This window comes from Phocoena sinus, chromosome 10, assembly GCF_008692025.1.
Source record: "Phocoena sinus isolate mPhoSin1 chromosome 10, mPhoSin1.pri, whole genome shotgun sequence".
In the NCBI taxonomy this organism is placed as follows: domain Eukaryota; kingdom Metazoa; phylum Chordata; class Mammalia; order Artiodactyla; family Phocoenidae; genus Phocoena; species Phocoena sinus.
Genome location: NC_045772.1, coordinates 73,942,742 through 74,013,290, shown reverse-complemented (window position 1 = coordinate 74,013,290; position 70,549 = coordinate 73,942,742). Strand labels below are relative to the sequence as shown.

Below are 70,549 nucleotides of genomic sequence, written 5' to 3'. Positions count from 1 at the left end.
GCTGAAACAACTGGATGTCCATAGTAAAAAAAAAAAAAAAATCGAGACACACACTTTATATCCTTCATAAAAATTAACTCAAATGAACCACAGACCTAAATGTAAAACACAAAACTGTAAAACTCCCAGAAGATAACATAGGAGAAAACCTAGATGACCTTGGGTATGGCAATGACTTTTAAAATATAACACCAAAGGCACACTCCATGAAAGAATTGATAAGCTAGACTTCATTAAAATAGAAAATTTCTGCTCTGTGAAAATCACTATCAAGATAATGAAAAGACAAGCCACAGAGTGGGAGAAAACTATATTTGTAAAAGACGCATCTTGTTAGGGTAAAGTGGCAACTTGCAAGCTTCTTACATGTGCAACTGGTGTAATTTATTTTGGTATATAGTGTGAGGTACAGACTTTAGTTTTAAATGGGTGTGTAGTTTTCTAGACATCAATTTTAAAGATTATAACTTGACTTTATCACAATCAAACTTCCCAGACGTACTAAGAACTATTTGTGGATATTCTTTTGTTTAATTTGTACATGTGTTCATTCATGTAGTAATGCTACACACAATGTTTGAATTGTAGTGGCTTTATAGTTAAGTTATATAGCTGCCTAATTAATAGATACTCAACTTCTAATAAAATTTAGGGCTTGTACCTGAGTGCCCCCAGACTATGTTCTTCATTCAGACTCTTTACTATTCACTCAATATAAATTCAGAGCTGATATACATTAAAACTGAACTAAAGTGGCTACCATTTTTCAGTTTTCATCTATATTCCTAGATTTAAAATATGAGAAAGTAATAGAATGCAACATTTCTTAAAACCTCTAATGACTCACATTTTCTATCTCTAATTAAAACAGAATACCCTGTGGAATATCTTTGCATCATTTACCCGGTTTCATTAATTCTGGCTGCTGAAGTTAATTTAAATTCACTCTGGTAAAATGAGAGCTCAGTATAATGTTTTAGCATACTCAGTGAGACTTACAAATAGTCATCTGCTAGGTGGTAAACAGTAAACAGTCTTGTTTATTGCAAATAATCTTAGCCAATAAATGTTATTTATGCTCCATTTAAGAATAAAGATGTTAATCTGAGATCACAGAAGGATGTTTTTGTTAAAGCTAAAAGCAATTCGCTTTGATTAGTTGCAAATGCAAATATTACCTAACTTCTTTCTCCTTCTTTGATAGTTGTATAGAAATAAAACTAAATATAAGAATGTCAGCCAAACCCACTACAAATAAAACTGCACTACAGACCCACTATCTTCAGTGATTTCTACATGATTTCTATGCTCAAACCTTCATTCTATCCTCTCTTCCTAAACAGAATTTTTTTTTTGGTTTTCAGTAACTTTTATTACACAAGAGATTCATATTTTTTATAGAGAAATCATATAATCAAATAATCCAAAAATAGATTAAAAAGCAGCCATAATTCCACCTCTCAGATATATTATCACTGTATCTATTTTATAGTATAGCTTTCTTATATTTTTAACATCTTTATTGCAGTGTAATTGATTTACAATGTTGTGTTAGTCTCTGCTGTATAACAGTGCATCAGCTATACATATGTATATATCCCCATATCCCCTCCTTTTTGCATCTCCCTCCCACCCTCCCTATCCCACCCCTCTAGGTGGTCACAAAGCCCCGAGCTGATCTCCCTGTGCTATTTGGCTGCTTCCCACTAGCTATCTACTTTACATTTGGTAGTGTCTATATGTCCATGCCACTCTCTCACTTCGTCCCAGTTTACCCTTCCCCCTCCCTATGTCCCTAAACAGAATTTTAAGAAGTTAGCCAAGATAAAATGAGAAACTGATTTAGACTTAGGTCCCAAATTTACAGCTTCAATGATTTAGGAAAATCCCTTGACAGCTATACTGAGCCTCAGTTTTCACATTTGTGAAAGGGTGAGGATTAAAATAACTGATACTTCTGGAAATGCCTGTCATTCTGATTGGATATTTTTAAAATATTAACTGAAGTTTAAATGTATAAATTATAAAAAGAAGATGACAGAAAGGCCTATTATCATTTTATTACCCAGATAAACCCTGGTGGCCCACTGATAGGAGAAGGGGCTTCTCTAAGTAGTTTTCTTCATCCTGATTTCTGGACACTCCCTTCTTTAATCTGCTTTTGGAGGCACCGGGTGACATTTTGGCAAGTTTTATTCAATTTCTTTATGCCTTGATTTTAGGAAAGAAGAATAGTAGCTGTGCTGAGCTCTGCCAGGTCAGATAGAATTTTGGAGTATTCTTTCTCTCTCTTGTAGACAGCCACTGTCATTTGGTAAGCCATAAGCCTTCCTTTGCTTTGACTGTGGTTAGTGTGTTTGCTGGATTTCTAAAATATATTTTTAGTGTTTACTTGTTTAGATTGAAAAGATTGGGCTATATTTTTTAAAAGTTTATCCCTCCATTTTGGAAGGCCTTTTAAGTTGTGATATTACGTGCAAGAGAGCTAACGGAATTCTGGACTCCATATTTTCGTTTTTACCTTTTTTTTTTTTTTCTCTCAGACTTTGAACCAACAATGGCTAAGAATGAGAGGAACTCAGACCCGAATATTTTTTCCCTTGTCAAGCACAGAGAATATAGGAAAAAATGAAATTGGGAAATTGTATTGCTCGTCTTCCTTTCCTCCTTTTTGGTCAGTTACCTTAGTCGTCCACCTCACTTTGTATTTCTAGCCTGGCTTCAGAAAGACCTGAATTTGATGAACTAGACACTGTTGTAGTAGTAGATTGCTAGAAGGAACCAAGATCCAGACGACCTTAAATGGTGGCTTCATGAAATTATATTCAAGGATGGTCCAGCCAATTTCCTCACTTCCATTGTGAAAGTTCCCTATTCCTAAGAAAATGGACCTATGTCCGACTGACACAGAAGAGGGAGATTTATCCCAGTGCATTTATATATGTATATATATTAAAATTATGTATATATATATAAAATGCCTAATGCAAATACCTCAGATGTTCTATTTTGTGTTTTTTCTTTAATTTTACTAATAAAATTGTGACCATTTTTTTACTCAAAAGAGGAGAACCTTAAAAATTAATTAGAAACACATTCTCAGTAGTCTAAGGTTCAGAGTGACTTGGCAGAGAATATTGCTGAATGGTTAGATAACAGTGCTGGTAGGCTTGGCTATTTTAACACTTTACATTTGAGTTTCTCTTCCTTGAAATTACAAGAGCTATATGACTCAAGAGAAAGACTGATAATTAGGAATATTCTGCTTGCTTTTTATATAGCCCATTGAAGAACATTTTGATTAATTATTTGGAGGTCATAGGAAGGTACCTTCATGATCTAACTTTTGAACAAGTAGTGTTGCAACAAAAAGCCATGACTTAAAATTAAAAAGGAAATTTGAAATGACCTATTTCTTTTGGCACCTCAAGCCAGATATCTGTCAGTAAAATGAGTCACTTTTCAGTCAAATGGGTGGTCAGCAATATAAATTGGGAAGCTGAAAGACACCATTGCCAAACAGAGCATCTGCAGTGTTCACATCTATATTTGAGCATCTTTCATTTACCCAAGGAGTGCAGATGAGAAGGAGGAAGGCAGAGAAATGCACTTGCATAAAGCTTTTCAAGATGGATAGAACAGACAGCATTCCCAGAGGCAGGTCAAGTTCAACCCAAGAACAGCTCTCTCAGTGCTTTCACAACTGGTTAAAATACAAGACCAGTAGTAACTCAGCTCTCAAATCAGTGCTGAAATCAAGCAGAAGTTTGTTAATATTCGTACAGTTAACATACATCAAATAGGATTACTGAATTTTCTGAATCTAAAAGTTCTCCACAGTGTTGACATTTCCTTACTGAACTCCCAGGATCGTTTGTTTTCAAAGGCTGTTGGGCTCAAGACGCATTTGGTTTTAAACAATCCTTCACAAAAAGTTCAACTTTCAGTCTAATATGATTGAAACCCAGCTTGAGTGTGTTTTATAATGCACTGAACTGGAAAGGCTATGGGCATTGAATTATTCAAAACATGGTAGGCGAAGGAGTGATATGTGGGGAGGAGTTGATCAAAGAAATCAGTGAGACTTGATATGTCTTGTTATCTCATTTTATTTACCTTTTAGAACTCTTCCAAATACTAGAGGAAAGAAATCAATAGCAATTTTCACCTGTCACGTTCCACACTTCAATTATTAATGAATGTCAAATTTGACCACAGTTTTCTGTACCACCTGCTCTGCAATAATATTTGAGCCTTTATTAAAAATGTAAAATTGGGCTTCCCTGGTGGCGCAGTGGTTGAGAGTCCGCCTGCCGATGCAGGGGACACGGGTTCGTGCCCCGGTGTGGGAGGATCCCACATGCCGCGGAGCGGCTGGGCCCGTGAGCCGTGGCCGCTGAGCCTGCGCGTCCGGAGCCTGTTGCTCCGCAACGGGAGAGGCCACAACAGTGAGAGGCCCGCGTACCGCAAAAAAAAAAAAAAAAAAAATGTAAAATTGTCATTGAATTTCCAAATATGATTTGCCAGTGGCTAATTCAGCTTGTTTTATTAATAAGCAAGTTCTGATGAGTAATACTAATTTAATACACTAGCATGTAAGGTTAAAGTGTGAATTATTCCTGCCGAAGGTGATGAGATATGACTGCGATGTGGTGGTAGGGCACTCACCTTCCTGAACAAACCCTGCGAGCACACAGTTCTTGGGAGAAAGCAGAACTTCATACTGTAGCAAATCTGATATTATTTTGCATGTCTCCTGTAGCAGTGGAATGCACACACACAAACATCATGGGTGAAAAAAACACATGCGCACCTTAGATGCTTAATTTCTGAATATAGTTCTCCAGAAAGAAAAGCTTTAGTGATGATTTGTATTTTTATAGTTTATTATTTTATCCATACTAAAACACTTCATGAAATCACTTCCTATTTTGTTGTCCACGGAATGCTTTCAATTTTGAGATGCTAAATACAAATGGAAATAATGATTATAGTCCTTGGCCATTAAAGACTAAGTTACAGAGAACCCGGTGACTGGAGGTCAGAGCTGCCACGGAATTATTCTCTGCTCCACAGACCATTAGAATATCACTGTGTACCCACTTAAGGATAGAATGCTGCTATTGAGAAACTAGCTCTCTTTTATTTTTACTAAAAGGAGAGAACAGTAGGGGACCTTGGCTGCCTGAGTGTATGAGACTTTCTCTGTTTTGTACAATAAGCCAAAAACAATACATGAAAGAGCCTCGGGTCTTTTGTCTTTTGTACCCAGCTCCTTCCTGTATTGCTCCTGATCAATTACACTTAAATCTACACTTAAATCAACAAGAGTTGCTTGAACATTTTGACAGTTATGCTCCCCATACCCTGAAGCATTTTTAAAGGGTTACTGAGATAAAGCTATTTCAAAAAATACTCCCTCCAAATTTTTTCAGGGTGGCATCAATGAAAGTAACTTAGAGGAAAAATACTCCACCTTGAGTTCGTGGCCTATCACTCTAAGGCCAGGCAAGCATAAACCTTCATAGCAAAACCTAAGTTTGCTCCAAGTTGAGAATTTGGTTTCCATGCTCTTATATAAAATGTATATGGAGAATTTAATTCCCTATAAGCCCTTTCCAAAGAGAGAATACAGTTCATCATTCATAAGAGATGATGAAAATTACAATTTTGTTGAATAGGTGGAATATATATTACATATAATATATATATTTATTTTTAATATATATATATAAAATATATAAAGTTACTATTCAGAGTCCTAAAAAATGGATTTTTCTTACCAAGAATGAACAGTAAGTTGATCTCTAAACAATAAAGCACCTGGTCATAAGAGAATCATAAAAAATATTTGATATCAGAATGAATTCACTGTTCAGGTGTAAAGAGGGAATAGCTTCAGTTTTCCTCCTTTGTGCACCCATTGCATCCTGGACAGAGGGAATTTTCTTGATTTTAATCTAAAGGAGAAATGTTCACTTTTGTTGAGATGGAAATTGACAACCTCAGTAGGCAGAGGCACTGTTTTTATTTGGCTGAATTCATTTCTAGTGATAATTCAAGGTGTAATAGGGTTTTCTATGCCACTCCAAAATCTGAAAATGATAAGCATTTCACCAGAGTTTCAGGATGGCCCATTACCTATTCTGCGGAAAGGAAATTCAAAATACCATGCTTCATCAATGTCTTCTTTGACTTATTAATCAATGGACAACTACTGAGTTAAGACAGTGTCTTATCCTTGCTTCAAAAAAATAAAAACAAAAAAATCCCACAAACACAAAAAAAACTGTTAATGATGAAAACTTATTATGCCAGGCCTTAGTATGGCCTGACTTGGAAATTTAGTTTCAGAGGCTTTTGTGAATATACCAAGGAAAGAGGACCTAGGTGTATCTTATTCCCACAGGCCGCCAAAAAATATTTGCTTAACGGAGAAAAAATTAATATAAGAGAGTATAGGAGAGAACCTGACAGATGCTTAACATTGTTGAGTGATAGCAATGCCCAAACTCATCTGTGATCAAACACTATGAAAGTATCCTCCTAAGGATAAACTTACTACAAATAAGAAGTGAAAATTCAATTATGGAGGTACTTTCCGTTTCAGCTCTGATATGCAAAAAGCTTGGAAGTTGTCACTGTATCTTGTCCTTACAAGATAATGGGGTACAAAAAGAAAATCAATGACTTTTCTCAGACGTGATTAATAAAACATGTAACTATGAAAGAATTTTGAAACTGTAATTATGTATGTGTATATATGTGTCTCTGAAAAATCTGTGTCAAAGAAAACTGAGGGTATCAGTAGAAACTCATTTAACTTCTATCTCTTCTTACCTTTATTTACTCCCAAACTTACCAGTACCCATCCAACTCGAAGGATACAAGTGATTTTTATATACTGTGCAAAGTTTTTTTCTTATTCATATGTCCATGTTTCCCCAATTCTCTAAATTATCTACATCTTCAGGATCTCCTTTATCGGTTCCTTCATTTCAACATATAAAATATAAGTCCTTCTCATTCTAAAAAATTCTTTTTTGCTAATTATTTTCTCTTTTCATCCAAACTCCTTCAGAGTAGCCTATTCCCACTGTCTTCACCCTCAATTTATTGCCATCTGGCTTTTTGTCCACCACTTCACTGAACTGCTCTAAGGTCACTGGGGACCTAACTGCCCAAATCCAATGGACACTCACATTCTCTGAAGGATGACACTGTCATCTACTTCCTCCTTCTTGAAACTTTATCACCTCACTCCTTCCCAGAATTCTTTCTCTGCTTATTACTTAAACGTTGTCAGTACTCACAATTCTCTGAAGTCTCATCCATTTTCATGATTTTAATGACTACTGATATGTGCTGATGACATTCAAATTTTTATCTTTCCATGTCTTCACGTGCATGTCCAGTTATCTACCAGTCTCTCCTGAATTCTACAGGTGCTTTACAATTCAACATGTCCAGAACTAAAGTCTTTTTCCCAATTCAGTTCTTTATCCCCTATTTCCAAACTCAATAATACCACCACCCAACCTTAGTCACACAGATGGGGGTTCAGCCTCCACCTCCTACTTCTTCCTTACTTCCCAAGATCAAGTCTTGCTTGTAATTTCCTAAATAGAATTACAACTTATTTCCTCCCTTCAACTATACCTTATTTCAGACCCCTTTCTTCTTGCTATTACCTGGTCTAGAAGTTACCAAATTGCTGTTTGGTGGAACCAGTTGTTAAGACACTTCTGTTAAAAAAGGACTCTAGAGTCAAATAGCTTTGAGGATGGCTGTGTACCATACACCTGCTGTGACGATCCAGAATGAACACTAGCCTACAGCAGCTCCGAGAAGCTGTAAAGAAACCTGATTAACTTTACTTAAGCCAGGTTCTCCCTTCTGCCGGCCTATAAACCTTTCAGTAGGGACTGGAGAGGAGGTGGCAGCATGAAAGTCCCACTTGAAAATAAAAAAACACTGCTCCTCATAAGATTGGGGCATAAGTGTCTCTGGGCTTCTTCAAATTCCTCAACCATACTGACGTCAGTGGTCTAAAATGCCACCTGAACTTGTCCTTTCCATACTTAGCTGTTTTCTGAGGAAACCAGCTCCACGCACATGGGTGGTTAAGACCCACTCTCCTCGTCCTCACGGCCTCCTTTAGGGGCACTTGCCACTGCCTGGTGACACTGCACTGATCCTCCAGAGCCTGTGCCTGTGGCTCCGTAACACACCCCTCACACACTCACAGCTCTGGACTTCCGCTGTCCTCTCTGCCTTGAGTGTCCTTTCCCTTCACCGGCTGACTCACCAGTTTTTCACGAGTCCTTTAAGACTTAGCTTAGGGACTGCCTCTTTCGATGACTTTTCTTTGCCTCACAGCTCCCCCTCTTCTTCCACAAACACTGACCAAACACCCTGAATATGCCCGTCACAGTATGTCACGTGCAGGATGAGACATCTGCTGTGCCTCTTCCCCTCTCACCCCACTGCTGAAGGGCCTACACTACATCTTGCTCATTGTTTCACTGCTCTAACACCCAATCCATGACTAATGAACTAACTAGTACTGTAGTAGCCTTCTTTGTAACAATCAGGCAGGAACTTCTAGAAGAAATCTGACACTCCAGCTGTTGTCTGCTCTCACCTTTCAGTCTGAATGAACTAAAGACTTATCTGTACATGTTTTACCAGGGAGACGTAATTTAATCCAGAGATGTGTCATCACATACTCTTACATACTCTGCCGTTTAAAAATTCTGCTCACGATGGGGGAAGGAGACAGGTGTGCTTTCTGACAGTCCCACTGTTTTGCAGTTCTAGTGCTCACTGCCTTCTCTCTCAGTGCATTCCTTAAACCCTTCCTCTCTTAACAAGGAAACAGGATAACAAAGTAATTAAGAGCCTGGGTTCTGCCTATCTGTGAAACAGAAACATAACCAAGGACATAGAGAATAGACTGGTGGTTACCAAGGGGGAGGGGGTGGGAGAGGGTTGGATTGGGAGTTTGGGATTAGCAGATGCAAATTGGTGTATATACAGGATGGATAAACAAAAGGTCCTACATGGGACTTCCCTGGTGGTGCAGTGTTTAAGAATACACCTGCCAATGCAGGGGACACGGGTTTGAGCCCTGGTCCGGGAAGATCCCACATGCCAGAGAGCAACTAAGTCCGATGCCACAAGTATTTAAGTCCATAACTCAACTATTTAAGAGCCCATGCTCTGCAACAAGAAAAGCCACCACAATGAGAAGCCTGCGCACCACAACTAGAGAAAGCCTGCGTGCAGCAACGAAGGCCCAACGCAGCCAAAAATTTAAAAATAAATACATTTATTTAAAAAAAAGTGGATGTATTTTAAAAATCCAAAAAGGTCCTACTGTAGAACACAGCGAACTATATATCCTGTGATAAACCGTAACGGAAAAGAATGTATATAAATGTGTAACTGAGTCACTTTCCTGTACAGCAGTAATTAACACAACACTGTAATTCAACTATACGTCAATAAAAAAATAAAATTTAAAAAAATTGCCATAAAAATAGTCACATAAGGGGGACTTCCCTGGTGGTCCAGGGTTAAGACTTCGCCTTCCAATGGAGGGGTTGAGGGTTCGATCCTTGGTGGGGGAGCTAAGATCCCACATGCCTTGCGGCCAAAAAACCAAAATATAAAACAGAAGCAATACTGTAACAAATGCAATAAACACTTAAAAAATGGTCGACATCAGAAAAAATCTTTAAAGAAAATATTCACATAAATCAGAAACAAATGAAACATAATAAAGTCCATACATTAAAAAAAAATAGAGCATGGGTTCGGGTCACATCGCAGCTTCCCACTTCCTTACAGCTGTGTAATTCTGGGCAACTCACAAAATGTCTCCTCAGACTCCTCATCTATAAACGGGGATGGTAACAGTTCCCTACCTCAGAGCGTTGCTGTAGTCCATAAACACAGTAAGTGCCTTGGTAAATGTTTGAGGCTCTCTGGTTATTGTGAATTAAAATACCTCAATGGCTTCTGGCCATATGATTTATAATAGTTTGATGTTTAACCAAATGGTAAAACTATTCCATTTATTATTCCCATATCTTTTTAACCCTTACACCCTGCTTTGTTGCTTATGTTTTTTCCCAACACAGAGTGCTAGTTCCAGGAGAGCAAAGGCTTTATTTTGTTCACTGCTGAAAGCAATAGCACCCAGAAAAGTACTGTACATATGAAGCCCTCAGTAAACACTAGCTGAATGAATGGTGTAAAGTGTCACAAGGAAAAGTACACCAAAACTTTCATTATAATAAAAAAGTATAGGTAAATCTTTCTCTAATGGCTTCCAGTCAAGTAACTGAAACCACCATAAGCTATAATAAAAACATAAGTAATTTATTAAAAATTGAAGGCAAAAACATAATTTTAAATGATTTAGACCTATGTTAGGCGTGATAGAGTATGGATGCTTTCTTGAAATTCACAATCAGATCCAGGAGTATCACTTTCAGAATGTTCTAGCAGATTTTTACTTTTAGTTGTCTTTTTTTTTTTTTTTTTTTTTTTAGCGATACGCGGGCCTCTCACTGTCGTGGCCTCTCCCGTTGCGGAGCACAGGCTCCGGACGCACAGGCTCAGCGGCCATGGCTGACGGGCCCAGCCGCTCCGTGGCATGTGGGATCTTCCCAGACCGGGGCACGAACCCGTGTCCCCTGCATCGGCAGGCGGACTCTCAACCACTGCGCCACCAGGGAAGCCCTACTTTTAGTTGTCTTTGATGAAACAGTCACTATTCTACTCTCTTTAACAGAAATGTGTTTTTTTGAAGACTCACTTTTAATTGGTTTATTAACCAAAGAATTATTTTGCCCAATTCCTTTGCTTTTATGCTTTACAGGTGAGTCAGAGCAGGAATGCAGGTCCTTCCCAGGTTGTTTCCTAGCAGAGAATTTTTTGGTATATTCACCTGCTTTGCTCATTTTCTCTGAAGAAGACCTGCTATTTCTAGATAATTTCTCTTCTTTTCTTTGACTTCCAGTTCCAGAAATGATGTCTGCTGAGGGGAGAACATGTTCTAGCAATGAACTCTTCAAAAGACTCCTGCCGCTGCTCTGTGACTGGGACCCCCAGGTTGTCTTTGGAAGTTTCTAAGGCCTCCTGAGTAGACACTGGGACATGGAAGGAGTCGAGAGGCAAAGGAATCCTAGCATCACCTGTAATTTTTTGAAACTGGACGGAAAAACAAAAGACAAGACAAAAATTCAGTGATGAACAAAGCCAACCATTAAGAAGTAGAGTTCAAAACTTCAGTGTTACTCTGTGACCTTATTATTAACACAGTCAATATTCAGAACATTTCAGAGCCGGTTTTTTTCTAATTGTATCTTGCCAAGTGATTCTCAGCTTAACGTAGCTATATCCAAGGCTATGTCTGCTACATTTTCAGACTTTGGTGACTGGGGTAGTTATTACCCATTTCCTTTCCCTCACTAAAAATAAAACCCTATTCTGTAAGATAATTAATTTCTTTCCTATCCTCCAGGCACATGCAAACAGTATATAGTTTGTGACCAAACCGTGTTCTCAAGCTGTCAGTTCCAAGACCAGTCTGAGATTGGTTGATGGGGGCTCCAAGTAAGGCTAGAGGAAAAGCTGACAGGTTTTCCCCTCCCATTCCCATAACCAGTGATTCACTGTAATATGTTACCTATTAGCTATGTCTGGATTACTTATTTAAAAATTATATCAGTATGTGTACCTTCATTAGTGTTCCTTCATTGTAAGCTGACTGCATACAAATAGAAACCTAGATAAAATATGAATAGAACAGACATTTATACAATTTAAAATCTGGAATATTTTCTCTAATGTTTTCTTTCTTCATTAAGGATAGTTTGCTTTAACTCATAAATTTTCTAAAGAACTTCCAGCCTCCTTATTTACAATAATACAGTATCATGAAATGGGCACACATTTACTAATCTCAGATTTGGAAAGGATTCCAGAATCTTATAGGTTCTGAGCATGTGAACTATTAGAGACTGATCATTATTGTTTTCTCCCTGACTTGGTCATTTCCTTTTTGCTAATCACTCTTAGAATCATTAAGTGCTGTTCTGTCCACTTACTTGGATATTTTTCATTTGTCCTGGGGCACCCTGTTTTGATTCTGACTTTTCTTCTTCAAGTGCCTTCTTTTCTTCTTTACGTGGACTACTAACAGTAGAATTCATCTGGGGAAGACCTAGTAAATGAAAACCTGACTGATCTATACCAGCCATTGTGGCCAGCTGCCCAAGCCTGGACCAGAGGAGGAAAGGAGAAAAGACAAAGGTTATTATAATCACATAAGAGCAGTTTAGATTTCCCCAGACCTACAATCATGAAATACTTCTAAAATCTTAAAAGCCAACATCCTACGCCAGACTACAAGCCTCTCTCTCCCCCAAATTCTCAGCCCTTTCCAGATTCATCCTCTAGGACACATCCCATCTCCTTACCTATTACCGCTCCATTTTAAACACTGTCTGACTAGCAGCTTCAACATCTACCACGCACCTCGTCCACTACCTCTCACACCTCTATTCCCACACTTCTTTACCACATTTCCTCCAGTTTCCAAGAATGTGTTTGTTCCTTCCTTCCCAACACCAACACCAATTCATTCACTGACAAAACACCACTCCATCAACTATCAATCTCCACTTCCCTCTTCCAGCAAAATTGCTCCCAGTTGAGAACCACTGACCTATATCTCCCCTGCAGATTAATAATAATTTTTATGTCTAAGGCAAAAATAACTTTAATTCAGACTTATCAAACAAGCAAAATAAGTGAAAGATAGGAAAATTCTTATGCATTCCCAAATATTTTCAATGAAAACTGCCTTCAATTTAGTCTTTACAAAAAACTACACCTACTAATTACTCTATCTACAGGTTACTCTTTTATAATGAGCTCCCCACTCTACCAAAGCAGGCTTCCCTATTTGCATTTCTTAAAAAATTTAAGTCCTCATTTTAAAAAGTCAACTATATTACCTATAATTACACTAAATATGGCCACGGAGGTGATGAAAATTGCTCCAGTTCCTCAGCAAACTACAATTACAGTCGCAAAGAGAAGAACGCCATGAAGAGAAATGAACTAACCCAGCATCTTTAAGGAGATCCAAGAAAGCATGGAACTTCTGAATAGAATTCTCAATGCTGCCCAAAACACCTGCATCATCCAGGATCATGCTTGTCAATGAGTGGGCATGAAGGGCTTCAGACAAAGAGAAGTTCATATTTCTTAAGTGGGCATTTTCATGTTCCAGCTATAAAAGAAGACTAAAAATGTCTGACATGATTTTTTTCTCATTGTCATCAAAAGTAGTCTTGCCTATTTTCAAGGAACAAAAACTAAAACACTCAAAATGTAATTAATTTGTAATTAACCTAACTCTCCACCAGTAAAGACAGAGACCATATCACATAGTAACCAAAACCCACAGGCACCCAACAAAGTTTCCTATATAACACTTAGGTGGTATATAAATAAACCAAAGTTACCGTTTTATTAATGATCTTTCACAAAAAGATCACATTTCTAACTAGTTCAATTCATAATGGAGCCTTATTCCACATTAGAAAATTACCTGCTTTAAGTTTCTCTTAAATTAGAAAATGAAATATAGAATCTGATTTGAATAAAACATATTACAACTCTGCTGAATGTTAAGAATTAACTTTAGTGAGCAAAATATCTAATGCTTACGTTTAAAAGTCCTAAATCATACCCAACCCAATTTATTAAATGTACAATCACCAATATTTTCTTTGGCTTCTTGAAAATATTCCCCCCATGCACTCTTCCCCTTCTGCTCATCATCTATGCACTTAAAACCCCCTGTAAGCTCAACTCTAGTATTTCTCAGAAAGGCCATTAATGTTCATGATGCCCTTTTTGCCTTACATGAGCAGGTGCTCAACATTTATTGAATGAGTGTCCGCCAATCCAACGGATGCACTTTCAAAAATTCCTCCCTACACTCATCCTGTGATAAATTATATTTAGATAGAACTTTTTAGATTATGCCCTGCTTTCATGCACATTACCTAATGTAATTCTCATAGTATATATTTTTATCTTTCATTGCATTCTTAGAAGTTTTCCAATATCTTAAATTTATTTAAATGATTCACTTTCCTAATTCATTGCCAGGAGAGTCTCATCGTGTCTTTTATGTTACTGTATATACAGTATATGCACAAAAGTGCCTTCTTGAATCAAAGAATCATGAAAAGGAAATAAGCTAATGTCATATAAAAGCGTGCACGCGCAAGCGTGCACACACACACATACACAAAACCAAATTTTCACATTTTTAAAAACATGCTTTCTGGAATATAGATCACATGATCACTAAATACCAGTAAATGCAAAAGTCCACATGACACAACAAATTTGCAACATATTATAGTTTTAAATCTTACAAATTATGTGTATATGGCTTAAAATCAAATCAAAATAAAACCAAAACACTCTCTAAAGCAGAAGAAGAAACTTGTTTACCTCACTGACTCGTTTATCAGCCTTCAGTCTTATTACTCTTTCCTCCTTTAACTGCTTTAGGCACTCCTCCAGGTTTTCCTAAACAGAGTCAATATTATAACTAATTCATAGTATAATATCCCAAAGCCTTTCCAGCTATTGGTCTCATCAGGATTTAGGGGCAGAGCCAGAAGTGAACTCAGATTTTAGTCTGCTACTGGTAATATCATACCATGCTAGTGAAATGAATTATCAAAATCTATCAAGTTAGCATAGGTAAGATTTATTTAAATTCCACTCTTTCCAACATAAATTTGTGGTAGCCCACCATAAAAGGCATATGCATATAAATAACATAGTAAGTCAGAAATAAGAAGTTAAGACCCAGAAAGAAAAATTCTATTTTATTTGTGGGTCTCCTTATAGTAGGAAGTCCTATTAATGAACATGCTTAACATACCTGAATTGCCTAATTGCAGATTCAAAAGCATGTTCTTAAGAAGTACTCACTTCTAAATCAATTCACAGTCAAGCACTGTTCCTGGAGTTCCCTGGGTATGAAATAATCTAATCATCAAAACCCTAAAAGGGGGCTTCCCTGCTGGCACAGTGGTTAAGAATCCGCTGCCAGTGCAGGGGACACGGGTTCGAGCCCTAGTCCAGGAAGAACCTACATGCCGCGGAGCAAATAAGCCCATGCACCATGACTACTGAGCCTACGCTCTAGAACCCACGTGCCACAACTACTGAAGCCTGTGCGCCTAGAGCCTGTGCCCCGCAATAAGAGAAGCCACCGCGCTGCAACGAAGAGTAGCCCCCCGCTCGACGCAACTGGAGAAAGCCCGCGAGCAGCAACGAAGACCCAACACAGCCAAAAATAAATAAATAAATGTATAAAAAAAAAACCCTACGAGGAAAGAACGATCACTAACTCCATGGTTTTTGTTTGTTTTTTTGTGTTACGTAGGCCTCTCACTGTTGCGGCCTCTCCCATTGCGGAGCACAGGCTCCGAACAAGCAGGCTCAGTGGCCATGGCTCTCGGGCCTAGACGCTCTGCGGCATGTGGGATCCTCCTGGACTGGGACACAAACCTGTGTCCCCTGCATTGGCAGGTGGACTCTCAACCACTGCGCCACCAGGGAAGCGCTATTTTACAGATGAGGGAAACAGAGGCAGAGAAGTAGAATAAGTAGAGCAGCACAGCCAAGGTCACACCACTAAGTAGCAGAGCCACACTGTGGACTCAGGAAGCTGGGTGCCATTCCTGTTCACGGAGGTGGTAGTCTTCCCATTCACCAAGGTCACTGAAATAAAATGAACACTGATAAACTCTCTTAGGAGTTTTAGGAACTAAGACACTTCGGTCCTTGAAGTGGGGACACTGCTTGCAATAGGCAGAATTCTAACAGAGGCCCCAAGATTCCTACTTACTGAAGTACACAAACCTTCCACTTATCCAATCAAACTCTAAATCTAGGTGCTGTAGTGAAGGGATTTTGCAGATGGAATTAAGGTTCAAAATCAGTTGATTTTTTAAGATAGGGAGATTATTCTAGGTGGATGTGACCTACTCAGGCACCCCATGAAAAGGACCTGAACTCTTCCTGAATTGAAGTACAAAAGGGACAAGCGGGAGACTCTCCATTGCTGGCTCTGAAGAAGTCCAATGCTGCGGCAGGGAAGGCAAGCGAGAGGCCTCTAGGACCTGAGACTGTCCCCCGACTGACAGCCAGCAAGGAAATGGGGACCTCTGTCCTGCAACTGCAGAATCTGAATTATGCCAACAAGCCGAAGAAGCTTGGAGGCATTCTTTCCCAGAGCCTCGGGATGCTAACACAGCCAGACTGAAATCTTGATTTCAGCTCTGTGACCCACACAAACTATGGTGAACATCCAACGTTTGGGACTCAATGTCTTACACTTAAATTTCACATGCTTTAACACTCTCGGGAGAGAACCCACATGTTCCCGTGTGTATCTGAGCAGGAAACCCAGTCACGCTGTGCCTGGACTTCTGACCTACAGAACTGTGAGGTAATCAAATAGGTACTGTTTTCAGTCAGTAAGAGTGTAGTAAAAGAATTAATATTCTACTCAACCTCCAGGCTCATGAACAAAATGAACGATTTTCATTGTTTTACGCCACTGTTTCAGGGTGGTTTCCTATGCAGCGATAAACAATCAGAATACCTACACTTATGGAAACAGTAAGGTATATTTATACTTTTAGCTGCTTTGAAAAATCACTTAAAGAATGAGGAACTCTATTATATGCCATCATTGGCAGAGGAGCTGGCATCACTTTCTGGAGAGTAGCTCTTGGTACCTAACAACAATCCTACATCAGGGGTTTACCCTAAGGAAATCAAAGATGTGGGCAAAGATTTATCTACCAACGTGATGTCATAAGATTGTTTATAACCAAACCCTAGAAGAAAGCTAAGAGCCTCCAAATTGGGATTGGTTTAAACAAAAACAGATCACCGAATGAAGGAATGTGCTATGAAGCCACTAAGAAAATAATGACAACAGGTCTCAACCAGAGTTAATGAATGGGCTTCAGGAGTTCTACATTCAAAATATATCTGTGCGTTTTTCCTGGGAGATGGTGCATAAGCTTAATCAAATTCTCTGATGTAGAAGAGTATTTAGTGATAAGACAAAATATTTTTCATACTTTTTTCAGACAAAAGAGCAGATCAGGTGTGTGTACATGCAGAGGTGGCTTTTATTTCCTTCAATGAGTTGTTCATTGTTTTAAAAAATTTACTCAATGAACATATATTTTTATATTCAGATCATGTTTAAAAAACTGACAGTCTAAGAACTTCAAATTCTTTAATGTTTCATTACTAAAGCCAGCCAAATTTTCAATGGGGAAAAAGGGGGAAAAATTGCAAACTTCCTCTACTTTCAATATAATGGTTTAATAAATCTTCTAAAACCGATTTCAAAGAATTTCTAAACAAATAAGCAAATAAACAAAAAAACTCTCACCACAGTCAGAGGAAAGTAGAGTAAAACTTCCTGACTGGTTCTAAATAGCACATCAAAGTGCAATTATATGAAATAGTTTCTTCCTCTAGTGGAGGGAATTAGAACACAGTGTTAAATTTTTGTGGAAAAGTGTACCCTCCTCCCACAAAGTATTAATAATTCATGTCCCTTACATGGAAATATGGAACCAAAAAAGTTAGAAAGTAAAATTGCTTGATATTCTATTACTTAAGTAAGACTAATGATAAGGCTTTGGAATAATTTTCCTTCCTGTCATCTGCTCTCCCTTCCTCCCTTCTGTACACTGGCTAGGGTGATTTTTCTAGGACAAAGCTCTCATCATATTGGATATCAAATTTTATGTTCACCCTTTCTCCATTTAACATTGAAATCAATCATTTCTCATATAATCAGGGGATTCATAACCTTGATTTTTTTTGTGTGGGCTACAAAATATTCCACTGACTGGGTTTACTGGTTAACCACTTTACACATTTAAATTCTTTCCAACTTTTCAATATTATAAGACAAAATAACCGTTTTTTATGCATGAAGGCTTTTTTCTATATTGAGAATAACGTTCTTGCAATAAATCCATAAAAATGAGTTTGAGGTCAAAGCAAATGAACATTTTTAAGGCTCTGAGGTACCTATCTCCAAACTTCTTTCCAAAAGATTTCTGAGATTTTATACTGCCATCAGCAATGTATCACTTGGTATATAACCTCTACTACAACTGTTGGCTTATTTTCTCACGTAGAGTGCAAGTTATTTGAAGATAGGGGGTGTATTTTATTAAGTGTTTATCCCCAGCACCTGTGCCTAGCACAACGTGGGCGGTCAATAAATAATTGCTTAATAAGGAAAATCCCTGCCAATACAAGATGTACGTGTGTGAAAGACAGACTGTGTGTTTTTCTCTAACTGGATAGATGAAAACTTGTCATCTTCTTTAATGTGCAATTTTTTTTCTTATAATCAGCAATTTAATTTCCCTTTTAGATTATATTGTAAAAATTCAGATTCTCTGAGGCAAATGGACCTGGCACTACCCATTAGCTATATAACCTTGGACAAGTTCTATAACTCTAGGTCTCAACTTCCTCATCTATAAAATGGAGATAAGCTCCCATATCACAGAGCCCTCGTGAGGATTACATGAGTTAAAACACATATAAAATTAGAAGAGTGCTTGGTACACAGCATATGTTCAATTAATGCTGAATGAATAACATGTGAATGCAAACAGTAGTGAAGGGCTTAAAATGAAATAGTCTCATCCCACTCCCACATTCGGCACTCATGAAGTGACCAATTCTTTACTCAGGTTTTTAATTTTAAAATACGATATGCGTACTGAGAAGTGCACAGAGCAAAACTGTCAATGTGACAAATAAAAAAAGAATACTTACATAACCAGTACTCGAATCTGAAAGTATTGATACTTGTCAGCATCTCAAAAACCCCCCATATCCTTTTCCCATCACAATCTCCTTCCCTCTTCCCAGTTAAACACCACCCTCATTTCTTGACAATCCTTTCCTTTAACCTGCATGCATCCCTAACAAAAGAGTTTAGTTTTGTCAACATCTAACTTTATGTAGAGGATCATAGTATATGAAGTCTTTTCTATATTTCTTTCACTCAACATTGGTTTAAAAAATTCATCCACATTGCAGCCTGTAGCTCTAGTTCGTTCAATTTTATTGCTTGATAGTTTTCCCACTGTACGAATACACATAATTTATTTAATTTTTGACTCTTAATGGACATTTAGTTTGTTTTCAGTTTGTGCTAATGCAAATCATGGACAGGAATCCTGCTGTACCGGTTATTCTGGTGCATTTACACAGGGCAGGGGTGAGGGCTGCTGGCTCACAGGATATTTATATACCTTCAGTTGATGGAGAGTGCTAAATGCTTTCCAAAGTAGTTGTGTTGATTTATACTCCAGTATAAGCAGGGTAGAAGATTCCCATAGTACTCCAGGTCTACAATACCTGATACTACCACACTTTATTTATGTATCTGTCAAACTGATTGGCATGTAGTTTCACTGGTTTTCACTCACTTTTATTACTTAATGAAGTCCTACACTTTTCTGTGTTTACTGGCTGTTTGGATTTCCTTTTTTATGAGGTTTACGTCAACTATTGTCATTTTTTATTATTATTATTTATTTATTTTTGGCTAAGTTGGGTCTTTGTTGCTGCATGCAGGCTTTCTCTAGTTGCAGTGAGCGGGGGCTACTCTTCATTGCAGTGGCTTCTCTTGTCGTGGAGCACAGGATCTAGGCAGGTGGGCTTCAGTAGTTGCGGCACGTGGGCTCAGTAGTTGCAGCTCACAGGATCTAGAGTGCAGGCTCCAGAGCGCAGGCTCCGTAGTTGTGGTGCACAGGCTTCGTTGCTCCGCGGCATGCGGGATCTTCCCGGATCAGGGCTCGAGCACGTGTCCCCTGCCTTAGCAGGCAGATTCCAGGGAGGTCCAACTATTGTTATTTTGAATTCTTCTCCAAGTAATACTCTTACATGACCATTTTCTGACTAAATTGGAGGCATTATCTGTTCATTTTCTATTTTAAGTAAGGGTTTAGTTTTTTAAGTAAGGGTTTAGTTCCTTTACACTCTTCCTATGTCCACACTGCTCAGTAAAGTTATGTCATCATTAGTTCTTCCACTGCTCATGATCTCTTTGACTTGTAGTGATATACTTAAAAACCTACATTGTTGATCAACTATAAACTCTCTCAACGTCACGCTATGTAAAATGAGGACATTCATACCATCTTCCCTTTTTTCTACTTCCTGTCTCCCTTCCAGACCTAGCTTTTACATTGTCAAAGTTGAAATTTATATTCTGTTCTATGTGCAGTTAAGTCTTCTGTTATTTGAGAGTCAGTAGGGAGTAAGGTTTAAGACAACAGGCAGAGAGCCTAAACTCAAAGCTTTGATCCAACCCTAAATTAGGTACAGCCTCGGCAAGTTCCTTCCCTGTCTTAGCTTCCTTTTCACAAAAGTTGGAATGATATTAGCACCAACCTCATAAGGCTATTCAGAGGATTAAATGAGTTAATATATGCAAAAACACTTAAAGCCTAATATATACTAAGTACATACTAGTACATTTCAGTACATACCAAGTTAATGCAAATACATACTAAGTATACTTTAGGTTAGTTTTTTGTTATTACATGCAAGTTGACAATAAAAGCTGCAAACCAAGACAGTATTGCCTTTATTACAATGAAATTAATATTGCCCACTGCAGATGTACTGTCTCTGTGTATAGACTACACCTCGTTCCATACTGTGTCAGTGTCACTGCCCTTGTGCAGGCTGACCACACACCCCAAGCCGCCTTGGGATGTTCCAGTTTATACCTGTTGTCCTGATGTTACAGCATTAGAGCGCCTCCTTACACTATTGAAGTGTAAGGAGTTTGGACAAGTTCTGGTTTGGACAACAAATTAGATAGGTGGTCATTACCCCCGTGTGTCGCCAAAAAGGGGGACATCTATAGTGTCAAGTTTAAGTGGATTCTTCTCTTCCTCACCAATAGTAGGTTAAAAATCAACCATAGCTTAGTTTGCTTCAGGTTTATATCAGTATAGTCTTTTTTCCTCTGGAGTTCAAGTTCCTTCTCTTCCTCTCCCTCTTCCCTTCCAACAGTACCTAATACCTAGTAAGTACGATATGCCTCAAGGTGTTTCCAAGCTCTGAATCACACAATCAATAGAAGCCTCTTCAATCTAGACTAGCTGCTCTCTGCACTGAATCCCCTATTACCTTCCTTCTTGGTTTATTGCCTCATTTTGCTGGATTATTTCTATAAAAAGCTTAAGGTGTAGCACAGGAGGTCAATTTTTCAAATTTCTTTCTGTACAAAATATCTTCTTCAGTCTCCACTTATGACTGATAGTTTGGCTGGATACAAACCCCTAGGGTGAAAATTATGTGCCTGAAAAACTTTGGAGGTATCTTTCTAATGCCTTCCAGGATCCATGGTGCTGATGACAAGTATGATAAAGTCAGATTTTAACTTTTTTTTTTTTAGGTGACCAGTATTTTTCTGTCTGGAATGGATGTATCCTGTCAGTATTTTATTCTATGTTAATTTATTTTTTTCAGTATTTTAAAGTTTCATAATGAAGGGTGCCTAGGTATGAGTCTATTCTTGTTCATCTTGCTCAAAACTTGAGTAACTATTTTCAATCAGAGGCCTGATGTCTACTTTCAGCTGTGGGGAATTTTGTTGCCCTTTGACAGCTTCCCTCCATTTTTTTTCTGGGTCTGGAGTTTCTAATAGTTACATGTTGCATCTCCCAGATGCAGCCTCTCTAACATATTGCTATCACATTTTCCATTGTGTCTTTCTTTTTTATATAATGAGAATTTTTTTAAATTCCTACTGAAGTTATTTCAGCAACAATATTTTCATTTCCAAGAGACCTCTCTTGCTTTCTGACCATTCTCTTTTTAATTAACATCCTAGTCTTATTTTATAGTTGCTGGCCCTTTTTAAATCTCCCTCAGAATACTAATTAGGGTTTTTTCTTAAATTATTTTGTTCCCTAAATTGTCCCCGGTCCTACCAGGATATGTTTTCACACTTTGTCCCCCTCTCTCATGTTGTAAGCTTTACTCAACTATCAGGCAAATGACAGTTATTTTCTATTTAAGAATGAGTGCAGAAAGCTCCCTGAAGTCAACGATTGATTGGTTTCTTATGCAGGAAGAAGCCGGGAGTAACTGTAATAGGATCCCCCGCAAACACAATTTTCTAGGGTGTGAAAACTCACACAAGCTGCCCTAGTTCTAGCCAGTTTCACTGTTTTCAAAATGAAAGCATCTCATTTCAGGAATGTGAGGGCGGGGCTGGGAGTCCACTCCTCCAAACACAACCCTTCAATGAGCTCCCCTATTTCAGTCACACTTTTAACTAACTCCACCCTCTCTCCTACATGCGCATCTGAGCATTGGGCTACTTCTGCAGTTGGGGTCAGAATCCTCCTCAGTTGCAGGTGGTCCCTGTGCATATTCTAGTTGATGCTTTTCCTCTGTTCTACTGCCTCAGTTTCACACTCTTCCACTTGTCTTCCGTCTTTCAAAACTGTGTTGAAATCTCTTGATTGTTGTGGGCTTATATACTTAAACACTTTGATACCATCCTTGTAGTGTCTTGTCAAAACGGAGAAGAGCTGAAAGGGTTCTCAGTGCATTTTGAATCTGCTATTCTGTGGTCCCAGTGTGTAAACTTCTTGGTCTTCCCCAGTGTCTATCATTACTATTAAAAATACAATCTCCTGGTCTACTCATGAAGGAAATGAATACAACACACCTAAAATGACAAGGAATGCGGATCAGATGCTCTAGGGTCTTGTCTTACTCTGCCATTTACTAATAAACCACTTACGTGCTACAAATTGTAGGTGCTCATTTATAAAATGAAAGAGGGTAACTCTACATGAACTATAGATTTCTCCTACTCTAACATTTCATAATTTTCTAAGTTTTTTTCTTAAAATTTCTCTATATTATCATTAATTTTAATTAAAAAAATAAAAATCTAACTTTCTCTTTTGAAAATCGAAGAGTTAATTTCCATAGTCCTACAATAATGGGATAATTAGTTCTGAAACCAGTCATGTTTCATATGAAAAGAAAATCATATTAAATGATTTTTAAAAATTAAACATGGACTTTGTAGCACAAAGACAAGGTCCCCCCCAAATGGTGTTCCTATATTTACTAGAAATATTCAGCTCTTCATTAAAGTTGAAATAAAATAAATATATTATTTTTGAGGTGCAAAAATTTCTTACGAAAATCAATTTTTCTTTTCTGTCCATACAAACAGAAGTATGGAATGACATTCGAGGTCAGGTTTATTTGGTAATAGGATGTAGCTTCTTGATATTTTTTATTTTAGGAAAGGAGAATATCAACATGAAAACTTTTTTCAACTTTATTTTTATTTAAAATGAGGCCATATTTTCCTCTTGTAAAAAGAGAGTTCAACTAGAACTGTCAATTTTCTCATCTGTAAAACAAGAGCACTGAATCAGCTGACTACATTCATTCAGAACTCAATTTCTTTATCGTATGATCACTAAGGTTCTCCCTAAATCTAATATACGAAGGTTCTAAGGAAAGGAAAATATATTACTAACGACATGTTTTGATTTTTATTTCTTAGAGTTCAAATGTCCACCATTCACCTTGGTCTAAGCTTAACCAGTCAAGGGGATACAATGCAGATGGGAGGAGAAAACAGAACCCTCACACAAGCTGTGCCATGTTGCAATCAGGCTTCCGTTTGAAAAATAATCTTCTCTATAGCTTTAAAGTGATACCTTTGTCCCAGCAATGCTTCTTGTTTCAAACTGATTTTCTCTGGCTCTTCCTGAACACTTTCTGAGGAATCATTGACCTCTTCGATTTCTGAGGAGGAAGGACTCTCTAATGTCACAGTCACAGGAAATTCTGATGGACCTGAGTGTCCCAAGAAGAAGATAGGAAACCACAGAGTTGTTAAACTACAGTGCAAAGAAAGAAGACAAGATTGTATAAAAGACAACACAAGCCAGATACCAAATATGCAAATATTAGAGGACATTTAACAAAAGTGATCTGAGGTATCATTATTTATAAACGTCTCTCCCTGCTCCTTAGTCTAAAACAGGCAATGACTAATTAAAAGTACAGTAACATATTTTTGCTATGTTACTGTACAGACCTCTGTTGTACATGGTTAGGATTAGTAATGGGAATTGCCCATATTATTTTATTAAGTTTCTTTCACAGAAGCCAAGGGAAGATCCAAGGTAACCATTTTTTCTCAGATCAACTTTAGACTGCAAATGAAAAATTTATTTTTCACTATCAGACAAAAACAGTCTGGAAGAAAATGTAGTTTTTTGGAGGAAAATACATCAGTAAAGGGACTGATAAAGAATCAGAAGAATAATCAGAAAGTCAACATATCTAAGCTGTGTATAACAGATGTTAGAATTTAAAAAAGTAAATCACTTACACATACATAACTAAAACTGACCCATCAAAAATTTCATCTTCTCATCACCCTTAAGCCAAAACTAGGGTAACAGTAATACAATTCTCCTGTCAAGCTTCACTGCCACTGCAATGTTGTTCAATTGGACATTTCCAAACATTTAAAACCTGATCTGGCCACAACCCCATAAAAGTCTACAGATCATAAAGAAGTGTGCTGGGATTATGTAACTACACAGAAGACAAGTAACTAGGACATCATTTCGACAACAAGCTGCAAATCTGCAGCATAGGAAAATCCCAACAGGAGAACGAGGTGCACACCCTTCTCTCTGGGCATGCAAGGGCAGGACTGACACCCAAGATGCTCTTCTCTCAACCTCAGCAGAGGTGCCTCTCACAGAGCAACTATGCAGTCTCCCAGAACCACTGGGAAGGAGAATCTGATACGGACAGTATTAGCTTGCCATGAGGCCAGAAGCGAGGAAATGTGTGTGGCCTTGGTGAGAGAGCAGAGGTTTGGGAGATGTTGCTTTATATTGGCTTTCAGATCAGGAATTTGTACATATAGCCCACAAACAACTTTTCTTGAAAACATATGAACATTCTTGAGTATGACAGCTCCATGTGAGGGGTCAGAAATGGCAGTCAAGTTTGTTTCACTGGCTAACAGCTGATTTGCGGACTGGAGAACAGGCTTCCTTGTTTACAGACAACCACAAGGCTGCCAGTTGTGTGCCAAATCCACACAACTACACAGTTGCATTGGGAAAGCGACCAAACATGTTTTACATGGATTTATTTCAGAGAGGGAAATGCTTCTTGTAAGGCTCTGTCAGTTTAAAAAGCAAGAAGAATGACCATTCACCTTTGCCAATTCAAGCCCTATATATCATAAATATGATAGCTACACACCAGCAACTGATTACATACATCACGAGCTCTGATGAATGGAAAGCCCCTAAAAAGATATCAACAAAACGAAGTTAGATCTTGATGTAAATACATCACCAGTTAAACCCAGTTAATGCACTATTTACTATTGTGTACAATATCCATACAGAATTGTGTATAAAAATAAATAAGCTCAAAAGAAGGACCTGGAAGGCTCTGCTACGGAGAAAACTGAACAGAATTCAGCTAACTAGCTTGGTAATAACTCTCTGAACTGCTGAGAGGCCCCTTCAGTTCCTATGTTCAGGATGGTTGAGATTTCAGTCTCACTTCTGTAAATGGTGATATTAATCGTTCTCTAATTTACCACTCTGTGGAGGATGGACCTGAGATTAACTGTCTCAGGAAGAAGACAGAAAACCACAAAGTTGTTAAACTCAAGTGCAAAGACTGGGGATTCAACACTATTCTTTTATGCAACAGCAATTCACATTACCATTTGGTCAGATTCTTTCAAAACAGAAGCTGCGCTCACATGTATTAAAAGACAAAAATTAACTGCCATCTGTATCAGTATGTTAATGTGCTTCAATCACATGTTTTCATGAAAGTTTAAACATAAAATCACCTTTAAGCTCTAGGCCATGTGATCTGCTCCCTGCCATGTCAGATTATACCCTGTGAAGTTTACTGTTAAGAGTGACAGAGTTCTTTATACCTTGACAAATAACTAAAAGGAAAATAAAAACACACACACACAATAAGATGAAGAGCCTATACATTTGTCAATCTTGATTTATTTGCTTTTCTTCAGTCAATTGGAGGTTTATAGCCACATTCTTAAAATCATTAACTGCAATCTTCCCAAACAGGTAATTGATGAACTGATGCATTCTAAAACTTGTCAGTAACAAAGTGTTATTCCAGTTTACAGCAACAGTTTAATTCTATTTAGGTACTAAAATTGAATACACTGAATACTGCAAACTTTATTCCCAACCACTCAGTAAAGTACTACATACTTTTGAGACAAAGGGAAAAAAAAGAAAAACCTAAAAAGCATAAGACTCTTCCGATTTTCATTTCCAATGATACATGCCAATCTTGATGATCAATCAGCGACTTAAATGTCAACTATAAACCCAGTATTTTATTAGCTGTTATGCAGTATACTAGAGCAATAGAAGAGAGAGGACCTCAAACCCTCTGTTCCCTCAACAGGGGCTTCTTGACCCCTCCAGACCACTACTGGACACAGGGAACACACACTGTTTCAGGACCCCAATCAAGAGTCACCTGCTTTGTGATTACTTCCATGACACACCCTCACCAACACCACTGAATTTGCTGCTCCTACAGGACATTACATATATTTCCTATTTTAACACATACCACAGTGCATTATAATTATGATTGCAGATACATGTTCTAACAATTTAAAGATCATGATGACTTTTTTGCTCTTTACATCTTGCTATTTCCCTTCCCGTAATATTTCTTGAAGAGAAACCATAAAAATATAAACAAACACAAAAAACAGAAAATATACAAAACATGTGGTTTGTGGCTTAACACAAACTTAAGTAATATTAATTCTGACAATACCCAGCATGACATGTATCCATGGTACATGTATCCATACCAATATCCATGGTACAAATGAGAATGGACCAAGGTTTGAGCAGGTACAGGAGACAACCCAGGCATGAACAACACCAAGAAAAGGTAGACAAGAAGTAACATGGTGTGTAGGAAATCACGAGACCAGTCTGATGGGAAGAGACTTAAACAAGACTGAAACTCACTTTCTAAACCTCCATCTCCAATTGGACAATTTGCAAGACACAGGTGCCCCAAAGTGGCCGATTTATTCAATCCCTTTAACGGGGAGGAACAGTCTAAAATTTTACCCCTTTAGTTTGCCCCAAAAGCAACTATCAAATGTTGGCAGGACACAATGAAGGCTTACCTTTGTTAACATAGTTACGTCTCTCTCTCTCACAACTAGCCCACTTAGCTCCAGGTTCCTTAGCGCACCCGACGCACTTACACAGCGTCTAAGAGCTTTACACAACTGGAAGGTCACATCTTTATTTCTTATTGCAGGAACACAACTTCTGGAAACTTTATTTCTGTCAGAACCTACAGAAAAATTATTGTAAAATGAGTGATTTAAACCATACATTTATCACCGTTAAAAAGCATCTAAAAAGAAAAAAAAGCATCTGCTCTGTGCTAAGGATTAGAAACGACTCCTGCCCTTAAAGCCTCATTAAGGAGGGACATGTATAAACTCAAAATTTCAATCACATAAAGAACCATAACCTTTATGCACAGATGTTCCTACGGAGGCAAAAAGTTATGTCTAAGTGACGGCTTCATGATAACCCTGAAGTACAATCGAGAAAAGTACAATCGAGGCTATGCAGAGTTGGAGGAGGAGGTGCATTAACTGCAAAGGGAGCACCTGTGCAAAGACACTCAAGCCTGACTCCTGCTGGGCACTGTAAATACTGCAGGTGGGGATGACTAAAGGCCAGGGGTCCAAGTGTGAGAAGGGACAGAAAATAGAGATGTTGGTCGAATCAAGCCTGGGAGAGAGCATGGCTTGTATCCCACAGGTGATGAGGCCCGGGACTACCACTGGCTGAGTAAGGGTGCCTCCGCTGATTAGCAAAAGGCACCCCGCTGCTGAAGGACCAGTTCGATAAAGGGAGTGATCACAAAAATCTCCCCTTCCTCAGGGCCAAAGAGCCCCAGGAGGCTTGGTAGAGCACAGTTCAGACTACATGCATCTGGGCAGAGTACACGCTGGGCGGCTAGTATGCACTAACTCTGTGTGGGCAAGCCATTAGCAGCATTATTTTAGGCGTATCTTTTCATGTTAGAAGATCACTCAACCACAGTAGGCAGATGAATTTAGAGGAACTGAGTCCAGGGGCTGCGAAACCACCCAGGAGCTTCTGCCATAGTCTGGGCAAAATGCAATGTGGATGGAGAAGCAAATTTAGGAGCAGGCCAAAATCTACAAGCTAGCCCCCCTGGATGCAAGACATGAAGAAAGTTCAGTGAAGGAACTCTGAAGAGAATGGGCTCTGCAATAAATTTTTCTTACAATCAATGTAAAATATTAGGCAAAATTAAGTACAGTGGCCTTTAAGGTCCCTTCCAGCTCTAATTTCTTTTGATTTCTAACTTATTACTCTGGTTAAGTAAAGTCCCTTCAGAGGTACGAAACAGTTCCTACACCTGAATGGGATGCAAAGAAAAATTTGATTTCTCTTCACCAGGGGATGAGTTGAACTGTCCTTGCAGAAGAGATAACACATGGTGTGAACCCCAGATCCTAGAAAAGGGCCAGGCTCACGATAAGTATTCAGCTTTTTGAAAACAATTGAACAATCATTTCCTCTCTTAGATCTTAACACCCTTTCTCTGCTGGCTACTTTCTTTCAGCTTATAAACATCCTCAATATACCCACTTAAAAAGCCCTCAGACCTATGATTCTTTGGCTCTTCTTGTGGGTAACCTAAGTATCTCCAATGCCTGCAAATACCTGTCCTCCCAAAAAGCCCAGATCTGTACCTTGGGCCCAGACCCATCTACCAGGCCCCTCTAAAGCACTGAAGATGAAGTAAGATCCTCTCCCCAACCCCAATCCCTTCCTACTGTGCTCTGTATCTCACAAAAACAGCTGTAAACTGTCACCCACACTTGCTGCCCTTCCTTTTCTAACTGGTCACCAGGCCCCACCCATTCTCTCTCGGATCAGCAAAATCCAGTTCAAGCTTTTATAACTTAAGTGGGACCCTTAGATTACAATTCACCCTGCACCCTATCAAGTGCCTTCCACATGGAGGTCTGAGTGAGTCTCTAAGTCAGAAGTCCATCTCACTGTTCTTTAGGGTTTCCCACAGCCTTCAGGGTAAACATCTAAACTTCTGACAGGACAAACAAGGCCCCTTTCTGTTGGGCCCCACTAGGTTTCCAGTATCAACTCTCATTTCTTTCCCAAACCCTGAGTTCCAGTCCTGTATCTTAGTTTTGCCATATTTTCTTATATTTCTCCAACTCTGACACACACTGCTCCCTCCTGCCACCCCAGGAGCTTCTACATATCCTTAGAAAGGATGGCACCTCCTCCAAGAAGCCTACCCTGAACTTTCCCTTCCAAGATTCTGTGCTCTGCAAAGGGGAAAGGTAGTGGGGAGGGATACATTAGGAGTTTGGGATTAACATATACACACGACTCTATATAAAATAAATAATCAACAAGGACCTACTGCATAGCACAAGGAACTCTACTCCATATCCTGTAACAACCTGTATGGGAAAAGAATCTGAAAAAGAATGGATATATGTATAACGGAATCACTTTGCTGTACACCTGAAACTAACACAATATTGTAAATCAACTATGCTCCAATATAAAATAAAAATTAAATTAAAAAAAAAAAAGATTCTGTGCTCTGTAGCACCAGAACCCACTTCTTCCAGAGCACGGACTACTGTGCTTATGTTTACTTGCCGCCCAGTAGAAGGGGAGATTACCTAGGGCAGAAGCATCCTCTCCAGCAGCCCTTGGTTCTGACCACTCATTCAAGTGCCAGGATACTTTACACACATAACCTGCGTAATTAATTCTAAGAACCCACAGAAAGGGTGGTTTTTAATGTCACTTTGTAAGTGTGGGGATTGTAGTGCAAAAGAAACCTGCCCAGGCCACAGAGAGCATAAACTCTGGAATTCAAACCCTAAGCTGCCTTCACACCAGTGCTCTTTCCACTATATGATAGGACTATTGAAAAAAACTTTTTTTTTTCCTGAGCCCCGTTTTAATGAAAAGGAAATGAAGCTGGTATATATCAATTTCCTAATTGCTTTGGCGTGTACCAGGCAGTCATTCAACAGGCCAGGTAATATCTGTGAACAATGAACGATGCTCCAAAGTGTGCTAAGTGTTCTACATTGTAGAGTCTACAAGCTTTAACAGAGTGTGACCTTGTAACCGCCATAGAGAGTGAGTCCTGTTAAGCCCATGCTACAGATGAGAACACAGAGACCTAGAAGCCTTAAGGCACTCGGCCGGGGTCACCGAGCCAGCAGGAGTCGTAGGCTGCACGCCCCGTCTAGTGCACGCACACCCCGGCACTGGGCACCGGTTCTAGTGCCCACCCTCCACCTTGTACCATCTAAAACTCCGCTTCACAGCGCCGACACGAGAGCCCCTGCAAGCGGAAAGTACAAACCCGTCTCGCCAAGCCATGGCTCGAAGAAGCTCTGGATACAGACTGGGGGCAGAGGGTGCTCAGGGGCGGTGCCCCGTCCACCCCACGCAGGCGGTGGTCGTTGAAGCCCAGCAGGCCCTCCCTTAGGGAGGCGCCCACGGCAGGCAGAGGCACCGAATCCTGCAATGCACACAGGTCCTCACAGTGCCAGAAGAAAGTCAGCCGCACTGTCGCAGTGCACCTTCACTCAGTGATGATGAGCCAAGCGAGGCCTCGGGGATGCTGGCTGCACACATGATGCCCACACACGCCTGGAAGCCCCGGCTGGCCTCCCGGCCCTTTGGGCGGCCATCACAGTCCAGGGAGTGGTAATCAGGGTCAAAGTGGTAAAGGTCCTGCATTCTTCTTCTTGCATTATTTCAAAACCGGCATCGCTGGTGTCAGGCAGTCTGGTAACTGGGTCCCGCGGACCGGTAATTGGGTTCATTTGCCTCTGCCTTATCTGCCTGCCATCTGCTTCCTGAAATGCAAACAGCTACACAGGGTGATTTGCTACAAGACAGTGCAGGGAGCTTAAGCACCAGATGCAGGATGTAATTTACATTGACAGCTAGGGAGTGATAGGAACAGGATGTAATTTAGCTTTGTGAAACATACATCTAGTTACAGACACTGCAGATTAGTAACAGTTTAAATAAAACTAGGATCGATTAACCCTTTCAGGCCAGTTTATGTGTCTTCTCTAGCCTGTTCACTGTGCCCTTTACTTTCCTTATTTTCAGGAGAGGAAAAACTTCATTTCTATTTTTGCTGCAACACTATTATGCTTAGTGAAATAAGTCAAACAGAAAGACAAATACGGCTCGCATGTGGAATCTAAAAAATAAACAATAAATGTAACAGAAAGGAAATGAATGCACAGATGTAGACATCAACGCAGTGGTTACCAGTGGGTAGAGAGAAGGGGGGAGGGACAAGATGGGGGGAGGGGAGGGGATGAAGAGGCACAAACTACTATGCATAAAATAAATAAGCTATAAGGATAGCCAATGTTTTATAATAACTTTAAATGGAGTATAATCTATAAAAATATTGAATCATTGGGTTCTAATATATTGTTATTACAATATAATACTGTAAATCAACTATACTTCAATTAAAAAAATGATCACCACAGTACGTCTAGTTAACATCCAAATTACCATACATGGTAGAAATCTTTTTTTCTTATGATGAGGACTTTTAAGATCTACTCTCTTAGCAAACTTTAAATATGCAATACGGTATTATTAACCATAGTCACATCCCCAAGACTTATTTATCACTGGCAGTTTGTACATATTGACCACCTTTACCCATTTAACCCACCCTCCACGCCCTGCCTCTATGAGCTTTTTAAAAAATTCCATATAAAGTGAGATCATACAGGATTTTTCTTTCTCTTTCCGACATATTTTACCTAGCATAACACCCTGATGGTCCATTCATGTTGTCACAAATGGCAGGATTTGCTTCTTTCTCATGGCTGAATTATATATATATATATATATATATATATATATATATATATATAAATAATTTGGCATATATATATGCCAAATGTCCTTTATCCATTTATCCATCGATGAACACAGGGGTTTCCAAGTGCTGGCTACTGTAAATAATGCTGCAATGAATATGGGGGTACAGATTTCATTTTGAAGTAATAGTTTCTGTTTCCTTCATACAAATACCAACTAGTGGAATTGCTGGATCGTATGATAGTTCTATTTTTAAATTTTTGAGGACCTTCATACTGTTTTCCATACTGGATGCAACAATTTACATTCCTACCAACAGTGTCCAAGGCTTCCCTTTCCTCCACACCCTTGCCAACACTTGTTAGTTCCTGTCTGTTTTTTTTTAACATCTTTATTGGAATATAATTGCTTTACAATGCTGTGTTAGTTTCTGCTTTATAACAAAGTGACTCAGTTATACATATACATATGTTCCCATAGCTCTTCCCTCTTGAGTCTCCCACCCTCCCACCCTCCCTATCCCACCCCTCTAGGTGGTCACAAAGCACCGAGCTGATCTCCCTGTGCTATGCGGCTGCACGAATTTGCGTGTCATCCTTGCGCAGGGGCCATGCTAATCTTCTCTGTATCGTTCCAATTTTAGTATATGTGCTGCTGAAGTGAGCACGTTCCCGTCTTTTTGATATTAGCCATTCCAACGTGAATGAGGTGACATCTATGTGGTTTGATTTCTCTGCTGATTAGTGATTTTAGGTGCCTATTTAACTATCTCTGTATCTTCTTTGTAAAAATGTCTATTCAGATCCTCTGCCCATTTTTTTGTTGGATATTTTTTCTATTTTTTTGTATGAGTTCTTCATATAATTTGAATACTAACCCCTTATAGGATATATGATTGGTAAAAATTTTCTCCCATTTTGTAGGCTGCGTTTTCATTTTGTTGTTGGTTTCCTTTGTTGTGCTTTTTAGTTGGATGTAGCTCCACTTGTTTACTTTTGTTTTTGTTGCCTTTACTTGAATCAACGTCTTTGCATAAGTTCTGGAAACAACTCTTTCATAGTTTCCATGGATCATTTTTAGGGGAGAGGGTGAGCTGAGATGAACTACTAGTGAAAGGAGGGTCAACGGGTCGAACTATAGCCTGTTACTGTAGGTGGCCTCAAGGCCACAACTGATAGCCATTGTCTCCCTCCTGTGCTATCCATTCTCAATTCCCCTCATCCTTGGATAATATCTCTGCTAAAATGGATGGCTTACTTCGTGGGGTGACCCTCACGCTCGTCCCCGAGTGAGTGTTCTGAGCCCTGGTCATCATTTCTTTCTCAAACCATGGCTGCTGTACTTGATCATTTACTGTGTACTTGACCATTTACTGTAAAATTGGGAAAGGCAGTAACAAGAAATGCCCCACAGACTTGTTTTTAATCAATCATTTTCCAATTAAAAAAATTTTTCCCCCAGACATTTTTATCATCCCAAAAGGAAACTATGGACCCACTGAGAAGATACTACTTCGCTCTCTCTACCAGGCCCTGGAGACCACCAATCTGCTTTCTTTCTCTATGGATTTACTTATTCTGGTTATTTCAGATAAATGGAATCATATAGTGTATGATCTTTGTGTCTGGCATCTTCAACTTAGCATGATGTTCGTGAGAGTCATCCACACTGTAATATGTATTAGTATTACATTCCTTAAAAAAATGTTTTTGGCCGTGTAACATATTTAATGGCTCCATTCCTTTTTATGACTGAATTACTATTCCACTGTATGTATATACCACAATTTGTTTATTCATTCATCCAATGATGGACATTTGGGTTATTTCCATGATTTTTCTATTGTGTATAGTGCTGCTATAAACGTGTGTACATAGATTTGAGTGCTTGTTTTCAATAATTTAGGAGTGGAATTGCTGAGTCATATGGTAATTCTATGTTTATCCCCAAAAACACACCCCAAGAAACTTCCTGAAAATCTGTCCTTGTCTCAGAAGCAGCTTTTCAGGAAACATGATGTGCAACACTATGGACAGGGTCCCATGAGAGCTTATTTGTGATGCCTGGGGGTCTGGAGTCGGAAAGGGCTTCCCTTATGAAGTGGCAGCTAAACTGAGGGCAAATTCAATGATTTTTCCTTCTTCCCTTCCTTTCTTCCCTCCTTCTTTCCTTCAGAGGGATGACATAGATGTTTTACACAGTATATCCTTTTAAAACGTTTGCATTTGAACCCTGAACTTATTCATAACACGAATTTTTTTTTTTTTTTTTTTTTTTTTTTTTTTTTCCGGTACGCGGGCCTCTCGCCGCCGTGGCCTCTCCCGCCGCGGAGCACAGGCTCCGGACGCGCAGGCTCAGCGGCCATGGCTCACGGGCCCAGCCGCTCCGCGGCATGTGGGATCTTCCCCGACCAGGGCACGAACCCGTGTCCCCTGCATCAGCAGGCGGACTCTAAACCACTGCGCCACCAGGGAAGCCCCGAATGATTATTTTAAGCAGGGTATTAGGGCTCAAATTATTAATATCATAGAACCATTACAGTGACAACTTGGATTGGAAACAATTTATTAGGAAAAAATATGGAAGCTTTTTAAATAAAAATTTTGATAAATAAAAAAAGCTGACAAATCAGTGTATAGAGAGAACACTGGTTATTTGGGAAACTGTATCATAAAATGGATGGGCTCCACAAATTCTTCGATGTACTTGAAGAAAAGAGTGCTAAGTCAGTTTGGGTTGCTGTCACAAAGTACCATAAACGGGGCGGGGTGGGGGCTTGTAAACAACAGAAATGTATTTCTCAGTCCTGGAGGCTGGAAGTCTGAGATCTAGGTGCCAGGATCATCGCCTTCTGGTGAGGACTCTCTTCCGGGTTGCAGACTGTCCACTTCTCATTGTGTCCTCACAGGGCAGAGAGCAGAGAGAAAAAGCCAGCTCTCTCATGACTCTCACAAGGATAAGAATCTCATCATGAGGGCTCCATCCCGATGAGCTCATCAAATCCCAAAAGACCACCTTCTAATACCATCACATTGGAGGTAGGGTGTCAACATGTGAATGCTGGGGGGACCCAAATATTCAGTCTATAACAAGTACTAATGGGGAAATGAGAGCTTCTCTTGAGGATGTTAAGGGCTGTTACAAAGCTCAACGGTACATGTGTTTCCAGAGAGAACTACAATATAGAATAAGTTCTATAAGGCATTCATAGAATAGATTCATCTTTCTTCCCGAAAACAATCTTTGGTAACCAAGGACCCATTCCTAGAAATTCACTCTTGCTCAAGGAAATCCATCCTCTCATTTAAAAAAAAAAAGCTTATGAAGCTACATGAATGACACAAAGGACTTTTCCCAGCTCTAAGATTCTGTGTGTAAAACCTGTTAGTCTAAATTTATTTCCAAAAGATAGACCCTCCGCAGGGTCTGCTCCTGCAGGGAAGGTGGGACCCCCGCTTGTGTCCCTGCCCCCAGGTGTGGCTTCCTCAACTTTGGGGTGAAGCCCCCAGCCCCCTTGGGCTCTGCAGCGGGGCAGTGGGCTCGGGGGAAGGAGCATGGTCTCCGGAGGTTTCTCAGCAGGAGATGCTGGGAGGGGCTGCCACGCAGGAACCCAGCGGCCCTGGGTGGGGCGCAGACTCCCCAGGCCTGGGTGTCCCTGCTGCGCACGGCTGCTGAGAACAGGGTCCGCGATGAAGCTCTGCCTGGCAAACGGGGACTGTGGGCGGCTCCATCCTCCCCTTCCATCGGCACAGCCCCATCGCAGCCCTCCCTTCCAACAGGCAAAGCCTGTGACCTGCGGCCGGACAGCTCCACACCCTCACGCTCCGGTGCTCGCCCCACGCTGGGAACAGGCACAAGCCCTGGGCCGGCCTCTCCGGATGGCTTCGGCGTGCCCGTCACCCACCCCGAGCCCAGGGGCCGGCAGGGAGGTCTCAAGGCCGCTCGAGCCAGGGCAGGGCGGAGGCACAGGCTTTGCGCCGGCCCTCCTCGCGGCCTCCTGCCTCTGCGCCCCGGCCGGCCTGGGGTGTGCTTCCCGTGGCCCCGTCTCCTTCCCACCCCCGTCGCGTCTCTTGCCCACCCCCACCCCCCCTTCCCCCGGCCGCGGGCTCCACCTGGAGCAGCACCGAGTCGTGAGAGTGCAGGAAGGGGCCCACCTCGGGGCTTCCCCGACACCTACCCCCTGAGGAGGGTCCCACCGGAACCGCGCACGAAGCGGCCCTGGCGGGAGGGAGACCAGCGGGGAGGGGGTCGGTGGGGAGCTTGACTCGCAGTTACTTCCGAGGGGAAGCTGAGCCCCCAGGGCTGGGGGCTGACCAGCCTCAGCACTCCCACGAGGGGGTGGTCAGGAAGGAGGGACCCTGTCCCTGGGGCCCAGGGCGCTCACGGGTCAGGCAGAGTTGCCAAGTGTGTCGGGTGCCCTGGACAGCTGAGGCACATTTTGCCCAAAGGTTAAGTTCCAGCGCATCACAGAGAGCAGACGAAATACACACACGGTGTTCCTAAGTGTTGAAACGAACCAATAATTCCACCCTTTTCTCAGGATGTTCTGTTTGGCTGTTAATGAAATATATTTCCAAGGAATGCGGGCATGTGACTAAAAAGGCCAGCAGTGCCTGGGAGTGTCACAACAAGACCCTTCCATCTCGCCCCCCTGGGCCATCCTGTGCTCTGGGAGTAGAGCTCTCAGCCAGAAGTGAAACACAGTAGTTTCCATATCCGGAATTCTAAGATTTTCTAAAGCCCTTTAAAGGCCCCCTTCTCTGAGTGGTGCTTGACCTGCTGGTGTTTGGGGCGGGAGGGTGAGCTGGGTGGAGGGTCTGGGCGCCATCCCGAGGGAAGGGCTTTGGAGGCCTGTGTGAGCCTGAGACCGGGGGCCCAGTGCCCATGGCTGAGGGGAGGCTAGCGCTGACTCCAGCCATGCCAAGCCAGACGTCGCCCTCCTTCCCGACAACCCAGCAAAGCCTGTTGCTCACATTCCTGGCTGTGCTGCTTACACTTGCCCTCTGAGAAGGCCAGCCTGGCAGAGCTCTGTTCCTGCCCTCTGGGCTGCTGGGAACTGAGTACCTAGCCTCGGTGCTGGAGGGGAGGAGCCATAGATGGTGGAGGCCCAGTCCCCGCCCAGGGTGCTGCCCCTCTGCTGAGCTGAAACTTCTAAGCAACATCTTAATAAAACCAAAAGGGACGTGATATTGTTCTACCACCTGTGCCCGACCAATGTTAGCCCTTTGTCATATGGGGCAGTGCTGTCTAATGGTAAAGCTTCCACTATCAGATCCCCAATCCCTTCTCCTACCCCCTCCCATGGGGGTTCAATGGGTACATCTGTATTTCATAGAACCTGAAACTCTGATTTTACAAAGGAGCTGGAGGTCTGGGGAAAGAACTGGTCTGATCTCAGTTAAGAATGCAACTTTATACCTGGATGATACTAGAGCACTTTAGCACCTACTGTGTTTGAAAATGAGATCTTCACAAAGACCTCATGGGCAGGAGACAGGCAGGAGAGGGGACAGACTGAAGCTCTGTGACTGACTGATCAAGTAGCAGAGGTCCAGATGACTTCCAGGCCTACCACTGATTTACTATCACCAGAGCCACGTAACACACCTTCCACATAGAGAACCAGCAGAAAAATGAGTTTGAAGAGCATTTTAGCTAAATCCAAGGTCATTTTGATCATTAGTGAAAGTCATTCTCTTCCTACACACTGCCCCACACCCTAAGCCCCCTTCCTAGAACCAAATGGGTTCTGAGATTAAAGTGCAAGTGACAAACCTGGGGGTGACCAGACTTTATCATCTCTTTCTTCTTCTTCCATGTGTGTTCCTGATCTTACTCTTCCCGGTTCTTCTGCAGGGAGCGGTCCAGCAACCCTGTCAAGTAAAATCACACACCCTAAGGATGACTTTCACAGACTCCTCCCGTGGAGGCAGTTTTCAAAAGGTCTTCCTTCCTACCTACACCCCCCCCCCCCCCCAAAAATCAATCTTCATCTCAGGAGCCCTAAAAGGCACAGCTTACCTCAAGATTTAATATTTAATACAACCTTTAGATCTAGTTCTGATAACTGCCAGTTGCCCCCAATTCACTCTTTGCAAGAGAATTCTACCTGAATCACAAGGTTAATAACCTGACTGCAAACCCAGCATCCTTAAGCTATCTATGGTCACCCTGGCAACTCACCATAAAGTTCTTCTTTTTAAAAGATTTCAGAAAAGTAATTTCAGTCATCAAGATTACATATTGCACAGAACAAAAAGCTTTATGAATCTTACCCTTCTCTGGATGTAACTCTACGTCTCTTTTCTTCCTATGTGGAGAGAAGGGAAAAAGAGAAAAACAATATTTCAAAAGAAGATCAAAACCAAAAGCAAAGGGCTTCCCTGGTGGCGCAGTGGTTGAGAGTCCACATGCCGATGCAGGGGATGCGGGTTCGTGCCCCGGTCTGGGAAGATCCCACATGCCGCGAAGCGGCTGGGCCCGTGAGCCATGGCTGCTGAGCCTGCGCATCCAGAGCCTGTGCTCCGCAATGGGAGAGGCCACAGCAGAGAGAGGCCCGTGTTCCACAAAAAAAAAAAAAAAAAAAAAAAAAAAAAAAGTGTGAGTCAAAGTATTAAATAAATACATTTGATGTGGTTAAAAACAGGGTTTGGGGGTTAATCTCGGTTTAGGGGAGATCTAGGCAACCTTCAGTCTGGTGTTGATGTCCCACCATGCTCAAAACAAAGAGAGGCCCAGGAGCTGGCCCGGCACATGTCTGCACACTACAGGTCATCTAGTGATGCTACGTAAAGTCAAAGATCCACCTCATGTCAGGGATTTGTTAACACTAGAAAAAAAACCAAAGGAGTAATTTGGGATTCACATCAGGAAGTGATGATGACAACCTAGACTGGACACCAGCTCTTCTCTGATGAATACCTTAGTACACTACTTCCCTAAGTTCACAACACTTGCCATCTCCAGGATATCTGTATTTATGTATTTAAGAGGGATAAAAAATATTGTCATGATGAAACCGATCTATGTCTTGTCTGAGGTGGAGGTTACAAGAATGCATGCGTGCATACGTGTGACCACACATGCACAGTGAATAAAATCTGTAGATTATGCTGATGTCCATTTTCTGGTTTTGCTATTACGGTTATGTGCGACATCACCATTGGAGAAAGTTGGGTAAACTACACAGGACCCCTCTGTACTATATTATATGAAATTAATCTGTATGTGTATATATAAAATTCTGCCTCCAGACTGCCTTTAGACTTGAGCTACATCATCAACCCTTCCCTGGGTCTGCCTCTCTTGGCCTGTCCTGCATATTTCAGTCTGGCCAGCCTGAAGTCGTGTGACTCAGCTGCTTAAATTAATCTCATACACACAGACATCACTGGGTCTGTTTCTCTGGAGAACCCTATGATAGATTTTATACTAATATACTACTGTAATATATACATACATGTAATTTGAAACAATACAGAAGAAACTGATACATGCTCGCCTCTCGCAGGAAGAACAGGACAGAGAGGGGGGAGCACCAACCTTATGTACCAAACAGCCTTTTGTGCTGCTGCCAGCCCGGCCGCCCCAGGTGCAAGCAGATATAATGGTGTGTGGCCCAGGCAGTGGCTACACAGCTAAGGATTTTAAGGCACAATGCAGCGAGATGCCAGGGCTACGGTCACACACGTGGAACATTCTAAAGCCAAGAGCGGTCACAGGATTCTGTGCATGGGCCCCCGAGGGCACTCTGGAGGCTGTCGCGGACCCTCAGGTCCCACATGAGGAGACAGCCCGCTAGAACACAGCAGGCGGCCTGCCTCCCAGATCTCGCCCGGGTCAGCCTCCCGGGCACCCGGCCTCCTCTGCATGGCACAGGGCAGGCTCACAGAGGGAAGAGTGGCCCAAACCCAAAGGTGACACCAAACCCCACGGGAGAAGAGTAAACCAAGGTTATGAGGGGAGAGGGGAGGGGTCCCTTGGGAAGCTGGCCACTCAGGATTTCCAGCCTCTTCCACAGGAAGCCAGCTCACGAAGCACCAAGACCTGTCCTGGGTCACACTCAGAGGACTTGACCCCTGACCCCACAGCCCCGCTTCCCAAGCCTCCTCGATGCTGATGTTGCTGACACAGATCAGCATGGAGGAATGGGGGACTGCATGGCTGGGGGGCTGCTGGGAACTCAGGACTGGCCCACCCTGAGGCCCCGCGCCAGCAGGCGCCACACTCACTGGATGGTCTCAATGATTTCGTGAGCGGCATCGTGGGGTTTAAACGTCCTGAAAGACAACGGGACAGGGTTCAGAGCCATCCCTCCCCGCTCCGGTGATGGGAGCGACCAGGGGAGGTGGGTGCTGCAGTCCTCGGGACTCCCCGACGCACGGGACCTACCAGAGAGCTCCACCTACAGCGCTGGGGCCCTGTCCTGCCACGTGGGACACGCTGGTTCTGGGAGCGCCTGTTCCTGCAGTGCCCTGCCGCCCAGCGGGCTGCGGGGAAGGGACCGGGACGGACTCGAAGCCTCCGACCTTCCTGCCCCAGGACTTCTCCCGGGCGCTCCTGCAGCCTGGAAGCCACAGGTCTGCCTTTGAGTCCCTGAATCGCCGCAGGCCTCGGTCTCCATCTGTAAAATGGGGAAACACCACTCGTGCAACCACCGGGAGCGGGCGAGCAGCATTCCTCCCTCCCGCCCACGGCGGCGCTCTCCGGGCCTCACTGCACCCGTGGGCTGGCCTCGCCACTTTCCCCGAGGAGCACGTCGGGGGTCGCTCTGGCCTTTCGCCGGGGTCTTGGCGGCCAGCTAACCCAAGACCCCGCAGAAACCAAGTGAGGACGACGCATCGTGTGGACGGTCTGTAACTCTAGACTGCACCTCTGCCCCGCCGGTGAAGGTTCCTATCGTGGTGAGGAGGGGCCTCAAAGAGGATGCACAGCGAGAGGAGGGCCCCCGAAGAGCACAGGCTGAAGCTGGATGTGAGATGGTCAGGCCCAGAGCTGCCAGCCCTGCCCCGGGGCAGCGACTGCCCCTCTCAGACCAGGTCGCCATTTCCACGCTTCACAGTGGAGGACGGCAATGCAGGCAGAGCCCCTACGGGCCAGGGCATGGATGCCCGGAAGGTCCCAGGACAGGGGCCCCCACGGCGCAGCGGTCCTAACCTAACACGTCAAACAACTCCAGAAACACCCTTTGTGTCCTAAGCCTCATCTCTGCAACAGCAGCACTACTGAGCTATAATTCACACAGAATGGGCCCCCGCTTCAAGTATATACTTCAGTGGGTTTTAATACATTCAAAGCTGGGCAACCATCCCCTCTATCTAGTTCCAGAACATCCCATCACCCCATTAGCAGATGCGCCCCAATCCCCTCCCCAGCCCCTGACAACACTAATCCACTCTCTGTTTCTGTGGATTTGCCCATTCTGGACGTTTGTAAATAGAATTACGGTATGTGACCTTTTGCCCAGAATCTTATTTTTTAAGGCAAAGGAGAAAAACAATCTTCTATCGTTCTTAATAATATCCTCAGGGGATCGGTTGGAAGACGGCGGAAGAGTAAGACGTGGAGATCGCCTTCCTCCTCACGGATACACCAGAAATACATCTACACGTGGAACAACTCCTACAGAACACCTACTGAAGGCTAGCAGAAGACCTCAGAGCTCCCAAAAGGCAAGAAACTCCCCACGTACCTGGGTACGGCAAAAGAAAAAAAGAAAAAACAGAGACAAAAGAATAAGGACGGCACCTGCACCAGCGGGAGGGAGCTGTGAAGGAGGAAAAGTTTCCACACACTAGGAAGCCCCTCCGCGGGCGGAGACTGCGGGAGGCGGAGGGGGGAGCTTCGGGACCGCGGAGTAGCGCACAGCGACGGGTGCGGAGGGCAAAGCGGGGAGATTCCTGCACAGACGATCGGTGCCGACCGGCACTCACCAACCCGAGAGGCTTGTCTGCTCACCCGCCGGGGCGGGCGGGGCTGCGAGCTGAGGCTCGGTTTCGGTTTTGGACGGAGCGCAGGGAGAGGACTGGGGTTGGCGGCTTGAACAGAGTCTGAAGGGGTTGGTGCGCCACGACTAGCCGGGAGGGAGTTCGGGGAAAAGCCTGCACCTGCCGAAGAGGCAAGAGACTTTTTCTTCCCTCTTTGTTTCCTGGTGCGCGAGGAGAGGGGTTTAAGAGCGCTGCTTAAAAGAACTCCAGAGACGGGCGCGAGCCGCGGCTAAAAGCGCGAACCCCAGAGACGGGAGCGAGCCGCGGCTGAGGGCGCGAGCCCCCGAGACGGGCGCGAGCCCCCGAGACGGGCGCGAGCCGCGGCTGGAAGCGCGAACCCCAGAGACGGGCGCGAGCCGCGGCTAGAACCGCGGACCCCAGAGACGGGCGGGAGACGGTAGGGCTGCTGCTGCCGCCACCAGGGGGGCTGTGTGCGAGCACAGGTCACTCTCCGCGCCCCTCTTCCGCTGAGCTTGTGCAGGCCGCCACTGCCAGGTTCCCGGGATCCAGGGACAACTTCCCCGGGAGTACGAACAGCGGGTCTCAGGCTGGTGCAAACGTCACGCTGCCTCTGCCGCCGCAGGCCCGCCCCGCACGCAGTGCCCTCCTTCCCCCATCCCCCAACCCCCGGCCTGAGTGAGCCGGAGCTCCCGAATCAGCGGCTCCTTTAACCCCGTCCTGTCTGAGCAAAAAACAGACGCCCTCCAGCGACCTGCGCGCAGGGGCAGGGCCGGGTACAAAGCTGAGCTCCTGTGAGCTGTGAGAGCAGGGAGGAGAGGGGGAGGTATCTCCCGGCAGCCGCAGAGGCGGCGGATTGAAGCTCCACAATCAACTTGATGTGCCCTGCATCTGTGGAATACCTGAATAGACAGGGAGTGATCCCAAATTGAAGAGGTGGAATTTAGGAGCGAGATCTGTGATTTTTTTCCCTTTTCCTCTTTTTGTGAACGTGTGCATGTATGCTTCTGTGTGAGACCTTGTCTGTATACTCTTGCTTCCACCATTTGTCCTAGGGCTCTATCCGTCCATGGTTTTTAAAAAAAAAAAAAAAAAAATTTTTTTTCTTCTTAATAATTAATTTTAATTGTAATAACTTTATTGTACTTTACCTTCGTTCTTTCTTTCCTTCCTTCCTTCCCTCCTTTAGACAGCGAATCACCCCAGGTTAGGAGGTGGTCTCTGGGAGCAGGATTTATGATTTTTTTCCCCCTTTGCCTCTTTTTGTGAACGTGTATGTGTATGCTTCTGTGTAAGATTTTCTCTGTATAGCTTTGCTTCCAACATTTGTCCTAGGGTTCTATCCGTCCCTTTTTTTTTTTTTTTCTAAATATTTTTTAGTTCAATAACTATATTATACTTTAATTTATTTTTACTGTATCTTCTTTCTTTCTTTTTTCCTTCTTTCCCTCCTTCCTTCCTTCCTCCCTCCCTTTCTTTCCTTCTTTGCGTCTTTCTTCCTTCCTTTCCTCCTTTCCTTCTTTCTTTCCTCATACTTCTACTAATTCTCTACATTTTCTCCTTCTTTCCCTCCTTACTTCCTTCCTCCCGCCCTCCCTCCCTCCTTTCTTTCCTTCTTTGCTTCTTTCTTCCTTCCTTCCTTTCCTCCTTTCCTTACTTTCCTCATACTTCTACTAATTCTCTCTACATTTTCTCCTTCTTTCCCTCCTTCCTTCCTCCCTCCTTTCTTTCCTTCTTTGCTTCTTTCTTCCTTCCTTCCTTTCCTCCTTTCCTTACTTTCCTCATACTTCTACTAATTCTCTCTACATTTTCTCCTTCTTTCCCTCCTTCCTTCCTCCCTCCCTCCCTCCTTTCTTTCCTTCTTTGCTTCTTTCTTCCTTCCTTCCTTTCCTCCTTTCCTTCTTTCCTTCCTCATACTTCTACTAATTCTCTCTACATTTTCTCCTCCTTTCCCTCCTTCCTTCCTTCCTCCCTCCCTCCCTCCTTTCTTTCCTTCTTTCTTCCTTCCTTCCTTTCCTCCTTTCCTTCTTTCTTTCCTCATACTTCTACTAATTCTCTCTACTTTTTCTCCCTTTTATTCTGAGCCGTGTGGATGAAAGGCTCTTGGTGCTCCAGCCCAGGAGTCAGGGCTCTGCCTCTGAGGTAGGAGAGCCAACTTCAGGACACTGATCAACAAGAGACCTCCCAGCTCCACATAATATTAAACGGTGGAAATCTCCCAGAGACCTACATCTTAACACCAGCACCCAGCTTCACTCAACGACCAGCAAGCCACAGTGCTGGACAACCTATGCCAAGCAACTAGCAAAACAGGAACACAACCCCACCCATTAGCAGAGAGGCTGCCTAAAATCATAATAAGGCCACAGACACCCCAAAACACACCACCAGATGTGAACCTGCCCACTAGAGAGACAAGATCCAGCCTCATCCAGCACAACACAGGCACTAGTCCCCTCCACCAGGAAGCCTACACAACCCACTGAAACAACCTTAGCCACTGGAGACAGACATCAAAAACAACGGGAACTACGAACGTGCAGCCTGCAAAAAGGAGACCCCAAACACAGTAAGATAAGCAAAATGAGAAGACAGAAAAATACATAGCAGATGAAGGAGCAAGATAAAAACCCACCAGACCTAACAAATGAAGAGGAAATAGGCAATCTACCTGAAAAAAATTCAGAATAATGATAGTAAGGATGATCCGAAATCTTGGAAGTAGAATGGACAAAATGCAAGAAACAGTTAACAAGGACCTACAAGAACTAAAGATGAAACAAGCAACGATGAACAACACAATAAATGAAATTAAAAGTACTCTAGATAGGATCAATAGCAGAATAACTGAGGCAGAAGAACGGATAAGTGACCTGGAAGATAAAGTAGTGGAAATAACTACTGCAGAGCAGAATAAAGAAAAAAGAATGAAAAGAACTGAGGACAGTCTCAGAGACCTCTGGGACAACATGAAACGCACCAACATTCGAATTATAGGGGTTCCAGAAGAAGAAGAAAAAAAGAAAGGGACTGAGAAAATATTTGAAGAGATTATAGTTGAAAACTTCCCTAATATGGGAAAGGAAATAGTTAATCAAGTCCAGGAAGCACAGAGAGTCCCATACAGGATAAATACAAGGAGAAATACGCCAAGACACATATTAATCAAACTATCAAAAATTAAATAAATACAAAGAAAGCATATTAAAAGCAGCAAGGGAAAAACAACAAATAACACACAAGGGAATCCCCATAAGGTTAACAGCTGATCTCTCAGCAGAAACCCTACAAGCCAGAAGGGAGTGGCAGGACATACTGAAAGTGATGAAGGAGAAAAACCTGCAACCAACACTACTCTACCCAGAAAGGATCTCATTCAGATTTGATGGAGAAATTAAAACCTTTACAGACAAGCAAAAGCTGAGAGAGTTCAGCACCACCAAACCAGCTTTACAACAAATGCTAAAGGAACTTCTCTAGGCAACAAACACAAGAGAAGGAAAAGACCTACAATAACAAACCCAAAACAATATAGAAAATGGGAATAGGAACATACATATCGATAATTACCTTAAATGTAAATGGACTAAATGCTCCCACCAAAAGACACAGATTGGCTGAATGGATACAAAAACAAGACCCTTATATATGCTGTCTACAAGAGACCCACTTCAGACCTAGAGACACATACAGACTGAAAGTAAGGGGATGGAAAAAGATATTCCATGCAAATGGAAACCAAAAGAAACCTGGAGTAGCAATTCTCATATCAGACAAAATAGACTTTAAAATAAGGACTATCAAAAGGGATAAAGAAGGACACTACATAATGATCAAGGGATCGATCCAAGAAAAAGATATAACAATTGTAAATATTTATGCACCCAACATAGGAGCACCTCAATACATAAGGCAAATACTAACAGCCATAAAAGGGGAGATCGACAGTAACACATTCATAGTAGGGGACTTTAACACCCCACTTTCACCCATGGACAGATCATCCAAAATGAAAATAAATAAGGAAACACAAGCTTTAAATGATACATTAAACAAGATGGACTTAATTGATATTTATAGGACACTCCATCCAGAAACAACAGAATACACATTTTTCTCAAGTGCTCATGGAACATTCTTCAGGATAGATCATATTTGGGTCACAAATCAAGCCTTGGTAAATTTAAGAAAACTGAAATTGTATCAAGTATCTTTTCTGACCACAACGCCATGAGACTAGACATCAATTACAGGAAAAGATCTGTAAAAAATACAAACACATGGAGGCTAAACAATACACTACTTAATAATGAAGTGATCACTGAAGAAATCAAAGAGGAAATAAAAAAATACCTAGAAACAAATGACAATGGAGACACAACGACCCAAAACCTATGGGATGCAGCAAAAGCAGTTCTAAGGGGGAAGTTTATAGCAATACAAGCCCACCTTAAGAAGCAGGAAACATCTCGAATAAACAACCTAACCTTGCACCTCAAGCAATTAGAGAAAGAACAAAAAACCCCAAAGCTAGCAGAAGGAAAGAAATCATAAAAATCAGATCAGAAATAAATGAAAAAGAAATGAAGGAAACAATAGCAAAGATCAATAAAACTAAAAGCTGGTTCTTTGAGAAGATAAACAAAATAGATAAACCACTAGCCAGACTCATCAAGAAAAAAAAGGAGAAGACTTAAATCAATAGAATTAGAAATGAAAAAGAAGTAACAACTGACACTGCAGAAATAAAAAAAATCATGAGAGATTACTACAAGCAACTCTATGCCAATAAAATGGACAATCTGGAAGAAATGGACAAATTCTTAGAAATGCACAACCTGCCAAGACTGAATCAGGAAGAAATAGAAAATATGAACAGACCAATCACAAGCACTGAAATTGAAACGGTGATTAAAAATCTTCCAACAAACAAAAGCCCAGGACCAGATGGCTTCACAGGTGAATTCTATCAAACGTTTAGAGAAGAGCTAACACCTATCCTTCTCGAACTCTTCCAAAATATAGCAGAGGGAGGAACACTCCCAAATTCCTTCTACGAGGCCACCATCACCTTGATACCAAAACCAGACAAGGATGTCACAAAGAAAGAAAACTACAGGCCAATATCACTGATGAACATAGATGCAAAAATCCTCAACAAAATACTAGCAAACAGAATCCAACAGCACATTAAAAGGATCATACACCATGATCAAGTGGGGTTTATCCCAGGAATGCAAGGATTCTTCAATATACGCAAATCTATCAATGTGATAAACCATATTAACAAATTGAAGGAGAAAAACCATATGATCATCTCAATAGATGCAGGGAAAGCTTTCGACAAAATTCAACACCCATTTATGATAAAAACCCTCCAGAAAGTAGGCATAGAGGGAACCTTCCTCAACATAATAAAGGCCATATATGACAAGCCCACAGCAAACATCATCCTCAATGGTGAAAAACTGAAAGCATTTACACTAAGATCAGGAACAAGACAAGGTTGCCCACTCTCACCACTCTTATTCAACATAGTTTTGGAAGTTTTAGCCACAGCAATCAGAGAAGAAAAGGAAATAAAAGGAATCCAAATCGGAAAAGAAGAAGTAAAGCTGTCACTGTTTGCAGATGACATGATACTACACATAGAGAATCCTAAAGATGCTACCAGAAAACTACTAGAGCTAATCAATGAATTTGGTAAAGTAGCAGGATACAAAATTAATGCACAGAAATCTCTGGCATTCCTATATACTAATGATGAAAAATCTGAAAGTGAAATCAAGAAAACACTCCCATTTACCATTGCAACAAAAAGAATAAAATATCTAGGAATAAACCTACCTAAGGAGACAAAAGACCTGTATGCAGAAAATTATAAGACACTGATGAAAGAAATTAAAGATGATACAAATAGATGGAGAGATATACCATGTTCTTGGATGGGAAGGATCAACATTGTGAAAATGACTCTACTACCCAAAGCAATCTACAGATTCAATGCAATCCCTATCAAACTACCACTGGCATTTTTCACAGAACTAGAACAAAAAATTTCGCAATTTGTATGGAAACACAAAAGACCCCGAATAGCCAAAGAAATCTTGAGAACGAAAAAAGCAGCTGGAGGAATCAGGCTCCCTGACTTCAGACTATACTACAAAGCAACAGTAATCAAGACAGTATGGTACTGGCACAAAAACAGAAAGATAGATCAGTGGAACAGGATAGAAAGCCCAGAGATAAACCCACGCACATATGGACACCTTATCTTTGATAAAGGAGGCAGGAATGTACAGTGGAGAAAGGACAGCCTCTTCAATAAATGGTGCTGGGAAAACTGGACAGGTACATGTAAAAGTATGAGATTAGATCACTCCCTAACACCATACACAAAAATAAGCTCAAAATGGATTAAAGACCTAAATGTAAGGCCAGAAACTATCAAACTCTTAGAGGAAAACATAGGAAGAACACTCTATGACATAAATCACAGCAAGATCCTTTCTGACCCACCTCCTAGAGTAATGGAAATAAAAATAAAAATAAACAAATGGGACCTAATGAAACTTCAATGCTTTTGCACAGCAAAAGAAACCATAATCAAGACCAAAAGACAACCCTCAGAATGGGAGAAAACATTTGCAAATGAAGCAACTGACAAAGGATTAATCTCCAAAATTTACAAGCAGCTCATGCAGCTCAATAACAAAAAAACAAACAACCCCATCCAAAAATGGGCAGAAGACCTAAACAGACATTTCTCCAAAGAAGAGATACAGAATGCCAACAAACACATGAAAGAATGCTCAACATCATTAATCATTAGAGAAATGCAAATCAAAACTACAATGAGATATCATCTCACACCAGTCAGAATGGCCATCATCAAAAAATCTAGAAACAATAAATGCTGGAGAGGGTGTGGAGAAAAGGGGACACTCTTGCACTGCTGGTGGGAATGTGAATTGGTACAGTCACTATGGAGAACAGTATGGAGGTTCCTTAAAAAACTACAAATAGAATTACCATATGACCCAGCAATCCCACTACTGGGCATATACCCTGAGAAAACCAAAATTCAAAAAGAGTCATGTACCAAAATGTTCATTGCAGCTCTATTTACAATAGCCCGGAGATGGAAACAACCTAAGCGCCCATCATCGGATGAATGGATAAAGAAGATGTGGCACCTATACACAATGGAATATTACTCAGCCTTAAAAAGAAATGAAATTGAGCTATTTGTAATGAGATGGATAGACCTAGAGTCTGTCATACAGAGTGAAGTAAGTCAGAAAGAAAAAGACAAATACCGTATACTAACACATATATATGGAATTTTAGGAAAAAAATGTCATGAAGAACCTAGGGGTAAGACAGGAATAAAGACGCAGACCTACTGGAGAACGTACTTGAGGATATGGGGAGGGGGAAGGGTGAGTTTTGACAGGGCGAGAGAGTCATGGACATATACACACTAACAAACGTAGTAAGGTAGATAGCTAGGGGGAAGCAGCCGCAAGGCACAGGGATATTAGCTCGGGGCTTTGTGACAGCCTGGAGGGGTGGGATGGGGAGAGTGGGAGGGAGGGAGACGCAAGAGGGAAGACATATGGGAACATAAGTATATGTATAGCTGATTCACTTTGTTATAAAGCAGAAACTAACACACCATTGTAAAGCAATTATACCCCAATAAAGATGTTTAAAAAAAAAAAAAAGTTAGTGCCAATAAATCTAATATATAGAAAAACAAAAACAAAAAAAAAATAATAATATCCTCCAACTTACCAAGGACGGAGCAGTAAATATCCATTGAACTCATATTACTTAGACAAGGCCGGGGGCGGGAGATGGAGCACGTGCCATCTGTTCGGTCCAGCACAGGACAGCCCTGCAGACCAGTGGTTCCCGACACGGGGGAACCGACCCGCAGCTTCAGCGCCACTGCTGACCCAGAAACCCTGGGGAAGAATCACTGATGGGAACAATCGTCCCCAAGGCCTCCTGGCAAACGGCAGAAAACAGTGAGGACAGCTGGGTTTGGAAAACAGTCTGGCAGCTCCTCAAAGGTTAAACAGTTAGCAAATGACCCAGCAATTCCTCTCCTGGGTGTCTGCCCAAGAGAAATGAGAATATTCGTCCACACAAAACCCTGAACATTGGGCTTCCCTGGTGGGGCAGTGGCTATGAATCCGCCTACCAATGCAGGGGACACAGGTTTGAGCCCTGGTCCGGGAAGATCCCACATGCCGCGGAGCAATGAAGCCCGTGCACCACAACTACAGAGCCCGCGTGCTGCAACTACTGAAGCCCACGTGCCTAGAGCCTGTGCTCCGAAACAAGAGAAGCCACTGCAACGAGAAGCCCACACACTGCAACAAAGACTAGAGCCCACTCACCACAACTAGAGAAAGCCCGCGCGTAGCAACGGACACCCAAGGCAGCCAGAAAAAAAAAAAAAACACCCAAAACCCGAACATTAGTGTTCACAGAGGCGTGATTCACAACCACCAAAAGGTGGAAACCACCCAAATGTCCATCAACAGATGAACGGATAAACAAATGTGTCCCTCCACACACTGAAATATTATCCATCCATGAAAAAGAGTGAAGCACTGACACTCGCTACAACGTGGATGGACCCTGAGAACACGATGCTCAGTGAGAGAAGCCAGACGGAGGACACACAGTGTGTGTGATTCCACCGATGGGAAACGTCCAGAACAGGCAAGTGCACAGAGACAGAGAGTGGGTTCCTGGTTGTCAGAGGCTGGGGAGGGGGATGGGAGGGATGCTAATGGGGATGGGGTTTCCTCTTGGGGTGATGGAACATTCTAAAATTGGTAGTAGTGACGACTGCACTCAATGAATACACTACAAAGCAGGGAACGGCACGCTTTAGGCGGATGAGGTGAAGGGTGTGGGAATTACACCTCAAAACAGCTATCAACAACAGCAACAGGGACCTCCCTGGCGGTCCAGTGGTTAGGACTCTGTGCTTTCACTGCCGAGGGTCCAGGTTCAATCCCTGGTTGGGGAACTAAGATCCCACGAGCTGCACGGCATGGCGAGAAACAAACAGAAAACCACAACACAATCTATAGGAGGAAATGTGAGGCAGTGTTAAAAGCACCTCCACCTCAGTAGGAAAATACCGAGCATCTAAGACACTCATGTGGCCGACGGACTCTGTTCCTGGTCCACAACATTCAGTGATTCCAGAGAGACAGCCCTGGCAGCACTGAATTCCCTGGGCTCCTGTACCCACTGAAAGCAGAGAAGACGCCACACTTCCCGCAGGGTCTGCTCAGAGACAAACGCACACAGCACAGTGTACAAGGCACTGAGGTAGCCACAGGATGAGGAGGAGGGTCTAGAACTTTCCACCAACGCTCTCCCGTGTCACACTCCTCCTGAGGGGAGCTGGCCCCCATGCACTGAGGAGCCTCAGCAGCCCTGCGGGGCCCACGTGCAGAGGAGCCACGGGTGGGGCCTCCTGGAAGCCAGGCATCCCGCCTGGTCTGGCCTTCGGATGGGGCAGCCACGGCTGAAGCCCCTACTGCAGCCTCCTGAGGGACCCTCGGCCGGAATCCCCTGGCCCGCCTGCTCTGAATCCCGGCCCTCAGAAACCACGGGAGGTCATCAGTGTGCATCGTCTCAAGCTGCTAAATTCATGTCTGCGTTTAGGCCGATACCTTACACCCTGTGAGCACGGCCCATAAGAACAAGTCTTAGAGCCACGGGAGGACGTGACAGTACCCAGAAGAGTCTCATTCCGGTCACCACTGTGGAATTACAAAACAGCGTGCGCACTCTGAAAGGACCCCGTGAGCATACACGTATGCCTGAGCATGCGCTGCGTGGCAGCCCCGTGCCGGCTTGGACTGCGCTCCCTCCCTCGGCCCCCTCAGGAGGCTGGACGTGCCCCAGAGATGCTCCTCCTGCAGGGGCGGCAAGGACCTTCATGGCACGTGGGCCGCAGCCCTGGCCGAGGCACCACATCTCAGGCCGCATCACACAGACCTGGGAAGACAGGGGCGTGGAATGTGGTCTCATCCGTGATGAGATGAACTCAAGCTTTAAAACCAGAACGAAAGGAAGGAAACAGTTTACGATGTGCCTCCTACAGTCTCAGGATGCTGCTTTAGGAACTGGCCAGCTTCCAGCGACCATCCTGAGTCGTATGATTTAAGATGCCCTGATCACCATCGATGATTCAGAAGCTCTCACAGCTTCTCGGCTGTGGCCTCTTCTTCTGCTTCACAGGTCTTCAGAACAGAGCGATGCCAGAAGCCGACCCAGAAACGTCCTACTGAGAACAGCCCTGAGAAAGCCCGCGCTTAGGAGCACCCACACCTCCTCCCCCGGGGGAGCCTTGGAACTCCGGGGTTTGAGGCCAGCCCTGGTCTTGCTGCACAGGACGCCCGGCCTCCCCGTCCCAGCCACAGACCCGGCCCGCTGCTGGCTGCTTGCTGAGTCACTGACTAACCCAGGCTCTTCTCACTGACAGCCTCAGAGCCTCCGCAGGAAGCCACTAAGCAGAGGCTTAGCGGAATGCTGCTCACCAAAGAGCCGGTGGCCTCACTCTGGGGTCCTGGGAAAACAGCTGCAATAAGCACAACCATTCCCGCCTGAAAAAGCACGCTGTGCACAAGCCGGGGGCTGTCATCAGGCCTGAGCCACCACCAAGCCCGTCCCGTCTGCTCCCCTCCCCTGCCCAGCTCAGGTGAGGGCGGGAGCCGCCCACAGGGCTGGGGAGCCTGGCTGTCTCACTCGGCAGGCCCTTGCCTCTTCCTGGACCGTGAGGACAGGTGTGGGAACAGGAACTCCACCTGGACGCCCGCAGGTCTGGCTCTTCCCCTGCTCATCCCCACAGGCCCTGTGCCCGGCGTGAGGAGCCTGGACAGGAGGCCTCCTGGGTGCTTGCTGCCAGGGCACAGCCCACCCCTGAGCACGCAGGCTGGTTCACGGTGACAGGGGCACGACATCGGGAGACATCGTCCCTGGAGGACCCGGCGAGAGGCAGGGGGCAGAGACTAGGGAGGAGACAAGACGTGGACTCCGTCCTCCTCTTCCCACTTGCAGCAGGAAGACGCCGGGACCCAGGGGGCCTCCGAGGCAGGGGCATCACACCGGGACGAGCATCAGAATCCCTAGTCAGAGTGCAGTTCTGGGGCCCACCCGCAAAGTTTCAGAATCAGCAGGTCTGGACCCCAGGAACCCACATTCCGAACCAGTTCTGGCTGGTGAGGAGGCTGCTGGCCCAGGGCTCCACTCAGAGAACCACCGGCCTGAAGCAAGCAGGGACTCTTGCTCTATCACTGTCTGCTGAGGGCACGAGTGTCCAGCAGGTGCCGAGGGGTAGCACCCTGGGACTCTGCCCGTGGTCCCCACTCCCCAGCAGGCTGCAGGGGACACTGCCTGCGGGCTGGGGGTCGCTGCCTTCTTCCCCGAGGCTCTGCACACCTCCGCAGCCCTGGGGTGGGGGCCAAGGCAAGTGGGACAGAGCGGCCAGGGTGGGATGCATGCACTGCTTCCCAAAGTGGAGAAGCACAGCGGGAGGAGTCAAAGGCAGGGGAGATGGAATATGGTGGGTGGTCCGCTGGCTGTCTCTCTGCCTCTCCCAGTGGCCAGGCTTTGAGAGCAGAGATCTGGCTGGAGGAGTGGAAAATCCACAGAAGTCTCTCCGTCTGGGAGGCAAGCCAAGCGGGTGAGCAGAGGGCCCCGAGGCCCAGCGAAGGCGCTCAGCCTCACCTCTCAGCCTGCAGCCTCACTGGGGAGCATCTCTCAGCCTGCAGCCCCGCTGGGGAGCAGCCACTCGCCAGGGAGAGGGAGCAGGGGGTGAAGGGGCAGGGGGAGGGCCAGCGCCTGCGGTGGGCCTGAGTACTCAAGAAGTGAACAGGTTTTCACTTGAAAATGAGTGCATTTCACACAGGGGTGGGGGTGGCAGAGAGACTGGCTATGGAGCATCACACGGGTCTCATCCACAGTCAGCCCCAGATGTCCGCAGGCCCCCAGCAAGGGGGTGTTGCCTGGTCCCAGGACCGTACCTGAGGACAAGGCAGGCCAAGGATGGGAACCACCTGGTAAAGCGATGCAAAGGAGAGAGCCAGAAAGGAGGCTCTCCTCCCACCGCACACCCGGCCCGCTCCCCACAGGGCCAGGCTGACAAACCAGGCTGGTCTCGGGACTGAGTCGCATCGCAAAACCCTGCCCGCGAGACCGGCACTGCAAGAACAGTCAACTTGGGAAAACAGGAAGGGGCTGCCGGGACCCCATGAGGCCAAAGTCCAGCTGGAGAAGGAAGAGAGAAGAGGGAGCGGGCCCGTGGCTCCCGGGCCACAGACACGGTGCAGGACACGGTGGACCCGTGGCCCTGACCAGGGCGGGTGGGACCCGCTGTGCACACAGGGGCCCCGAAGATCAGGGTCCAAGGAAGGAGCCACCACGAGGAAGAGGGGTCTAGAGCCTCACTGTGCCCACAGCGGCCCCTGGCCACCTGGACGAGGGGCAATGGTGCGCGCTGGTGCCACTCCAGTGAGCACAAGATGCACGCGGATTTCTAAGACAGAGTGCGCGCGCACGCACAAAGTAAAACTGCCCTTTGGTAATGCTTTAAATGGCACGTTGAAAACGTCCTGTCTGGGCTATACTCGGTTACATACAATGCTATGAAAACATACCTCGCCTCCTCCTTCTGACTCGTCACCTGGCTCCCACAAGGGCACGCGTGAGGCTTGTGTGCCCCCTCACCTACTGCCCCACCTGCGGGAGCGTTTCCAGACCTGACCCTGAGCCTGAGCTCCACGCCTGGGTCTGCAGCTCACGGAAGACAGTCTGCACAGAGCCAGGACCGGCTGGGACGTCCTGCTGTCTGGGCAGCCGTCCTTCTGCAGGACGGGCGTGGGTGTGTCCACAGGAGGACGGGGCACCACGGGGGCTCCAGGGGTGACAAGACCATTTCAGTTGCTTCAATCCAAACTAGCCCACCTGTAAGAGGCCGCCCAGCCACCCAAGGAGCTGCTGCAAGTGCTGAGTGCCTGACGCCGGGCGTGTGCGTGGAGGGGCCGTCATGGAGTGACCCCGGTGGGATGGGGGAACACGACAACCAAAAGTTCACCACCAGAACTTTTCTCGCCCTCACCAAAGAAAATGCTTTACTGCCACAGAGCAGTCCGGCCTGAGGCCGAGGCCGTGACGGCAAGGGAGGGAAAGCCCAGGGATGGAGGAAGCCCTTCCGAGGGGGCACGGCTGGAGAGGGACTCGCCCGCGCTCCCCGAGCAACAAGCGGCAGCACGGCCTCCACCCAGCAGTCTCAAAGGCCAAGGCGAGCCGCACCCCCAGCCTTCCAACTGTCTCCCACTCCAGCAAGGGATCCTGTTAGCACCGTACCAGTGCAACTGGCGTCACCCCACCCCAGGACCAAGCCAAACGAACGCCTCTCCAGGGGCCTCAAGACCCCACGACCTGGGCCACGCACATGGGAGCATCACTCAGCTATGCAAAGGGGTGAAGCCCTGACACTCACAACAACGTGGACGGACCCTGAGAACACGATGCTCAGTGAGAGAAGCCAGACACAGAAGAACACACAGTGTGTGATTCCATTGATGGGAAACGTCCAGAACAGACAGATCCACAGACACAGAGTGTCAGGGGCTGGGGCAGGGGACTGCCGGCCCTTTGCGCTGATGGAATGTTCTGGAATTAGAGGTGAAGGCTGCACAGCTCTGTGAATATAGTAAAAGCCATTAAATTGTACACGTCATATGGGTGAGTTCTGTGGTGTGAGAATGCTATCTCGACAAAGCTGTTATTTAAAAAGACACAAAACCCACAAGACCCAGCACGGCTCCTCCTCCCCTTCTCCTGCCCCTTCATCTGGTGTCTGTCCCAGACCAGGTGTGGGCCCAGCGTGTCCTGCGGCCCCAGCACCTGCTCCCCGGTGGGAGCCTCACTCAGCCTGCAGGGTGAGCACAGAGCAGACGCCAGGGAGCCACCTGCACAGCAGGGGAAACGTGAGCCACCACCACCACGGGATGTGCAAATCCTTCCCTAGAACTCCCCACCCCAAGCCCCATGACTCCCGCCGTCCCGGTGGGCACCACCCCGTGGTGGTCCCTTCCCCCCTCCCCCCCCCCCCGACCCCCGGGCACACAGCCTGCAGAGACCCCTTCCCCACCCAGGAAAAGACGCGTCAGGTTTTTAAAGGACCAGCGTTCTCAGAGGTAACCTCTCTCACACACCGGCTGCCCGTGCACCTGTTGTGAGTCTGATGTGCTTTCCCAACATTGGCCGCGCACCCCATGACTAACTGAGGGGATTCAAACGGAAGCCCCTCAGAGATGAGGAGGCATCGTCATCCAAGGTCAATACTCAGTGAAGCACACAGCCTCCAAACTCCCAACTGCAGCTCACGGGAACCTGTGACTTGGCAGCCCTGCCAGGCGCCCTGGACAGGAAGAGGGCCCGGTCTGAAACAGGGGTGCCGAGGAACAGAGCCCCGGGCTAGGCACCGCGACAGTGGCCGTGGGTGGGGAGAGAGAGTCTGGGAAGGAACAAGAAAGGCGGGCGGTGAGGGAGGCAGTACAGAGCCATGCGTGAGCTGCGGAGGACCGTGGACAGGCACCCGGCACGTCCTCTGTTAACACCCTTGGGACCGCTCGACGCCACGGGCATGGCAGGAGACCCGGCTGGTGGGAACGGCAGGGACAGCTTGAGGGGACAGAGAAGATGCCAAAGAGGCCTCCAGGCAGCACCCTGAGTGGGAGGAAGGAAACAGGACTGTCATCCCACAGCCAGGGAGAGAAGGCGCATGCACTGGGGAAGAGTGCCAGGACCACGAGAGGAGGACATGGCAGAAAGAAAGAGGGAGGAGAGGGGCTTCCTGGGAGACGTGTGCCGGGCCCGGGACCCAGGGATGCGCAGACACAGCCAATCCCACCCTACAGCTCCCCGAATCCAAAAAGGTCACCAAACACTCTGTATCTTGGTTGTATCAATGCCAAAGAAATCATTACATCAGTGCGTAGCTTTGTAAGATGCCACCATCGGGAGAAACTGAGTAAAGAGAACGTGGGATGTGTCCGACCAATTTCTGATGGCTGTGCAAGAATCTACGATAATCTCAAAATAAAAAGTTTAATTTAATTAAGGAAAAAAGGACGCAGCTCCTAAAGGTAGGCTGGGGGCGGGTCCCCTGCAGCTCCCAGCAGCCTCCTGCCTAGTGAATATCCAAAGGGCCGGCTGTCTGCCTGTGTCTCCTCCCACCAGTAACAGAGCATACAGGCGGCATTTGGATGTTAGGGACCAAAGTATGAAAGCTAACAGCCACATGCATATGGAATACCAGGCTTTTCCCGGTGATCCCTTCCTCTTTAAAGAGGCTACTTCACCCATGGAAAGTCCTCAAAAGGTTAACCTGCCTTCCACCTGAGCTCAGATTAGGCAGGACTCACACCAGCAGAGGTCAGATCAGAAAATGTTTTCTGAGTCAGGGGGAGGGATGGCTCACTCAGCTGCCCACTTCAGCTACTACCCACTGTGGAATGAAGGGCGTGACTGCTCAGCAGGTATTCATCAGAGACTCGTGGGGTCTCAGGAGGAAGCCAGAAGCAGGCGGGGACACTCACGCTGGGGCCGCTCCACGCCCACAGCCTCAGTGAGTCACGGAGGGGAAGGACCACTGCACGCCCTCGCTGGCTCCATCAGGCAGCCAAAGATACCACCTGCTTCCTCCTGAGCTGAGACCCGGTTTTTCCACCAAAAGAAAGACCATCCTGCTTTAGAAATGCCACCGTGAGCTGTAAGTAGATATCTGGGAACTCTCAGTCACAGAAGGAACAAAACTCGTCCTGCACCCTGCCCTCCTATTAGTCAATTGGGCAAAAGCCCATCTTGGAGGCTGGACATTTCCACGTACAGGCAGTTGTGGCTGTTTGCACTTCCTCCTGCGGGTGCCCCCTCCTCAGAGAAGCCACTCATACCTCCCCCAGGGCAAATCTGGCAGCCCCACTCTCTGGGACCTCAGCTGATCCCATACACAGGGCACTACACCTCAGTTAAACTTCTGTGTTTACAGATCACCTACCGTCCTTAGTTCATAAGTTTTGAGAATAAGAATACTGTCACCCACAGAATGGGAGAAAATATTTGCAAACGAATCAACGGACAAAGGATTAATCTCCAAAATATATAAACAGATCACGCAACTCAATACAAAAGAAACAACCCAATCCAAAAATGGGCAGAAGACCTAAATAACCATTTCTCTAAAGAATACATACAGATGGCCAAGAAGCACGTGAAAATCTGCTCAACGTCACCAATTATTAGAGAAATGCAAATCAAAACTACAATGAGTTATCACCTCACACCACTAAGAATGGGCATCATCAGAAAATCTACAAACAACAAAGGCTGGTGAGGACGTGGAGAAAAGGGAACTCTCTTGCACTGCTCGTGGGAATGTAAATTGATACAGCCACTATGGAGAACAATATGGAGGTTCCTTAAAAACCAAAATAGAATTACCATATGATCCAACAATCCCACTACTGGCATATACCCAGAGAAAACCATAATTCAAAAAGACACACGCTGGGCTTCCCTGGTGGTGCAGTGGTTGAGAGTCCGCCTGCCGATGCAGGGGACACGGGTTCGTGCCCCGGTCCGGGAAGATCCCACATGCCGCAGAGGCAGCTGGCCCCGTGAGCCATGGCCGCTGAGCCTGCGCGTCCGGAGGCTGTGCTCCGCAACGGGAGAGGCCACAACAGTGAGAGGCCCGCGTATCGCAAAAAAAAAAAAAAAAAAAAAGACACACGCACCCCCAATGTTCACTGCGGCACTATTTACAATAGCCAGGTCATGGAAGCAACCTAAATGCTCATTGACACGTGAATAGATAAAGAAGTCGTGGTACATATACACAATGGAATATTACTCAGCCATAAAAAGGAACGAAATTGAGTCAATTGTTGAGACGTGGACGGATCTAGAGACTGTCATACAGAGTGAAGTAAGTCAGAAAGAGTAAAACAAATATCGTACGTTAACGCATGTATGTGGAACATAGAAAAATGATACAGATGAACCGGTTTGCAGGGCAGAAGTTGAGACACAGATGTAGAGAACAAACGTATGGACACCAAGTGGGGAAAGCCGTGGGGGGGGGGGGGCGGGGGGGGGGGATGGTGGTTGTGCTGAACTGGGCGAGTCGGATTGACATGTATACACTGATGTGTATAAAACTGATGACTAATAAGAATGTGCTGTATAAAAAAATAAATTAAATTAAATTCAAAAATAAAAAAAAAAAAAGAATACTGTCTACTGTCCTCCGCGCCCCCTGGAACACTCACTCTAAATATCCAGGAGATGCTTGCAGAATGAATGAATCAATGAACAAACAAGCTCACTCATTTCAAACGTGTGGTCACATGAGTAATCTGAACCTTCTACAAAAGTTAAGCTTCTGGAGGGAGCCCATTTTCTTAACGTATTCAGCATCGAGTCATCACAAAATATGAACTCTTATAAAGTACTGCCCCCTCACTTCCCAAGAGGAAAGCAAATTCCTCAGCAGGGAAATGGGAGGGTAGCAGACATTACCCGCAAAGCTTTGGGAAGGCTGCGGCTCACTGAGCACTTCACTAGGGCCCCTGAGCCGCCCGCCTGGTAGTAGACAGACACACCAGGAACGTCTGCTGACCGGAAGAAAGAGCGCTCGGCCAGGCAGGCAGCACACCCCGCCCCTGCAAAAAGAGGTCCGGAGAGCAAGGGAAAGATGCTCTCTCCACTCCAGAACCGCCCACACTAGAAAGCAGGTCTTGCCAGGGCCTGGACACACGAGGCCTTCCTTACAAGGGTTACAAATCTATGGCCTTGCTCTGCCTCGAATAAAAGACAGAGACGGGGACAATGTGACCATCTCCAGATAAACTTTCAACTCGTTTCAAGTGCCTGGGTGCTGGGTCACAATGCATTTCTTACACTCTTCCAACACTCAAAAATCCAATTTCTAAGATGCGAACGGTTTGTTAAACATACACTTAGCACAGATCCCAGTCCCACTCCTGATTATTTCTCAAGTGAGGTTAAAAACACAAGATTCACATGGAACCTGCCCTGGGATGTTTACAGCAGCTTTATTCCTGATCCCCTCAAAACTGGAAACAGCCCACAAGTCCTGCCATCCGCAGGCGAATGGACAAAACTGGAACATGAATACAACACAGCCAGAAAAAGGAGTGGCTTCTCATACCCGCAATAAACGGGGATGACGGACTTCCCTGGTGGTCCAGTGGCTAAGACTCCGCGCTCCAGTGCAGGGGCCCGGGTCCATCCCTGCTCAGGGAACTAGATCCCGCACGCTGCAACAAAACATACTGCACGCGCCAATGAAGATCTCATGTGCCGCAACTAAGACCGGCACAGCCAAGTAAATAACTAACCAAATCAATGTTTAAAACAACAAACAAAAAAAACAAACCCGGATGAATCTCGCATAGGTTTTGCTGAGCTAAAGCAGCCAGAATCAAAAAGCTACATGCTGTTGTTCCGTTTATCTGGCTTTCCTGGAAAAGCCAAAACCTTAGGGACAGACAGGAGATTAGCGGCCAAGAAGCTAGAGGCGCGCTGGCACCAAAGGGCAGCAAATGGCAAGACAGGATTGCTCTGCCGCCTGACGGCGATCATCTGTCAAAACTACCTACAACTGTGCACTACAAGTGAACTATGCTTCACGGCTACTAAGGATAAACAAATGATTACATTTTGAAAAATGCGCTGGCCGGCCAACCCGTGCATAACAAGTGCAGTAAGAGGGGCGGGGAGGCGAGGCAAGTGGATCAGCTGGACTTCTGAAGGTTCCCCCCACTTTCAGTTTCCCTCCCCTGGGATGTCTCCCCACCCTGCTCACTCTCAGGCCACCCACCAGGGCCACCCGGAGGTTACCCAACCAGAAACGCCAGAGCCCAGGCTCAGGCCGCGCCTCCGGGCACAGTTAGGGCAAGAAATAGAAAGCGCCAGTGCGCGGTGGCGGGGCTGGAAAACCCTCGGACCCTCAGATAACTGCGGAGAACCGGGGCCCGGGAGTCAACATCAGCTCCCAGGCGCGGGTCCCAGCGTCCCGACCCCGGCCGTGACACACTTTCCACAAACTGACACACACGGAGCCCGCGCGAGGGCCGGGTCGCCTGGAGGACGGTCCCCCGCAAGCCGAGCGCACGAAAGGGCGCCCCAAAGGCGCCGGCCCAAGGCGCCCGCTGCGCTTTCCCTCCGGAAGGTGGGCTGCGGGGCCCAAGCGTAACCCTGAGACAAGAAACACGCGGCACCACGCCACCACGGGGGACGAGAGGCCGGGCGCCCACCTAGCCGGACACCTGCATTTCTGGGAATCACAGGACGCCTGTGTAAATTTCCGTCTGGCCTGTCATTTTCCAAAGCCACTCAAGATCAGGGGACAAAACGCCTCCTCTCCAAGTGTCCTGCCAGCCCACCCACTCAAGATCAGAGGAACCAAAATGCCTAACCAAAACAAAACAAACAGAAACACAAAAAAACTGAGTGAGGGAGGAAAGGGTTCCCTGAAAAAAAAAAAGAAATTTAGCACGTTGACAGCGCTAGAATAACTACCAGGAAAAAGAAACCCTTCATGTCAGATCCTAAAGTACAGAAGGGCAAGCCCGCCGGCAGTCCAGGCCCGGGAGGACCTGGGGTCCCCAGCCCTGCAGAGCCAACCGCAGACCGGCTCGCGCGCCCCTCGGAAAGCGCGGGTCCCCGCGGCCGAGTCGGCGGCCCCGGCCGGCCGGCGCCAGCTCCCCTCTGCCCACCCTGTGCGCGGGGGCTGGAAACTGGCAAACTGCCGCGGAGAACCACGGCGGGGCGGGAAGGGGGGCTCCAAAAGGGGTCTGGCGACTCGAGTCGCTTCCGTTTCTCGGTGGGGCTCAGCGCGCGCCGTGGGGGAAGAGGTGCGGGGGTCCGGGAGGAGGGGACGGGCGGCACATTACGTAGACCGGCAGCGGCCACGGGTAGACGGCGGGCTCGGTCCCCAAGAGCGACTCCAGCCTCAGCTCCAGCTTCTCCCCCATGTCTTTGGCGCGCGGCCCCCCGCACCGCGCTAGTCTGCCGGTTGGGGGAGGGGCGCGGCGCCGCCGGCGGGGGCGGGGCAGACGGGCAGGCGGGAGGCTGAGGGGGAGGGGCCTGGGCCTCAGCTGCTGCCTGCCGCCGCGCTCCCGTCCGGCCCCCGGCTCCCTCTTTGTGGTCACAGGCCCTGGGGCCTCCAGCGCTGCTGCGAACTCGGGCTGGCGTGAGGCGAGCACAATGAGCCGGGGGCCGGGCTGCAAACACTCCCGGCGAGCGCGGCCCATCCCGTGGACTCGCAGGCAATCAACGCACGGCATGTACGCACGCACGCAATCACGCACGCACGCACGTACGCACGTCTTCGGCTGCCCCTGGCCAACCCCCACCGGCCCGAAGTGGGGACCTGGGAAAACCCCTCAGGGCCAGTGGTGGCGGGTTCGACTCCCGACCTTGACGTAAGCCTGACACACCCCCTCACCCCCCAATAAAGGAAAAGGAGCATAGGAGGCAATCGCATACATTATTGATAAACACATACAAAGACACTATTGGTACAAAGCTATTTCTCCATATAGCAACTCTGAACTTTAATAATACATATATATATCAAACATTAATAAAAGAATAAAATTATCCAATATGAGTACATTTGCTCTTGTTTTGCAATTACTTCCAGGATTCTATTATAGATTACTACTTCAAATCTATGAGTTGGGTGTGTGTTTGTGTGTTTGGTTTTGTGGAAGCTGCACTGCGCTAAATTTTACATTTCTTTCTTGAATTAAATGGCTTTTGTTATCCCTTGGGAATACTGAAGACAGCAACAGCAGATTACTACCTACCAGTGGAAAAGTATAAATAGCAATTTTAGCCGCTAGTGATTCTGAAGTTGCCCTTAACTTTGTCCTTATAAAAATGCTCCAAGAATTACGTTTTGCAAATCCACAGATTTACTATCCATATTCAAGTCATTTATGTGGAGAAAGAATGTAGCCAGCCTTATCGGTAACACAGGATGTTATAGCCATCAAGCCATCAGCCACTGAAGCCACACCCAAAGCTGCACCCTGAGGGGATTCAGGATGGAGAAAACAGGATACTGGCCCTAGATAAAGTGCAAATCAAGGGACTGATTTCCATGAGACCAGATTCTTGCATCTCACCATATATAGAAAAGTGCTAAATTTATTAACTTAAGATGTCTAGTTTCTTTAATTAACAGTAATCTTTTGATGTTCCAACTACCTGTTTTTTTTTTTTGCAAGAACCCCTAAATACCCTGTGCCCTCCCTTACCTCTTCAGAACAGTCCCTCAGAGCTATCTGAGAGGCTGTCTCCTGACTTAAGTCCTCAGTATGTCCTCCACATGAAACATAATTCTCAACTTCTAGGTTGTGCATTGTTATTCAGTCAACATTTAATCGTATGGCTCATGTAGGTACTATGCCTAAATGTAATGGGATGAGCTGTAAATTATTAAAACTAGATAAATTCTGTCAGCTCTACCACTAGCTGAGATCCAGGCTTTCACCTCTGGATACTTCTGTCATAGACCTTGGCAGATATGGGTTCTGTGTTGGTCTTAAAATTATTCTTAGAATTGTGGGGACTCATTCATTCTTTCAACAAATTTTATTGCTTATACTCTGTGTGTCAGTTACAGTGCTGGGTCTTGAAATACAGAAGTCAACACACGAAAATACAAGGATAAAACACATTTTCTACCATATTAACTTTTTTCATTCATTAATTCATCCCTAAGTCATTCAACACACATCTTCTTATTGAATACTGATGAGGGGTCAAATGCTATGCTAAACACTCAGTATATAACTGCAAACGAGATGGATAGGCCCTGATTTTGATGTCACTACTATCTTTTGTCCTGCCATATAATGGGTCAGCTTCATTATTCCCTTTACCCTAAGTTTTTATCACAAATTGCTAATGAAAATAAAGCTGTTAGTGGAGTTTCAACATGCATAGGTAAATGAGAACACAGAACTCCCCTTTCGCATGCCCCATTCTCCTCCTTCTAACTCCCTATGTGAACTCACTTTGTGCCAAGGCCAAGAAGCTGTGCCCCAATAAGAACCAAGCTGATTTCCTCACACTGACTGGGGCTATTGATCACTTAGAAGACTTGATGCTTAATTTTGATAAGCAACTAGAAGACCATGGAGACAACCTATAAAAATGATTGGTCTTGGGAGAAAATACTAAAGAGGGTTAATGTGCTGTTCCACATGTCTAACCTCCTGGGATTAAACCACAGGCAGCAAGATCACCAAGTGCACTTGGCAACAATGAGCTAAAAAAAAAAAAAAAAAAGGCATCATACTGTTATTGTATTCATTTTCCCCCAAGGCACTCTCTGATAAACACCACAACCTCTAAGGGAATTGAGAACAGCTTCCTTGTGGGGTAGGTTATATAATATATATGCATCTTTTTCCAAGCAGTTAAATCATATCCAGCTATCAGCACACCTTACTTAAGGTGATCGTAATGTATGAGATTAAATGTTCCTACCTGATTGGAAACCTTCTCGTCCTCAATTCATTGGCTGTACTGGATTTTTTTTTCTTGGGTCAGACCTTCAGACTTCTACCAGAAATCGTTCCTTTGGGGAAACCAGGCCTTCCCAGAAACTCAGGAAACTGAAATGGAGACAGCAAGAGAGAAGGAAATTATTTGGACATATAGACCTCAATTGTTTGGTTTTAAGTAAACGTCCAAGCAAACATCTTCTAAATGGTATAATAACTTTAGGGAGATTCACGGTTTATAAGTTTGTGTACTCATAAACTGAACATATTATGATAAGAGTACAGGTTGCATTTTGTGTCTTCAACTCAAGCAAAGACTTCAAAAAAGACCCAGTTATCCTTTGTTCATTAAGACACAAAGAGAGGGCAAAAAGGGCAAGTTTCGAAGTCTTCTTCTTTACAGTTTACTTCCTTTCTTCAGTCTTCAACAAGATCTTCAGGAAATTAACTTGACTAAAGTTAATTATTCATAAAATAAACATAGGAACCTGCAGAAGACTATTTCACAGAGACCTGTAATGTACAATATCCATTGCATACATGCACCATGAGTTTGTCTTTTCTAGCACTGGCATACAAAAAACTCTGTGTGTGTGTGTGTGTGTGTCTGTGTGCACATGTGTGTCTTTTTTTGTGATGGAGCCATAGGGAGAAAATAAATCTATTGGCTGCAATTCAGTGATGTAGAAAAATTTAACGGTAAAGGAGAAGGTTACATCAAGTGAAACAATAAAGTCTTGAGGTTGTGGTTCCATAATAATAATACCAGTCTTCTGTAACCAAGGGAGCAGGCTCCTCAAATTACAGTCACACCTGTAAGACCATCTGCCCATAAATTTCACAGTTATTAATGGAAAACAAATGGCACTGTCTCTCCTTCCCTTTATCCATTGACCATCCTCATATAAACTCTTTTTCTCTTCAAGGTCATGCTCTTTCCTATCTGTTTAAAAATATTAGGATTTAGGAGGAGTGATACGTAATGTGCCGTGCCTTGGTACTTGTACCAGTGACGGCTCTGTAAGGAGCACTGGATTGTTAGGAGGCTATCAATTGAATTCCCCTAGAAGCAGAACTTGAGGCAATAATTTGAATGCAAACTGCTCATCTGGGAGGTGCTTCCAGAAAACTCAGAAGTGGAGTGGGAACTGAGAATGGAGGCATGGAAGGAAGCCAACAGAGGTGCATTACCGAATAAATTACTCCTGCAGGGAACTGCTGCCAGTACTTCAGGAGAGTTCTGTGAAACTCCACAGAACATGTCTCAGAGTTATCCAAGAATCGGTGAGAAACTTCAAGTACTTATCTTCCAGTCCCCTCTGTCCTTGGTTGAAAGCTACACCCTCATACATTAACTCCTGTACACTTCTGGCCTGCCCTAAAGGTGGATAGATTGCAGGTGGCAGCATGATTCTATCAGCATATACTGGAATGATCGAGTGCTGGGGAGATGTGAGTGGGAGCATCGAACCATCTAATACAGTCGGGGCAGGAGATATTAATTATTGCCTTGAAAGTCCAAATGGATAACCTTAAATTCCTGGGTTTATGGTTTTATTTTGAGGTATTTAAGCATGATGTATGAGTAAAATTTCCTCTGTTAAATCAAGTTTAAGGTCCTAACTCCCTAATCTTCTGGAAAACTGTGGTATCTATTTAACAGATTTTTGAACAGTAACATGATTAACATTCAAATTGACCATTCATTCACTCATTCAACAAACATTTATTGAACACCTAACGTATATCATGGTTAAACTAGGCACCAGTGTTACTCGTCACTAAAATCATTATAGTGCCACCTAGAACTCAATGTATTGTGACACTCAAATAAGAAAATCCATAGTTACCGTAAAAGATGTTACAGAGCGCTATAGGAAGACACGGTAAGACCTTAATTCATGCTGTGGACAGCAGTATATGGGCGATATCAGTAGGGCTTCCTGTAGAAGGCAATTGAAATGGATATGTAACATGAAGGAAGGGTGAAGTTTTGAAGAAAAGAGAAGATAAATTCATGGTTGCCAGAAAATGAATGGTTAAAGATCAGTCCAGAAAGGAGTTCCTTTCATAATCAGTATAGAGAAATGCTCACTGGGGCTTCCCTGGTGGCGCAGTGGTTGAGAGTCCGCCTGCCGATGCAGGGGACACGGGTTCGTGTCCCGGTCCGGGAAGATCCCACATGCTGCGGAGCGGCTAGGCCCCGTGAGCCATGGGACACTGAGCCTGCGCCTCCGGAGCCTGTGCTCCACAACGGGAGAGGCCACAACAGTGAGAGGCCCGCGAGTACCGCAAAAAAAAATAAAATAAAATAAAAGAGAAATGCTCACTGGAGTGTAAGAAAAGAAGACAATGGAGAGGGTGGTAGAAGCCAGATCATGCATGGTCCATGTATGTATAGTAAGTGCTATGGTCTAGTCTTTGTGTTCCCTCCAAATTCATACGTTGAAATCTTAATTTCCGTAGCTGATAGTATTAGTAGGTGGGGCCTTTGGGAAATGATTACGGTATTAGTGCTCTTATAAAAGAGACCCCACAGAGCTCCCTAAGCTCTTCTGCCATGTGAGGATACAATGAGAAGTCTGTGATTCAGAAGAGGGCCCTCATCTGACCATACTAGCACCCTGTTCTATGAACTCGCAGCCTCCGGAACCGTGAGGAAAAAAAGATTCCTGTTGTTTATGAGCCACCCAACCTGCAGTATAATCTTACAGCAGCCCAAAAGGACAAAGAGAGTTTGGATGTGAGATTTTACTCCCAAGAAAGATGGGATAATCCATTGAATGGATTTTACCTGGTAACTCAGTAAGAGAGAATAGTTTTCATAACACAATCAGGCTATTGTTATAAGAAAAATTTGTTTCTTTTTCAGAAAGATCACCCTCTAGGACATACTGTGACTAGATTTTTGGAGAAGTGTGATGGCAGGCCCGGACATTAGAAAGATGAGTTAGTAGCCCATTAATATAAGTCAAAGTATAAGTCAAAGTAGCCCATTAATATATCCAAAGAAAGTGGATATAAAAAGTGTGAATTTGTGGCTGAGAGTTCTTTTTTTTAACTACTCGAAAAATGTTATGTCAATGCTTCTGACTCCATAGTTTTAGACAAGAAATATGCTGTCATTGGATTGGTTTCTCAATAACTGATGGCATTGTTTCTGCCTGTCCACTTTCGAGATTTCTTTTGTCTCTACTTTTCAGAACTTTTAATTATGACGCGTCTTGACAAGGATACCTTTGTGTTTGTCCTCTTTGGGTTTGCTCAGATTCTTGAATTGTGCTTATGTCTTCTAAAAAATTGGCAACTTTTCAGTCATTATTTCCTTTGAATACTTTGTCAGTCCTACTTGCTCTCTTTTTTCATTCTGGAACTTTGATTATATGAATGTGTTTTTCTTACTGTTTACAGGTTCTTGAAATCCTGTTCTTTCTCCCATCTCTACCCCTCAGTCTATTTTTCTCTGTACATTTGGTACATTGTAGTGATCTCTTCTAAGTTCATGATTCTATGCTTTGTAATCCCCACTCTACTCTTGAGCAGTCTTTTGATTGTTGTATTTTTCAGTTCCACTGTTTTCATTTGTTTTTATTCTTATAACTTCTAGTTCTTTGTTTACATTTTCTATTTTTCCCATTTCTGTCAAGGAACACATAATTGCTAATTGAAGCATTTATGTGACAGCTTATTTAAAATCCTTGTCTGATAATTTCAATAGATGTTTTCTCTCAGTGCTGGTGTAGGTTTATTGTCTTTTCTCATTTATTCTGTGATTTCCTGGTTCTTGGTGCCATGAGTATTTTTCAATTGGATTCTAAACATTGTGAGTTATTATATGACTCTGTATCCCATTTAATTTTATATTACTTTTTAGAAGGAAGTCATCCTATTGGAGGTGTAGTATGAGGACTGGGGGGTTACGTACAGATTTCCATTGGGCCCTACTGTCAATACACCAGCAAAAGTGGGCACTTACATTGTCTCACTGCAGACAGATCAAGTATGAAGTTCAGCTATCCTATTGGCCCTTCTGACACCTTCCCCCCAAAAGTGGGAACATTAATATCATTGTGTTGCCTTTTAGTAGGAGTGCAAGTTTATCTCCCCAGTAGATATTCCTGACACCAGGGCAGGGGAGAAGTGAAGTGTTTGCTGTCCTTCCTCCCACTTCATTCCTTCTTGTTGATGCCGGGTGTGGGTAGAGGGTCAGCTACCTGCTGGCCCCACTGACACCAGGGTAAGAAGGAAGAGAACTGCCAACTCAGCCCTGCTCGTGCCATCTCATTCTGTCTTACTGCCTCAGGACGGTTACGGGGATTCAGCAACCCATTGGGTCTCACTTGACACCATGTGTTGGGGGTTAGTGGGGTGCCTACTCCCTCCACCTAGTAACATCCTATTCTTATTGATGTCAGAGGAGAGACAGAGGCTAGGTCCCACCACTGGACCCCACGACTGTGTGAGGGCAGCCCAGTGTTAACTAACCTGTCAGGCACCACCTTTGAAAGTCTCTTTGCTAAATGCAAAGGGGTGGAGGCTCAGCTCACCACTGCACCACACTGAAACAGCCCTGGTGGGGGAATCAGAGGCGCTGCCTCTTCTGGAGGGCAGGAGTGGGGTGGTGTGGAAGATCAAATCCTAGCTTGGCCCAACTGAAACCACAGGACATAGGGGATGGGTGCAATATTCCACTGGCACTTGGCTCGAGTAGTGTGTCTATTATTGCCCAAATAGTTTTCTGTCTTTGGCAACCCCTTTCCTCATACCTTGGCTAGGGGGGAACGGGGGTTTTGTGTTTTCCTTTTGAAGCTTTTTGTCTGTTGTTCTGTGGGTGGTTATTGATTGGGGGTTCCTGTAATACCCTCTCCAGGATGTATGGGAAGCAACAGGAAACACAGGGGACTCACTACCATGTTATTCCTCAAGTCCCAAAGTCCCTAGTTAAGTCTGCCTTCTCACTTCCACCTTTCAGTGTCTTCCTATGTTTGTTTGTTGTTATGTTCAGGGTTTAGTTTAAGTGGAAGAACCTGGGAGAAACGGGCTACTTCATCTTCTTGGAATCAGAGGTCTGGAGGCCTATGGATGTTACAAAGTACTGCTGACTGTAAATTAAAATTTGATGATATACACCTTGCCCTTTAAGAATTATTCTGCTAGATGATGTGGCTTCCCAAAGTAGCTACAATTTGATTTTCATACTTCTAAAAGTCAAGCGTTTTGCTGGAGTTGAAATTTAAATATAAGCAAGAGATGAGGCTAAGATGATCTATGTGGTAACAGATTAAAGTTGGAAACATCAATATACATTCATGTTTAGCTTAATATTGCTTCATATTACCTTAATACACATGGTTATGTAGAGAGATACTTATAGATATGTGCATATACATGGGTAATGTACACACATATTATCTCTTTGCTCTGTCAGCTGAGAAGACCTAGAAGCTATGACATCCGGGCAGCAATTAGCACACCCCACACCCAGATCCTGCCGTCTAATACTGTTCTCTACTAAAAAGACCTAGTTATCCTTAAAGAAATAGCTGATTCCTGGACTGGGGCAGTAAATATACAAGAGTTATATACAAGACCATCTTATAGTGTCAGAAAGTAAGGAAGTTCCAAAAAAATATATAGGATGGGGATACCTCAGAGTGGCACACGAGCCACTGAACTGAAAAGAGTTCACAAGGGTCAGGACTAGAGCAATTTGAGGAACAAAGTAACTAATGTAGAATTAGATTATAATCCAAAGTATAAAATAAAAATCTATGAGTTCTTCTGA

General features: G+C 44.3%; 1 protein-coding gene and 1 pseudogene across 1 annotated transcript; both read right to left on the bottom strand.

The window, feature by feature from the left end:
- Window positions 1–10,865: 10,865 nt before the first annotated feature.
- LOC116761197 (centrosomal protein of 78 kDa-like) lies at window positions 10,866–62,532 on the bottom strand. The gene is made up of 8 exons (XM_032646957.1): window positions 62,140–62,532; window positions 38,453–38,487; window positions 37,953–38,050; window positions 27,398–27,570; window positions 13,143–13,309; window positions 12,120–12,291; window positions 11,750–11,797; window positions 10,866–11,220 (listed from the first exon to the last, which is right to left on the bottom strand). Exons 1-8 carry the CDS (start codon window positions 62,530–62,532, stop codon window positions 10,996–10,998), a joined length of 1,311 nt encoding a protein of 436 aa, XP_032502848.1. The 3' UTR covers window positions 10,866–10,995.
- Window positions 32,755–32,844, bottom strand: LOC116761464 (annotated as a pseudogene).
- Window positions 62,533–70,549: the final 8,017 nt, after the last annotated feature.

What these genes read in the sequence shown, in the direction of transcription:
- LOC116761197 (XM_032646957.1), bottom strand. Translation starts at nt 62,532, where the DNA reads ATGCCGTGCGTTGATTGCCTGCGAGTCCACGGGATGGGCCGCGCTCGC. An exon ending in GATCTCCTTAAAGATGCTGG is followed by an intron (nt 12,292 to 13,142) that starts GTTAGTTCATTT and finishes CCTCTGGTCCAG; the next exon opens with GCTTGGGCAGCTGGCCACAA. An exon ending in GACAAATGAAAAATATCCAA is followed by an intron (nt 11,798 to 12,119) that starts GTAAGTGGACAG and finishes TATTTTATCTAG; the next exon opens with GTTTCTATTTGTATGCAGTC.